The sequence below is a fragment of the Sprattus sprattus genome (genome assembly GCF_963457725.1).
Source record: "Sprattus sprattus genome assembly, chromosome: 4".
NCBI lineage: Eukaryota > Metazoa > Chordata > Actinopteri > Clupeiformes > Clupeidae > Sprattus > Sprattus sprattus.
Window position 1 is genome coordinate 43,847,291 of NC_137923.1, and position 72,089 is coordinate 43,919,379.

Here is a 72,089-nt window from a genome sequence, read left to right on the forward strand (position 1 = left end):
GTGATGCTACAGAACGTGGGGCTGTTAGGCTGTTATGTTGCAAGCTCTCATATGTGTGTGTGTGTGTGTGTGTGTGTGTGTGTGTGTGTGTGTGTGTGTGTGTGTGTGTGTGTGTGTGTGTGTGTGTGTGTGTGTGTGTGTGTGTGTGTGTGTGTGTGTGTGTGTGTGTGTGTGTGTGTGTGTATGTATAAGACTGGGTCTGGCTATGTGAGTCCACTATCATTAGTAGTCTGTCATCACCTGCTTTTGTCATTGCAAATGGGGGTATCAACCCTTCTCAGGGTATTTCCAATGGTGCATAAAACGGTTTAAAATGGTGTGTGTGTTTCTAAATAGGTGAGGAGGGAGAAAGAGGGTTCTGCTGTGAGAATATGCAGTCATGTGAATGTGTATTTGTGTGTGAGAGAGAGTACGGCATGGAGACTGAGAATGAGGCAGGATAGAGAGAATGCAGTTGTCTGCAATGGGGCATTTTCTTGTGTACTGTATATGTATGTGTGTGCGTGTGTATGTGTGTGTGTGCGTGTGTGCCTGTGTGTTTGTGTGTGTGTGTGTGTTTGTATGTCTGTGTGCGTTATAGGGCTCTGTGTTTGTGTCAAAAAATGTGTGTGTGTTTGTGTTTTGGGTGTGTGTGTGTGCATCTGCGCTTGTGTGTGTGTATCCATGTTCATGAGAGTCTGTGAGGCTATGTCAACGTGTGTCCAATCTGTGCTCCTTTCGTGCAAAAAACACCCTTCTGTTCGACTGTCTGTCAAACACCAAGTCTCGCTCTCCATTTTCCCCCTCACTGTTTCTTTTTTTTCTTCTTCTTGTTCAGCAGCATCACGCCATCTCAGAATTTCTCTCACTTCTTCTGCCGAAAAAGGGGTTCAATAATTTATCTGTCTCAGCCCATCTCTGCTCCCTCTGCACTCCCCACCCTTACCCCTCTCCCTCTCCCTCTCCCTCTCTCTCTTTCTCTCCCTCCTCCCCTCTCCCTCTCCCTCTCTCTCCACTTGTTTCTGCTGACGATGCGGTGCGGCTGCAGTCCCACATAGGTGGAGAGGAAGTGTATTCTTCACTCTATTACGTAACCTGCGGCCACATTCATAAACGCACCAAGCTATGGGGCAGAATGTAAACTAGCTTCTGCTCCTCAATCCCCCCACCATACACACACACCACACACACACACACACACACTCACACACACACACACACACACACAAATATATACAATGTCCACAGTGATGTCCACCCAACCTTTTGAAGGAAGCCGTGAAAGCACAGCTGACACTTTGCTGCTGTTGGTGTGTTTTTAAAAATGCAGCCATGGTTTTTGGGCTTGGATTTTTAGCCTCTTGCCATGGAGACAGTTTCATGGCTCCCTTTAAGCATCACGCACAGCTGGTGGTGGAATTGTGGGGTAGTGTTCACCACAGTCAGTTGACTGATGGCTGATGGGGTCCTAATGATGCCTCTCTCGGTGTTGTGGTCACACACAAATACACACACACACACACACATACACATACACACACACACACACACACACACACACACACACACACACAAATATTCACACATTGTACATATAACACTTGGGATGTGTTCTGACACTTTGTGGGTCTGGTTTTGCGCAGCTTTATTTGAGAGATCTCTTTTCTCATTTAGAGTTGAAGCTCTTTAAAAAGTCACACCATGTTGTACTTGCGAGGCAACCCTGGGGGTGCAGTGCAGTGCACCACCGGCATCACCACACCCTTTTGGTTTGACGGCTGGCCCCTTGGAGGGTGGTCTGGGGTGGTGCCAGGTCGATGTGAATTGCATTACGGAGTTGTTTGAATTGAAAATCTCTCCAAAAGCACCCCTGAATGCGACATCGCTTTGAAAAGCCGGTTATTCATGGGCCCACTCACCATAAATCCAGTCCTGGCATGAGTGGAGTGTTTTATGGGAACCTTTTACTTGATTGGCCTCAGCCCGATTCAATAGGTGCAATCTCAAAGAAATTAGCCTTTTCACATCATGAAGGACAGGCCTGATAACATCTCCTCTGAGAGAGAAGCACTACTGTGTCAAACGCCCCCGTTTCTCTGAGCCTGCTGAAAAAAGGGAAAAAAAGACACAAAAATGGTCTTGTCTAGACAGAGCCCAAGAGAGTCTGCAAAGACTGATACAGGATTTGTTCATTTTTCGCTGATGGATCAGAACTTATAATTGCAACCCTTTGTGTCAAAAGACCAAAGAGATGTATTGTACAGCTAAAAGGAAGCCAGAATCTGCACTCTCATTGGTTCACTGTATTGTCTTCTTTAATACAGGATGTCCATTGTGAGTATCGTTGCCAGGGAGATCCTGGACTCCCGGGGAAACCCCACTGTTGAGGTGGACCTGAGGACTGAGAAAGGTAACTAGAGAAGTGCCTGAAAAAGCCTCTCTGAATAGGCAGAATATCTGTGAGCCAGAATAAACCAAAGACAAACTGTCCCCAAAATCTAGCTTCGGATGCATTTCATGTATCACAGAGTTGCAGGTATGACATTATTTTGAGAAAAACACATAAATTCACGCATTAATTCATTCTTTGCTATTTAAATGCACAATCAACTGACTAGTTCATTTCATTACTGCAGTAGCTTGCTAGACAGCAGACTGAGAATGAACACTTAAAAGAATAAAATATTGCGTCAAGCACTCAGCTTTTTCATCCTCTTGTCCTTCTGTGCGCTTGTCCTTCTCAGTCTGTCTGTCTGTCTCTCTCTGTCAGGTGTTTTCAGGGCTGCCGTGCCCAGTGGAGCATCCACAGGGATCTACGAGGCTCTGGAGCTCCGGGATGGAGACAAAAGCCGCTACATGGGGAAAGGTGAGGTTCCGAGGGTCCATCTGACCATTCTTTGCAGGTCCTGAGGTTTTCACTTATGATGTTTAAGGTTTGAGGGTTGATGCAGAATTTAAGTGCACAGAGGAAGTGCCTATAGCATGTGCACAAAATAATCTTAGAAAGTGAAATGTGAAAAGTAGGATGCACTGGGGATGATTTTGGAAGTTACTGTTAGAGGGCATAATTATTTGTTACAAAAAGGGAACTTAAAGGGGAACACTGAAAGTTTTTAACCTGGGCCCTATTGTCCCATCCTTTTAGGTCCAATTTTATACCAGGGACAAAAATCCAAATTGGTCCAGTATTGATTTAGAACACTTTAACTGCCAACCACAAAATGGCTAAACAATATAATCATGTGGGACAAACATCCATAGCAAAGTAAACTGTTTGTTTTTGTCACCCTTAATGTCATTGTAAGTGTCTGACAACATGGAAAGGATTCATCCAGACCTGTGTCTATTCACCTCAATAACTGTGAAGAAATTGTAGAAAACTGTCATTAGTTTACCTTTCTCCTTCCTGGTTTGGTCCACTAGGCTTTCCCCATAGGTTTACACCTTTGCAGCTGTTCTGTGGTTGCCGTTTATAACATTCTAACTCGTTTTTGTACAAATCTGGACCCAAAAAGATGTAAAGATAGGGTCCCTTTAAGGCTATTTCTCTGCGCAGATGTGAAGCCATACTTACGCCATTTAATTTTCAGTGCAGTTTTTTTCCTCAAGGGTATGTGACACTCTGCTCCTCATGCATCAAGCATACAGAAATTATCTCACTCTTTCTCCCCCGTCTCTATCCCGCCATCCTTTTTTCTCCCAGGTGTACTTAAGGCTGTCGGTCACATCAATGACACCCTGGGGCCTGCACTCATCGCTTCAGTAGGTGTTGAGCTGGCTGCTTTTTCATTTCTGCCCTGCTGGCAGATCATGTGCTGGCAGTCCCTAGAAACCTCATACTCAAACACAAGGCTCAGTTTGCTCTCAAACCATCTGCTATTGATCTCTACAGCATATAAAAAGATCTCTTGTAAGGACACAGGAAGGAACAAGCAAGCAAATCCATATTGCACCCGATAAATAAACAAACAAATAAATAAATACATAAACATTGAGGGACATATTGTCAATGATGCCTAATAACTCTGTGTGTTAGTCTGCATGCCTTTGTGTATGACTGGTCAATGCCATGAGGGCAAATCACCATGCATTCATTTAAAACCCCCTTGTCAAAGCATCGAAGACAACGAGAAAATGGTTCTGTGTATTGATTAGCTAATAGGCATCATTAATCATAGTCATCATTGATTCAAATTGATTGATTTGTTGTTGGTGAGCATCACGACATGGTTTTTTCTTAGGGTATCAGTGTGGAGGAACAAGAGAAATTGGACAACCTGATGCTAGAGATGGATGGCACAGAAAACAAGTGTGAGTGCTCGATCAATAGAAACTATTCTGTAATATGTTCTTTCTAGCACTGTGAAAGTCATAGACATAAGCATTGGTACTTGTTCTTTAACAGAACATTCTGTTATCCTTCTACCCCCAAAACAGCTCAGTTTGGTGCTAATGCCATCTTGGGCATCTCACTAGCCCTTTGTAAGGCTGGTGCAGCAGAGAAAGGTGTCCCCCTGTATCGCCATATCGCTGACCTGGCAGGGAACACAGAACTAGTGCTGCCAGTTCCAGTAAGCACCTCGCTTCCACAAAACACTCATTCTCATCACCATATAAATCTATAATGATCTTTTCTAAAGTATGCATTGTCTACTGAGAAAACACATTAATTTCCCAACACATCAACTCTCTTTCTCTCAAGGCTTTTAATGTCATAAATGGAGGCTCTCATGCCGGGAATAAGCTGGCCATGCAGGAGTTCATGGTGCTTCCGGTTGGCGCAGAGTCGTTCCGTGATGCGCTGCGAATTGGTGCAGAGTTGTATCACACCCTGAAGGCCGTCATCAAAGACAAGTATGGCCAGGATGCCATCAATGTGGGCGATGAGGGTGGCTTCGCACCCAACATCCTGGAGAACAGTGAAGGTATAATGCTTTGTTATGCTGGTGTGTGTGTGTTTGTGTGGATTTAAAGTGTGTACAACCTCTTGTGGATCTTGTGTAAGTATGTACAACCTCATAAGTGGATCATTGTAGTTGGAGGGAGTGTTAAAAATAGGCGCTAGATTGAAAGGTAAATCTTGTTAATTTCATTGCAATGATGTAAGAGAAAATTAAGCATATACCCATAGCGTGACAAAATAGCAATTAAGTTTACAGGAATGTGCTAAACACCTGGGAGTTGCAGCAACAACAGAGCTGTAACTCAGCAGAAACAACAGAGCTGTAACTCAGCAGAACACGCAAAGCTGTAACTCACTGGTATCTACAGTGTGAGGAAAGGCCTAGCAGGTTATATTGACAGGCCATGTAAACAGGCCTGTTGAGCTAGGGAGGGAAAAGGCTGTATTGATTGAATAGGAGGAAAAAGATGGTATTAATATGACAGGAAGAAGGACCTTAAATCATGAGGTACATTGCAGATAAAACAGTTAGGGCAAATGTGCTAAAATGGGCACAAGCCCAAACCACATTTGCAGGGAGTTCCGCTGTGCTCAAACACAAAAGAACACCAGACAGACACTTGATATCCCATGATTAAGTATGAAACTGTATCCCATGATGAGAGGAGGGGGGCTTTTTAGTTGCTGACCAAGGAGGATGACATCACAGAAAGTGGGCCAGAACTAGAGGTTAAAAGCCAAAGCCTTTGGGGTAAGAGTCAGAAGATCTTCTCCGGCCTAGGTGTTGAATGTACCACTTGTGACTGCATTTGCATTGACGGCTGTACTGTATATTGAATACCAAGTAAACTCATTCATATGCTACAAAAGAAGCTTCGTCCGGTGTCTTCTCCTTAAACCAGCACGAGGCATAAAAAACCTTACAATGACCATGGTAAACACCTGGCCTAAGTCCACATAAGTCTTTTGTTGATGTTTTCTTGACAGACACAGAATGCAAATACATCATAGAGCTTTCATTAGAGATCAGTCACATCAATTGATGACACAAAACATGTCATCCTTCACAATAAAGAGGCTCTAAATGGTCTAAAATTCTGTATCTGTGTATCCATCTGAGTCTCAACCTTCACTCATTCTCTCTCAGCTCTTGAGCTTCTGAAAACGGCCATAGAGAATGCTGGCTTCACGGATAAGATTGTAATTGGAATGGATGTGGCCGCCTCAGAGTTCTACCGGGAGGGGAAGTATGACCTGGACTTTAAGTCTCCGCCCGACCCTGAGAGACATATCAGCGGAGAGGAGCTCTCTGAAATATACCAGGGCTTCGTCAATGACTACCCAGGTAAGGAGTTTGCCTGTGGCCACCCAGTTAAGCAGAGCATGGATGAATATTCTTTGAGCAATTGAAAAGTGGCTACAGTGACCTTGGTCAAGGACAAGCTCCCCCATTTCAATGATTCAAAGTTGAGTGAGAGAAACTACAATAACCAGAGACCAAAATTCAAGTTAAATGCAGCTGCACCATTGGAATCTAATCTGGATTTTAAGCATAGTGCAAACATGGCTACATGCTAGGATTGCTAGCTTCTCCTCATCTCCCCACTTGTCCCCCAAGTGGTGTCCATCGAAGACCCCTTCGACCAGGACGACTGGGCAGCGTGGTCACAACTCACAGCCTCCGTGGGGATCCAGGTTGTAGGGGACGACTTGACGGTAACCAACCCGAAGAGGATAGAGAAGGCTGCAGAGGAGCGTGCCTGCAACTGCCTGCTGCTCAAGGTCAACCAGATCGGCTCCGTGACCGAGGCCATTCAAGCGTAAGGACAGCTAGAGGTCATTCACCAGAAACCCAAACAGCCATACTCTCATTATTCATTCCTTATTATTTTATTATGTATTGTTGTAATGTGTTATTCATTTTGTGGGTTATTTATTACTTTTTTAAATCCATATTTATTTTCTTCATTTTGCTTTTATTTTCAATTCATCCAATGTGGCTTACCAGACAGGCTATATACAGTCGAACTGTGTGGACACAGGAATACACTTGAGAGAAGGTGCCTTATACAAGTATGAGATGTTTTTATCTCCAAATTGTATGTTTGTATGACAATGTCAACTGCTTTGACTGACTGGTGATGAACATTTCCCCAAAGATTATTTTTTATTTTTTTGTGTGTAGAAAGATTTTCATCCCATTAATTGTCTCTGTCTGTCTATCTGTCTATCTGTCTGTCTGTCTGTCTGTCTGTCTGTCTGTCTGTCTGTCTGTCTGTTTGTCCGTGCGTCCGTCTGTCACAGGTGTAAGCTTGCTCAAGCCAATGGATGGGGGGTTATGGTCAGCCATCGTTCTGGAGAGACAGAAGACACCTTCATCGCTGACCTGGTGGTGGGACTCTGCACTGGACAGGTACAGACACGCACCAGGCACGCACTCAAACACGCACGCACGCACACACACACACACACACACACACACACACACACACACACACACACACACACACACACACACACACACACAGCATAACATATACCTTTTGTAATTCTTTCATCCATTTTACACTCTTTTTTCCAATCTCAGATCAAAACTGGTGCTCCTTGTAGATCTGAACGACTGGCCAAGTACAACCAGTTGATGAGGTAAGAGCTTTTATCACACAGTTAAATGTTACATTCCCCATTCAGAGATTATTAGAGACTGGAAAAGATTGATGTTCCAGTATCCAGAGTAAAACACAGCCAGCTAACTAGGAATAATATTGAGTGAAAATGTGATTTCTCTTTCTATATCTAACACACAAGCAAGCACACATTAACATATTGTGGTTTACGCTGAGTCAATAAAATATAGTGCTTCACTTGTTCCTTGTTTACTTTTTCAATAGTGTATGCCTTCATGCCACATTTAAACCATATAGATTCATTTTAATATATTACTGTGTGTTTATTACTCTCAGATTCAGTGCACATGTTTGACCAGTAATGATAGAGGCTTTTGGTTTTTCCAGTGCAAACTGGCTTTTGTAAATCTGTGTTTAGGCACTCTATACAAGCCAGTCCATTCTATGAAAGGGTGATACACAGTATGCAGCGAACATTTAATCCAGGTTATTGACTGACAGAAGTCTCTAGAAACTTGCAGATTTGCAGGACAGTGGCCTTCTAAGCAAGGGCAGAATAAATGGCCTTCCTGACAGGCTGAGTAACTAGCATCAGAGGCCCATTACAGCCACAATGTCATTGTCACCCCACCCAAGCGTCAGCCAGTGAGATCGAGCCTCACACTGTGATCAGCTAAGGCTAATCCAATAGAGCTCTTAAACCAGCAGGCCAGGGAGGGGCTGTAAGCCAATCAGCGGCCTGAACCTGTGCCATGCGTGCGTGTGCATGTGTCAGGTATATAAACTGAGCGAGTGTTTGACATTGGCCTTCTCATTTAATGGTCATCGGTTGTTTGACGATGGTCATGAAAAAAAAAAACCTTATTTGGTGTTCTTTGTTTCAGGATTGAGGAGGAGCTGGGTGACCAGGCTCGTTTTGCTGGCCACAATTTCAGAAACCCCAGCGCCCTGTGAGACTGACACTTCTGCACAGACACACAGAAAGAGAGACAGACAAACAGATAGACTGACTGACTGACATACAGACGATATGCACAAGACAGCCATGACAAATTGACTGAGACCAACCAACAGGACAGAATGCACTAAACAAAATAAGGACACGGGCATAGGGTGCAAGATAGCATATATAGTATAAGACTAGACCGCAAGATCACTCATAAAAAAGGTAATAATTATAATAAAATAAATAATAATGATCACATTCATAAAATAACATGTATAACATATATATAATCATTTTGACAAATTAAACCACTGATGAAGAGTATACACAAAATAAGAAATGAACCAGGTAGGACAAGACAAGTAGACCCACTTAGAAAATACCCTGATAGCAGCTTAGACAAGGCAACTGACCGACATACACTGACTGCAATTTGAGACAGAATAAAGACGACGCACAAATGAACAGAGGAATACTGTGAATCGATAGAATGAAGGTGCACACTGACAAACTATTGTACTGTAGATATGAAGCCTGAAGCACAAAAAAATTATAAAAGCGAGGATTGAAGGTCTTGTGGTGCAACACATCAAATGACTGGACACACACACTTACATTCTGACATGCACACGCACCCACATTTACACAGACATAGCTACACAACATATAGCACAGTCTCACCCTCTGTCACCTGTGAAAGACACACACATACACACGTTCACAACTGCACTTTTTTCTCCTACTTTCCTCTCTGTCGATTGCAATTGCATCACTGTTTTTCCAGTTCTTTTTCATGCCCCCCTTCTCTTCTCCTCGTTGTTATTGCTATGATTGCAGACTTGGCCTGCCTGTCCCTCCATGCTTGTTCCACGCCCCCCTCCCCCCTCCCCTCCCCTCCCAACAACCTCCTTTCCATTGTTTATCTACCTGTAGAATCACTGTGGTTTGAAAAAAGATTAAGCAAATCTGTAAATGAAATCATTAAATTATGCCATCAATTAAAAGTTTTCATCATTTACTTCAACCACACAAAGACTATCCGTGGGTTTATTTGTCTGTGAAATGAGGAATTGCATGCGTGTGCATGAGTGTGTGGGTGGCTAGGATGAAACACTGATCTACCGTCTAATCAGTCTTTTTTAACAGAGAAAAGGCGCAGTTGTTAAGCATATACTGATGTTAGTGTAATATGTGTCATTCTATACAGGGTGGATATCTTTGTGGTATTTTAAACGATTATGAAAGTTAAATCAGTGGAAACTTTTAAACGTGCATTTAAGACCGCTCGCTGTAATATTGATCTGCTTATCTCAGGAAAATCTGTGCCTCTTTAGAAGTGTTTGTAAACCACCCCTGATTTGATTTGAAATCCTCTGTGTTAAAATGAATGCATTTCCTGAATGGTAAATTACATGCTTGTCATTTCTCAGTGAGAGGTAACAGCACTGCTCCAACAAGATCTCACTGTTCCAAGTGGCAGTGCAGTTCTCCAAATTAGTCACAAGAGGGGTCTACACTAGATCGACCGTGACCCTCCTTGTCTACAGATTTGCTTATTAGATATAGATTAGTTGTCATTTTTGAATAACAATACGTTTCGCTCTTGCTGTGTTAAGAATAACAACATGTGCATCAAAGCAAGAGTTGTGGACAATCCCAGCACACCCAGTAAAAGTATTTACAATATATTTATATTTACAATAGTATGTGGTTGGTGTAATACAACATAATCATTCCCCTTTGTAATACAAACTACCGTTGTTTCAGGCCCAAAGTGTATCTAAAGTGCTCACAAAATAAACAGGATTACGGCAGAGTGGACTAAACCATTTATTTCAAGTAGTTAGTCAGGTGATGTAGTCTTTGGCAGCCACTGGCTAGTTAGTAAGTCACAGACACGTGACTTGTCCAGTTAGAGGGTACATTTGCTTCAGTGTCAAGAGTGATTTCAGTGATTAAACATAATAAACTAGAGGACACATACCCATACTGCTGACACACATGTACATACAGATAACTCTGGGTGCACAGACCCTGTTTAAATACCTCCCATCATGTCAGCAAATAAATAGTTCACAGATTGTCCAGGTGTAAGGTAGCACTCTCACTACATCACATTGCATCTACAAAACTGTTCCACAATAAAAGTCCCTGACTGTGCTATACATTAAAATGTAATTATATATCAGTAAATTATATATTTGGGGTGGGACTTTTACTGCGGAAGAGTCTTAGATCTAGAATGCAGCACTACACACTGGCGTTAAAACTTCAGCTGTCGTATCTAGAAGAGGACAAACTGAAGCGCACACCATTAGACACACATAAACACGGATACACATGCACACAAATCCAAAAGACACAGGCATAGACAGAGTGGGCAGTGATGTGTGTGTGCCATGCCTGGACCCGGCCGGTATTGTGCAGCCTGAGGGAACCTTCGCTCATGGTCCTTGTTGTCTACGCACGCGCGTTGATAATATCAACAAATTCTGGCTTCAGGGAGGCGCCGCCCACAAGGAAGCCATCCACGTCTGGCTGGGAGGCCAGCTCCTTGCAGTTGCCCCCGGTAACAGAACCTGAGATAAAGGTAAAAAAAAGCAAGAGGGAAACAGGTTTAATTAACGCTTCAATAGCAGGTTGATATACGTTGCTAAATGTGTCAAAGTTCTTTACCATCATATGGTTTTAGTAAACTAGTTCAATTAAGTTGAATAAATAAAAAGGATAAATAAAAATCCTAACCGCTGTTGTTCTGTTTTTTTCTCTTCTTTTTTTATGATGCAGTTTTACTTGCTGTTTATGTAGCACATATATCTGCTACTGATGCAGGGATGGGTGCTAGGATATGTCTAAGACAATCTATTATATATTATAATCCAGAAATGTTTAATGTCTACATATAATCTTGATCAGGATTTAAACAAAGCTACAAGTTCTTGCAACAGCAGTCTATAAACTAGTCTACAAATCAATCAGATGGGGATTTGAAGTTTGCTCCTAGCTGACCTCCGTAAAGGATGCGGACGGAGTCGGCCACAGCATCGGATATATTGGCCCTAATCCACTCCCTCAGCTTCTCGTGCACCTCCTGAGCCTGAGACGGAACAAACATGGATAGCACTTAGCAAACAACAACAACAATAACAACAACTAAGAAGGGCATGATGGTTCCTGTCAAGCACAGTCCCACCTGGATCTTGTAAGGGTTTGTTGTGATAGTTGCGGTGACTGAGTTTGCTGAGGGACTTGTCAAACATTGCAGTGATTTTGAGTTAAACAAAATCAATCACAAATCATGCAGAAATTCCATGACTGCCTTTCTTTGGGGAAATATGGCAGTAATAAGACAAAATTGCAAATCATTGAATTTGCCCACTCGCAAGATCACAAAATCCTGGAGGTACAGCAAGCAGGGTACTGTTCGGCGACGCTCGCTAAGCGGTTTAGCGAGCTAAATTCCAGGCTAAAAAAAGACAACACCGCTTTAGCGAGTTCGGCGTACCAACTTTTGCTCAATAACCATGGTAATTAATCGCTTAGCACTAACCTGCTCCAGGGCAGGCTAACCAAAGTTTAGCTGGCTAAACTTGCCACACCCACGCCAAAAGGAGGGATCCCATTGACAATGAGTCATAGTTTGATTAGCGTAGGAAGAGTTCTTTGCGATCGCCAAGAAGAAGATCCATTTTTCCATCATGATGAGTTCTTGTATGAGCGCTACCGATCCACCCGACAAGGAATAATTAATTTAGAAGACCTTCTCGAGTCATTTATTGCATACACCACCGTCGAACATTGAATGTCTTCACTTTCTTGCGAGTGGTAGCCTTCATTTTTGTAATGTCGGCGATGCGGAGAACAAAGCACTCATAATTATATGACAGTGGTAGCCTATTAGTACAGTTGAGACATTGGTACAGTTGATAAACCCGAAATAACTTTCATGTGCAGCCTGAGACATGATTTTTAGTTTGCACATGGATACTAACGTTTTCTTTGATCCCAGGAAATTTGAGCACATAACCCATCTCCATTACGGAGATATTGGCTAAAGTTGTTTTACCTACTTTAAGGTTAACTTACATCATTGCAAACGTTTAGTTTTGCAAACGTGTCTAGTGTTTGTGCGGTAGTGAATGGTGGATGGTGGATGGTGGAGGTGGATGGTAAGGTGGGTGCATGATAAGAAGAGAGAAATAGACACAATTTCTTTTCATTGCTTAAATGTATTGAATTTCTTATTAATACATTCACATTTAGTCATTTAGCAGACGGTTTTATTCAAAGCGATTTAAAACTACAATTCCTACGAAGGTGAGGGGAGTCGAACTGGTGATCTGCAGCATGCAAGCCATATGCTCAACCCGCTGCACCAAAGTCTGACAAGGTAAAAGATGTCACGCCTTATACAGCCTATAGACAGTTTCTTATATTGCTGTGGCAGCCGCGGGAGTGTTGAATTTTGACATGATTATGGTCTTGAATTCCTCATAACGCGTTCATGATCATATCCTGCCTTATCGGAGAAAAAAAACGAGTCTTTTTCTTTGAGTTTAGACCATTGTACCTTTCAAAAAAATCATGGTTTTGGGGATCGACCTTTCTTGCCTTTTGAAGCAGGACGTGCACGCGCAATTTAGCTGACGAGACAAATTAACTTGAGGTTAAAATAGATTAGCGCCCGTCGCCAGACCGGCTTGGCCTGTTCTCATTTAGCGAGCTAGTTAATCTCCAGTTGCGAGCTAAATTAATAATCTTAGCTTCAGTTGTACGCCGAACAGGGCCCAGATCTACTCATAACAGAGTGTTATCTGTAACAATTAAACATAGTACACTTCCTGCAAGTAAAAAAAACCTTAACAAAATATAAATTTTCTCTAAGGCCTAAGAGCAGCATGATGATAAGGCGTTTGCAACTGGGTCCACACCAGGGTTTGGGCCTTTGCCAGCTGAGTCCTACCTGTTCAGGTGTGGCTGTCTTCCCCGTGCCGATAGCCCACACTGGCTCATAGGCCAGCACCACCTTGGCCCAGTCCTTCACATTATCTGTAGTACAGCACAGGTGAGACAACAATAACAGAATTATCGTAGCGGGGTATAATAGCGGCATGTGTGTGTTATCGGCTACCTTCGCGTTGTCATGTTATCTATTAATTAACTTGACATATCGATTGTTTAACAGACTGGCCGATAACCGATACAGCTACGCTACGTACCTTAATGGAATGTTCTCTTCATTTATTAATGGTTGTGAGTGTTAAATGACATCCTTGTAAATATCACACACTTTAGGTGATTACACAACCTAACATCACCGTATTATTGCACCATCTCCTGGTTCTCCACACAGTTAAATACACAGGTATCCCTGGATGTAGAGGTATGAACAAATTGTGTAAAAGTGTAGTGGTTACCTGCAATGACTTTGGTCTGTGCATAGACAACTTCCTCTGTCGTCCCAGCCTCTCTTTCCTCCAGCTTCTCACCAATGCAAGCGATCACTGACAGGTCATTCTCCAGAGCATGGGCCACCTTCTGACCAATCAGCTGGAAGAGACCATCATAGCACCAGGAAGCACACAGAGGTGAGACGTCACAGAAGCAGGGGGAATACATTTACATTAGGTTTTCACTCATCATCTCAGAATATGAGCCTATAGCTCCATACCTCGTCACACTCCCCAAAAACATGGCGCCTCTCGGAGTGGCCTAAAATGACCCAGTCGATACCACAGTCTTTAATCATGGCTGGGCTGAAGAGGGGAACAAAAGAGACAGAGTGTGAGGAGAATAATAGATGACAGAGAAAAGAGAGAGAGAGAGCACAAATGCAGGACAGTGAGAGAGCTTAAGAATGTAACAGAATGGGGCACAGAACGCTAGCAGACATTCAGACAAGGAGCAAAACAGACAGAAGAGAGAAAAGGATGGAAGGAAGAGCTAAAGAGACAGAGACTGTCATTGTCATTATGAAATGGGAGAGGAATGAGCCAATGGTACCTGATCTCTCCGGTGAAAGCCCCCTTGGCAACCTTGTAACAGTTCTGTGCAGCAACTCCAATTTTGGGGTCCAAGTTGGATCTGGCAAAGTCCAAGTAAATGGTTGGAGCTCCACATACCACCTCTATTTGGAAGAATAAAGACAGTGTATCAGATTGAGTGGTATATACAACAGAAAATTCATTGGTATTCACTCATTCATTCGTTCATTGTCACCCCCCCCTCATTCACATAGCAATTTAGTATGATGACCATTTCCTTTTCAAAATTAACCTGGAAATTCTTACATCAGTGTTCAATGGTATATCATTTACATAACCAGACTAGTCTCAGGTCAATGACATTTGTGCATTCAGACTAGTCTAAGGTTTAAGACATTTGTTTATTCATTTGAATAAGGCCAACTGCATGGTAAAAGGGTGTCTGGCTATTTTGTAAACTGGCAGACTACATTAAGGTATACAGTATGTAAAGCCTTCGATGTAGGCCCTACACTTGTAGTAATAGTTCGACAATGCTCGGTAAGAGATGTAATCCACCTAACCGGAAAGTAGCAACTTTTAACTAAGCTGCTGTTGACAGTTATATCTATGAAGTTATATTTGGTCGGCCGCACGCAGGTGTCCTCGGAAAGCCTACTGCCTATCCGTCTCTCAGTGCGGATGCCCAATGTCAAAGTGTCACAAGTGAGGGCGGACATGAGTAACCGGGGCCTCCTTCCATTTCCCTAACTTCTGCGTCCCCTGTGACTAAAGTACGGGTTATCATCAGGTGACTAGCCATTCCATCGTCAGTGCATATCTGCACGTAGGACTTTAATTCGTGGATGGGCCACCGCAGGGATGAGAGAAGCTATAATTGGACTGCAGCGCAACCAACAACATGCGAAAGTTACGTTACCTGTTTCATCATGAAGCGCAGCCGTATTGAGCGTGGTGATGAGGTCTCCGAGGCTCTTCTTATCGCCATTCATCTTCCAGTTTCCCCCAACGAAGAATTTTCTTGCTGCCATTTTTATGTAAAGGGTATAGAGTTTTGAAAGAGACAGGCCTTAAAGTGATACACCAGCGGCTGCGCACACAGAGCTTCTTCAAAGCAGAATCACGGGACACGTTGACGCCTTCTCGATTCCATCTCTCTCGCTCTATTGGCGGCAGGATGTAGCTATCTTCCCCATCATCCTTTCGCGCAAGGCGGGGTTTGAGGCCACTCAGCCAATTAGAGTTGAGGGCTTTGAGCTCCGCCTTTCACTTGTTCATAGTTCCATAACATGGAGGTGTTGTAGTTCCATACAGGTAAGGCTTCTATTGGGTGTGACTCAATGTAATCAACACATCAGTAGTTTAAAATATTGGATGTTCTTATTTGACATTGAATTGAAGTTCAGGTTGTGGCATAACCAGAGATTTAGGTATTCAAATTCAATATTTGAATGTGAGTATTTGGCAACCTATGAAAGTCCTGATTTGTTAATAATTAGAAGTATACAATCAAAAATTAAATATTCAGTTTTCCCTAGTTACGTTTATAAGCGAAACACATTTATCCAATGCAACATCTTTTGGGCTTCATATTTCGTCTGTAGTGTATGAATGCTCCCTGGAGTTGACCATATATTTCCAATGCTTGTGCTATCAGGAATACAGGAATGTTTGATTTAACATGTTAACGTGGATTTTTTCCCCCTACAAATAATGTTTAATGCAATGGGTACTGTCAAAATAAGAATACTGTGATGTCAGATTACTTAAAGGCAAGGTCAAAGGTCATTATATGCCAAAGGAAATCTTTCAACTTCTACAGTGTGCTATTGTCCATAACATAACTCTTTCAACCTAAAAGTAAAGTCTACCAGTATATATTAACAGTTGCATGTCTTACAGATAGATGGAAATATTGTTCAGGTAGTTGGCTTTTGACCATACGTGCTTATGAGGTAGAAAATCAATAAAATGCACTACCCTGTCCCTCTTTGACACATACTTGCTAACCTCAGAAGCTCCTCTACATTAGGATTTTCTGTAAACTAAAGTTACACATAAGTACAACATTCTGTAAAAAGGCTATAAATCCATGATGACCATAACATTGGTCTCTGATGTCAGAGCGATGCAAAACACATACCAACTCCAGTGTAGTGCAGAATTCTACATTTATTAGAAATTTTTTCAAACACCATTTTACAGACAGACTGCAGATGTAAAAGCACAACAAAAAAATTTGGAGGGAATAATTTATTGATAACTGATTGAAGGAAACATTTATTGAGTCATTGTTCAACATATAGGGAAAGATATATGAAACAAATTGATAGTGACTTTTGTTGATCTGTGTCCCGTTTACATGAACATGTTCCCTATATTGGATAAACTTATTATGATACTCTTGGTAGACTTGTTGAAGGGCAACAGCAGCCATTTTGGGGTCAAGTCAAGCTGGCTGTTAGAGTGCTTGAAGATGCAGTATCATTGCAGATCCAAAATGTCAGCTGCAGTGCTGAAGTTTCAAACATACACCGCAGATGTGTGGCATAACAGCAATGCACACAAGCTCTGCACCTACTGAATTCTCTAAAATGTACAAACAAGGTTTTGTGTCATCTCTCATCTAGTCTGTTTGAGCTTTAAATCTCAACCATGAATAAAAGAGACAGGAGAAAAACAAAAATAACCTCAGGTACTATTTTTTTTAAACATTTCCCCCATAAAATTGACTTCCACGTGACTTCTCTTGTTTTACTTTCAAAAATCTATTATGTATTTGTTATATTAACTTAAATACAATAAAACATTATTTTTACATATATATTCATTATTTTCAAATATGTCTGACCATAAAATGCTAAGTTTTTTGATTGTTTTCATTTCATGATATACTGAAACACTCAGCAGTAACTTCCATGGTGCATCATGACGTGGTAGTAATACCATTTTATACATTCAGTGGGGTCTTTGCCCTTGCTTTCAAAGTGAGGTCAAAGAAGGAAGAGAGAGGAGGGAAAGAACTGATGAGCGAGTCAAAAAAGAGAAGACTAGTCTGGCATGAAAAAAACCCAACTTCCATTCTCTCTCCCTGATAACAAAACGTGTGATGCCTCCTCCACTCCTCCTCCCATCCCCACACTCAAACCCTCCTACCTACCCAGCATTACCCAGCAGTCAAACTCATTCATCACGCTCGCCGTGCTTCTACGCTAGCTATGTTCCCCTTCGTCTTCCTCATCACTCCCTCTTTCTTCCTCCTCCTCAAGCTCCGCTGCGGAGGCTGGGCGGGCCAGCTCAGTTCCAGACCTTCAGGAAGCTGTCCCAGGATCCAGTGCTGACACACATGCCGTCACTAGGGATACCAGTGCAGCTCACTCTGTTGTCATGTCCGGCCAGCACACCTGAGAGGGGAGGATGAGGGGAGAGAGTTTAGAGTTGCTCAGTGACTGAGGAAGCCGACATACTCCAATGCAATCATTGCACAGTATGTCGGCATCCTATGAAAAAAGGAGATCAAATGTTCCTGCATTTTAAGCTCCAGCTTTGTTGAGGTGTCTTTGTCCTTCAGCTTTCAAAAATGTGTCCGTCCACTATTATGTAGACCTCTCTTAAACTCACTCTGTGGTCATCCACTGTTCTTGAAACCTGCAACCCACTGAGTCTTAGTTCATTCTCAAGTTGGGCAATGGGACTCCAAGGATAAAATGGCTGAGCCATAATATTATAGTACATTCTCTCTCCCTTTCCATATTTGCCTTTGCCTAAATATATTTCTTGACCCTTCCATCCCAGATTGTCACTGCTGATACCTCTCTCACACACTCTTGTCCCTTCAAATATTGAATTTGTCCGTCGTACCTATAGAAGTGTCTAATTTGTTTTTCTTTTCCACTCACCAATTTTCTCGCCCTTGAGAGAATCCCATATGTTGCAGTTGAAATCATCATAGCCGGCAAAGAGAAGGCGTCCAGACAGGGACAGAGAAAGTGATGTCACACCAGCGGTTGGTTGGGCGTTCTGGTAAACCATGATTTCCTGGTCTGCACGGATGTCAAACATCCTCAGGGTGCAGTCGTCCGAGCCAGTGATAAAAGCTTTTTCATTTGGCATCCACTACAGAGATAAGAGAGCAGGTATGAATGCCCAGAGGTCAGAGTGCTGTTACACTGTGCACAATAAATGTTTGTGCTTGATAGCAAAATCAATGAAAGAATGGCTGCCATGTTAGGTCAGTTGGGTTAAGGTAAAAGGAGATTTCCTTTCCTGTATCTCAAGTGGAAGAACAATGCAAACGTAACCAGGGAACATGCAAACAAATAAACATCAAGCTCAAGCTGCTTTTGACACATGTTATGTGAAATTCAATAACACTGCAACTTCATAGCTAAATTCTCAAGCTCTGTTTTGAAAAATGCAACAATGTGAAACTCAATAACAATGTAAATCTAGAGTTTGATTGTCAAGATAGTCAACCAGTTCACAGCTTGCCTATGACCAAACACCAGTGGTCCGTGTTGTGAATGCTCCTTACCGAAATGGCATTGATGTCACCTGTGTGACCGATGAAGGTCTGCTTGCACTGGCCATCCCTGATGTCCCAGAGCTTGGCCGAGGAGTCACATGCCCCAGAGAGGAATGTAGTCTGGTCTTGTGTCATTGCCAGGCACATGCAGTCCCCCACATGGTTCAGGAATGATTGCTTCTGTTTACCAGTCTCAATGTCCCAAAGACCACTGGAGAAGAGAGAGCAATTTAGAGATTGATAGAAGGCTTTTTGTTTTACTCAAGTTCAAGTATTTATTTGTCAGATGCACAGAAAAACACAGAGTCAGACTGGGCATTGAAATTCTTAGGACAAGACAACGCCAACCTACCATAGCATAACATAAAATAACATAATAAATAATACTCTGAACATAAATTGCACATATAATAAACATATTATACTGGATGAAGGATGAGAAGATTGTGCAAGTGCGAATATGTCATTCATAAATTAAACGGTAATAGGTCTAGGTAATAAAGATTTTACGTAGTGTGCCATACCAGGTCTGGTCACCAGAGGCAGTGAGAATTTCAGTCTCACTCAGGAAACGGGAACTGGCCACATAACCTAAGATGGTTGATAGGCAAAAGGGAAAATCAGTCACATTGGAGAGGTGAGCGTTACTATGGCAACAGCAATGGGGACAGTGTGAGAGAGATGGGCACATTAAGAAATGTTACTTCACACTGCAGATTTCAGAATGACTGAGCTATCCACAAACAACTCTATGCCCATCAGTGTGATCATATTTTGCACTACCTGTGGCTAACTGTAGTCTGTCTTTTTTTACAGATAAAACAACTCTGTTGAGGATAATTTGAATCAACTGACCTTAAATTACATTCAATTCACCATTACTGAAGAGAAGAAGGGAACTTGGGACATACGTTTATTTAGCCATTAAAAAGTATTTATTGAATGATCTGTATCTCTCTAAGCTGTAAGACTACTGTCAAATCCTTTGTATCAATCTGTTTGGGTTATCAACAAGAGCGCAAAGCTAGTTACTCTGCCCCTTACCATCATGGCCATCAATTTCTCTCAAGGTCTTTGGCTTTTCTGCTGCAATGTTGACGATAGTGCACATATTGTCAAGACCACCACTGGCCACCAGACCCGCAGAGGGAGAGAATGAGACAGTCATCACCCATGCAGACTTGAGGGGCACGCAATTAGCCTGGGGATGGAAAGGAGAAATTCTAGTTATATTTCCATAAATCTTACTAACCCATATGGATCACCCACTGCTCACAAGTTTGAACACGTCATTAACAGTCCATGTGAAAACTTTCAATGTATTCCATTATAGTAGTGCTATACGGTCCTCTCACCAGATTCCCAGCATGGGTATCCCAGACGAGCAGCTTGCCATCCTGGGAACCACTGACCATTAACCTACAATAGACAGGTAAAGAAATCAGCGTTATCTCATTCATAGTATATTGAATAATATGAGCATGTTTTATAAATATGTAAAATGCCACTTGCTGTTGCAGGATATTTTTACAGGATATTGCAGCCATTGTACATTGTATTGTTGATATTGTAAATGATATGCATGGATGTGTTGTAGTTTATGTTTAATTAACTTAAATTCAAAAGAATGAAAAAAGAATGGTAAATAATACATTCAAGGACCTTGAGAGAACTACACGTACAAGATGTTGTCCATATGAAATTTTTCATCTTATTTAGTGATGATTTGTGTCATAAAATCACTTCCTGTGAGTTATTATAGTGACAGTACCTTAATGTGCCACTTGGTGGCGCCTATGTTCCTCTAGCACTGTGCTAAAAAAGCCAGTATCTATCAATACATTTGAAACCTTACTGGTGCCTTTGACCTTTTTTAGCATGTTTTCATTGAATTGAGGTTTACAGATCTTGTATACATCATAATGCGTGACTAAATGACCGAACATTTCTCCTTTTCTCCTTCAAATCACAGGCTAGTGAAGCTATTCTGGGCCCCTGAGCCTGTTAATTGATCCAACTAAGCATTAAGGGGGATTCGTGATGTTCATAAGATAGTGTAAATGCCTGTAAGACAATTCCAACAAGGCCATAGCAGATTAGGCCTCTGACTTAAGCGTAGAAGACACTTAACCTTTGTGTCCTATGTAAATGCTTAGACTTTTCACCCTACCTTTGCTAGGCTTACAATAATATATGGCCTACATGACAACATGTGATGTATCAAAAATACAGTGTACATTTATGTAAAGTAGTGCTTGGGTATCTGTACATAGTTAAATATCCAGGCTGACATAACTTGAGTGAAAGCCCTGACACCCTGATTCCAAACATTTTGTGAGTTTTTATGTGTAACATGTAACCAGTTGGGTTGGTGAAGGCATTAATTCCTCCTCAAGAACGTGTGCATTGCTCCAGCAGGTAAATGGAAAAAACACCATGTGACGTTTATGCTGAGCTGTTCTAGCTACCCCTACTGTCCTGCTCCTTCACTGGCTGACTCACTTGTTGTCAAGGGCCCAGTAGAGAGCATAGATTTTGGCTGTGTGGCCCTTCAGGGTCCTTCTGGCTTTAGGTTGGATACGGGGAGCAGCGGCCACCCCAGAGGCAGCCGATTCCATGGTTGCATCGTTCACTGCCTTGCGGGCAGTCTGCAGGTGGAAGATGAATCAAAATGTTATAAATCTGTGATTTACACTAGATGGTTTAGAGTCACAAAGTAAATCAATACTGTAAACACATCCCATTAACTCCTTGACTCTGCTTGTTTTGTGAGTAATGTATAGATGCATTATATATATTATAAAGATATGGATTTTCTCAGAATGTTGAACCTGTGTGGGTGAGTGTCTCGAAAATGACTGCTGCTTACCTCAATCTGAGCTTTAAGGGTCTCAGCCTCCTTTTTCAAAACGTCCAACTCACCCATGGCGACGGTTTGCAGGGGATGTTACAGGCCAGAGGGAAACTAGACCACGCAAAAAAACAATAACAGAGGAGGAAATCAGAGATGAGTAGCCTCTAATTTTTTCTGCACTTCCATGCATCTTTCAATTCATGGTGACAAAGCGCATTATGTCCTACGCTCCTGCGCTGAGAAGATCCACCGAGTGGATTTAGCCTAATCTGAGCCACATCCTGCACGTCTAGTGAAAAGGAAGTATGCGATTGTCTGGTAAACCTGGTCGTAACTCCATAATCTGAAACTAGGCCTCCGTGCCGACCAATGATGTCATATCCTGGACGGTGAGAACATCTTGACCCCTTTTGCATACTGTGGTGTCATTTAACAGCCTTGGATATCCATCAAGATACATTGAGGATCCAGGAGCATGTTAACTACTGTCTTGACTTTGGCAACTAGTCTGGATTTAACTAAATCTGGATTTAGCAATATTTTCAGCTGCAGGTGGCATCTGAGAATGGTACACATATTTGATGGCGTCCCACAGAAACAAGTAAAGTCAACCAACATAACCTTTAGGGCATGCATGTATCAAGTTTTGTATCTCTACCAATAGGTTTTCAATAGAATTCACATTTTGTATCCCCACAATATTATTGGTGTTCTGGTCTGTAATTAAGGAGTAATTAAGGAGCAACTGTTTTCAAACAAATGACCTCTACGAGTGAGGATCAGAAGGCTTTGTGGAGCTTTACTTCAACATGAACACCAAATCTGACCTGGTCTCCGAGCCACTCATGACCACCTAAGAGTCAGGTAATCAGGTATAGCATCACACTAGTACATCAGAGATCCACTATGAGTCAAAGTTAAAGAAACAGGCCTGAGGAAAAGGCAATGAAGAAGAAGAAAAGTGACAAGAAATAGTCCAGAGGACAGGGGGGGAAAGAGCGGAAGTTGGAGAGTTAAGCCCACGGCAGGAGCTTGTAGGGTGGCTTTTCAAGTCAAATCTCCTATCATCCGATTACTATCCCATTGGATCAGACAAGGAGCGAAGGGCAGATAGAGAGAGGAAGAGAAATGTATTGAAGGACAAAAAGAAATGGCATTATAAGGCAATGAGAAGTTATGACAAAAAAAACTATATATGGTCAGGATTGATGTCAGAAACTGGCTGTGGGTTTGACAAATGGCCATAGTTTGAAAAATATACAAACCTCTTCCTCACGGTCAGTGTCTTGTCAATAGCCCTATTTAGATGTTTTGGTGCAGGTTGATCAAGTAAGATGTTTGATGCACTAATTGTGCATGTGGCTAAAATACAATGACTTTGGCCTGGCTGACAAATTAAAGTTAACTGATGTACACTGTAAATTGCAGTGGCCCAGACGAAAACCCCAAAACCTGCAGAACAAGGGGTTTGGTGTCTGTTGTTGGTTGTTTAAGCATTGCTTTAACTGCTTTAACTATTTGCTGTTGTTGGTTGTTTAGCATTACTAGTGAGTTGTAGTCTAAATGCTTTAGTAATGTTATCTCCAGAACGGTCAAAGAAAAAGTAGAAACATCTTGTCCTGCAAGCCTACTAAAAGCCAAAGTAAAAGCTCTCAACAATGTGGCATCCTTGCTTGCCTTTTTAAATCTTGCAATCTGTGCAAAATAGATTGCACAGATACTTCCATGTCTTCCATACATTGTGGTGACATCCCTGTTCTTGCAACTGCAAGTATTCTCAGCTTGGTTGATGTCACCTGCTATGTTTTGCCGTAAGTGCTCTAACAGGGTACACCTTCGTTGAAGCATTTCTGATGAAGACGAGTTAAACAGTCTCAAAGGCCTGCAGTCCAAATGAACGGTAGGATCCTCTATAGCATGCAACATGAGATCAGTCTTGAAGGATAAGAAGAAAATACTCACGTTGCTTTTTGCTGTGCAGCTCTTCTTTCTCTTCCTTTTTTCCTTTATTCCAATCCCTTTTTTCTTCTCGCTGGGTGTGTGTGTCCCCTTTTTTCTCTCGGCTGCTTGTGCACTCCTCAATCCACAGGACAGTCCTGCTACCCCTCTCTCTCTCTCACTCTCTTCCTCTCACGCTTTCTTCCCACCGACTGGCAGGAACTTACCTGTGAAAAACTCTCTCTTTCTCTCCCCCTTCCTCCCAGGGAACAGATGAGGATTGGAGGGGATGAAGGAGATCAGGGATGAAGGGATAAGCCCCAAAGATGGAAATAGAGGGCGAGAGAGAGAGAGAGACAGAGAGAGAGAGACGAAGAGCGAGAGGAGGAGCAGAGAGAGAGAGAGAAAGAGAGGAGGGGGAGGCAGAGAGCATGGCGAGGAGAGTCAGGTAAACCGATTGCAGAAGGAAAGCAGGTTATGGGGTCAAAAGACAGGAGCTACTGAAGAAACTAAAGGACGGCGCATACCTGAAGAATCCAGGTTTGAAAGAGAGACCAGGGCCCTTGGGGAGCAGGGAAAGGTGGTGGATAGATATACTGAAAGAAATAAGCAAGTCAGGAGGCTACTCACCACTAGATCAGTACAAGCACTCTAGAATGATTCCAATTCTCTGATTTTACAAATTATTATTTATTTACAATAAATAATTTGTTGCACTAGATCATCAGAATGACTTGTTTGGGTCAGAATGATTTTGATTAATTTTATTGCCACTTTGTATTTATTTCATGTTACAGTCAAGGTCAGTGTGCTACCGCTTCACAGAGGTACCCAGAGGAATCATTTACACGTGTATTTACCTCACATCCACGCATCTGGGTGCAACATGGCAGCGATGACGCCACACTTTGGAGAGATTAGTGTTTGTGTGGCCTTGAGAATGTAGAATTTTATTCGGGGTGGTTTCACGGGGTTCGGGGGTGAGCATTTGAATTAGTTTGTCAGACCTAATGGGTTGAGCCCAGTTAATCACGATCTAATTGGATGTCCGTGGAATCTGCAATCTCGTTAAGGACTTAGTGCAGCCCAATCCGAACATGCGTCACGGGTGACACAGAGAAAAAGAGGGACGGGATGGAGAGTGGGAACGGTGGAGGTTGAGAGAGAAAGAGAGGGGTGTTGAGAGGGGTGTCGAGTTGGTTCTTTTTCCACTTGCCACTTGGGTGCCACTGCCCTGATTCCACCAGGGAAAGACGCGCTCTCGCCTCTGTTGGCACAGGCCTGGAGCATCGGACACCCTGTGATCATAATCTTACTAATGGCTCAAGGCATCAGATCCCACTGATCTGCACACCGGGGTGGAGTTTGTTTGGTTGGAGAGGGACTCGGGTGGCAAGAGGAGGGTGTTGATGATTGAGGAGGGAAAACGGCTGAGGAGGAGATTCTGGTTCGGACTGGGTTCTAAAGGGAGTGGTTCCCAGTGGGGCCCAGTCTCTGCAGTAACACTCAAGATTTTTCCCCCATGTCTGCACACACACATAATCACAAATTTGACAGCTATATAACATCTCATGTCATTGGGTGTAATGATCCATAAACACCCATAAACACTCCTGTCATACAATAACAGTCATTACCAAAAATATTGGCAAATATTGGTGTTTAAATAATGAACCCCAGTGCAGAAATTGTGAAAAAAGTGTAGTACCCACATATAAATGCTGTGTTTTGCAATGGCAGAAAAGCCTGAATAAAGCCTTGTCATTGATTTAATTGGTTGGGATGTTGAACTAGTTCCCAGTTGGAACTGGGAATCTGTAGCTGAAATCTTGAAGCTTGAAGCAGTATACACAATACAGATGGGCCAAAGATACTGCCAATGTTATCAGTGTCTAATGCAGTGTCTTTACAAGCGTTCACATTTCCTGATGATATAATGTCTGTGAAACACGCTGTGTAATATTGACAGGAAAAGGAAGTGTGAGCCAAAATATTTTGCCATGTTTTATTAGTGACTGGATTCAAAATGGTCACTTTTATTTTTGCTGGATGAGTAGTCATGGTAGCTGTGATATATGAGTTAGTCCTACCTCCCACATGTCTGCCATAACATGTTCATTACAAGGTTACGCCAGCCTTGTGACAGAGGGTTCCAAGTTAAGTAGGATCTAATGTACCTCTTATCAAGGTTAGCTGACCACCATGTGTCATTGGGTTGTCTCCTTCAGTGATTGACAATATAGTAAACAAATACTGTGATTTTTGTTTTCACACCCCCATCTGGCGGGGAATAAAGCCCACAGTTAAACCCACACTCACACACACACACACACGCCCGACACCAACTGGGCTCACAGTCGGATCTTTGGTGTAAACAGCCCAATCCTTTTATCTGGTTTAAGAGACCTGCCTGGGTTCCCATAAAGAACACTGGCAATACCATGCAGTCACACACACACACACACACACACCGACATGACACTGTACATACATGTCACCATGGGTTACTTTGCCCTCTCCTAATACTAATCTGCAGAGAATTAGGTGTTTAAAAGCTAGAATGGGACACTTTTTTCATTTACATGGTCGCATGGTCCCAACCTTCCTTGTACACTGGTTCAAGATACTTTCACATCTTCCTTGAAAGGGGGCATTTCTATGACTGACTTCTGTGTGAATCCTTCCGATGATTTTGCATCCATCACTGCATTGAAAGTTGCACATTTTGTGTAAAAGCAACTTTCTGCAAGCAAGCCTGACAAAAGTTTCCAGTAGGCAGAAAGAGAATGTAGAATGTGAAAAAAATGTTGGTTTCCACTTTTGGAAGACAATACAATAAAATAAAGGACTGAAACTGATTTTTTTTTTTTGTATTTGTTAAGGAACCTTTTGGAATATTATATAGATGTAGTCCACAGAGTTTCAGAGATTCAGTCTAGGAGTCTGGTTGTTCACATGGTTAAACTGTGAGTCAAAAATTGCGCTTTCCAAATTTGGTAACTTCTCTACACATATTGAAAAGGAACTACTAAAAGTGGATGGCAGTGATGACCCGCACGTGAGCCAGTCATGTGTGGAAATGATACATTGGAGAAGTATGTCATGTGAAGACATCCAGGGAAGCTTGCAATCATATCTTATTCTCCTTCCTGGAATTACCTTAAGACACAGTTCAGACATATCAGTACCTCAAGGGGCTGTTAGCCGTTTAGCACTCTCTCTCTCTCTCTTCCTCTCTCTCTTCCTCTCTTTCTCTCTCTCTCTCTGTCTCTCTTCTCTAAATCCTGCTTAATACGAACTGACAGAAGAAGGCCTCAGGACTTCCTGATGTGTTCCGTGGTAACAAGCTCAAGAGGCGAGAGGGTGAGAACGAGAAGACACACCTTGCTCTCCAAACTCAAACTCATTCACCCTCTGTTTGATCTCCTCAACAGGACCTCCCCCTTTCCACGACTAGTCTAACAGGACTCAGCTTGAAAGTGCCACATTCAAACCATGTCTTGAAAAAGATGAACATGCAACACAAACCCTTCCCTCGGGATGAAATGAAGAAATATTTTTAATAGTTGGTGAACATGAAGTTTACATGGCATTATTTAGGGAGTCTGTGATAAAGTGGGTGTGGTGCCAAACAGGTAACATGCTCCGGTTGAGGGAAAGTCAGTTAGTGGGGGTTAGATCTAATTGGCCGTGGGGTAAACCAAACAAAAGATAGATGGGTGTGACTAAATTACTTTTAAAAGAAAAACGCGCCATTCATACAATGGAAATAGTTGCACTTTTTTCTGCAACATAATCCTAACTATTAATAATCCTAACTATTAATGGCTGACTAAGGTTGTCATGCTTGTTTATTAAAAACGTATCAAGGTGTGCATGTTGAAGAGTACAGCTGTCTAAAGCTGTTGGTCCTGTTGAATCAACAAAAAGTACTTCTCATACTGAGGGAGAATTCACTTTAGTATTTTGATATAAGATTTATCCACTATCCATCACCGCTTGCGGATATTTGTGGAAGACCGGACAGGTTTTCTTTTGCCTATTAACAGAATTCCCTCATCAGGAATTCTACGCTTTAAATTAGGCCACTGGTACTCATCAAAAGTGCCCTACTGCAGATGGATCTACAGGGAACCATACGTCGTTATATAACAGTTGCTCTAGTTCATTTGTTTACACTGGTGGCAGGAACCATGGCAGGAATTAATGCACAAGTGGATCAGTGAGTGTCAAGGTCACCAATTGGGTGCGAGAAAGCTTAAAGAGCCAATCAAGCACAAAGGACGTCCTGCGAGCCGAGGTTCTGGGAGGTCCAACGATTCTGTAGGTGACCAGCGTGACGTGTGTCCATCTTCTAACAGGCCTCGGAGTCATCACACACACAAAGCAGAACAAACAAGGGCTGAGGTGTCCACCGGTGCCAGTGTAGGGTTAAGATCAGTGCATTAGAAAATCCACCAAGCTAATGACATTCTCAATGACGAGAGTTCCTTCTGGCACCACTGGGTTCATTTTGATTCTAGGAATATACGTTAGCGTGGAGAGCCACCCTGACTGGCTGGTGTCTGTTGAGCAATTTGGAGGTTATTTGACATTCTGGCGCGGATAGGACTAACAAGTCAAATAAATGACTGTACCCTTTAATAACATGACCTATTTTTCTTCACATACTGAAGTGGCCTACTTACGCTTTCGCAGAAAAACCAGACACCAGAAATTACTTGAACTTTAGGGAAGTTCAGTCTTGCTGGAAGAAATGAGGCCAAGGAATATCTCTCACCGGTTGTTGTTTTCTTCAGATCTAAAATGACTGGCAAACACATAACACAACACATAACAGCATATGCACAATCTTATGAATCAAAATGGTCTCACCATTTGTTGGCTTTAACATGACCATTCCATACTTCTCTTGCATAAGATTAAACTGCCACAATTAGCAGTTCTATGTGAGTGAGTCATTTAACACAGCCAAGGTGAGGCAGTCACATCCTCATCAAGTAAATAGCTACTTGCCTAGACAAGTGCTGCCCCCTGCAGGATAAAGGTTTTAATATGATCCTAAATCTAACATATAATGAAGGTCATTTAAATGTTTAGTAACAACACGTGGGTTTTTGTTATCATATTTCATGCTTTATTTTTCAGTTGCATTTCATTTAGAAGATGTTTTTATCCTAAGAGCAGGTACACATCATTTTATATCTGGTAATCAAACCTTCTACCTTGTTATAGTTCTGCTAATATCTCTAAAGCTGTTAAAGATAGGAATTTCATGTCAATTCAACATCAATCAACTCTTCACATCTCAATTCTTTTTTTTTTTGCTATTGAAATAAATCAATAATAGCAACATTTGTTTTTTAATCATTACATTGTCAAACATGGTTACTTCAAAACAACAACGAAAAAATATTTACAGGTTATATACAATTTCTCTCTCTCCCGGGAAAAATACAAACTAGCGTCTTCAGGGAAGGGAAGCATTCCTCGGATCTGAGAGAACAGCCATTTCCCATTTTATCTTCTCATTTTTGTAACATTGGCTCTCACAAACAGTGGTTATTTAGTCTGTCCACCACAGCAGCTGGCCCTCCCCCTATGCACCAGCGGGTGGCATCTCCAATTCACACACAAAACGCCAGTGCATTTCGCAGGGCGCGTCGTACCAGCTCTTCGTTGGAATGCGACTGAGCACCTGCGTCTTCACGATGTAGCCACAGTCCTCGTCAATGTGGTTGTTGGGCTCCCCTTCCTCCCAGAAACTGTGCAAACGTACCAAAGTACCAAAAGGTTCACAGAAGTCAGAAGAAAAAAGGAAAAAGTTGTGCGGCTGATTTTACTTGCTGACTTTGCATGCTGCTTGTACACACTGCAAGTACACCACACTAGTAGAAACTAGCTAGAAACCATAATGCTGAAGTGTGCAAGAAAGATACATTGATGAGAATTTGTTTTTAAAGGGAACAAAAAAAGGGAAGTGATTGTGTGGAGCGACAAGAGACAAAAAAGGAGAAATATTTGGAAAGACATACAGTCCCGCTCAGCAGTATTGGCACCCCTAGTGAATATGAACAAACAGGGTATGAAAAAATATGTCTGTGCTGTTTATCCTCTTGGTGTTTCACTCAAAATATTCACAAAAATCTTACCTTTACATTGAAGTTAAATTATTGTAAGAGAAAACAACGGTTAAGATTAAATAAATATTTTTTACAAAAACATGTGTACCACTATTATTGGCACCCCTAGAAAAATGTTATAATTGAAATCTAACTGAAGTATATTTCCAGTCATGTTTTACATTTTTAAGTTCACCTGTTTAATTATGAACTCTTAAGAGGTTAACCATGACTTCCTGTTCCACTGATGTACAAATATGAGATGACACAGGCCAAATTCCATTAGTCATTCATCACAATGGAAAAGACCCAAGAACACAGTGACGATGTGCAATAAAAAGTTGTTGAGATGCACAAATCAAGAAATGGACACAAGAAAATCTCGTACCAGTTGAAAATACCCATTTCCACGATCATGGAAATAATAAAGAAGTTTAAAGCGTCAGGTGATGTTATGAATCAGCCTGAAAGACGACGTGTGTGTACATTGACCCCACGCACTGTGAGGAGGATGGTTCAACTGGCAAAATAATCTCCAAGGATGACAGCTGGAGAATTGCAGACATTAGTTGAGTCTTGGGGTTAGAAAGTCTCCAAAACTACCATCAGACGCCACCTACATCACCACAGGTTGTTTTGAAGGGTTGCCAGAAAAAAGCCTCTGCTGCCCATTAACAACAAACTAGAGTGCCTACAGTTTGCCAAATGGAAGTCAGACTTTCAATAGGACTGAGTTAAATGGTCAGATGAGACCAAAATAAAGCTTTTTGGCAAAAACAACAAAGGTGGGTTTGGCGTAGACAGAAAGATAGCCATACAGAAAAGCAACCCATACCTACTGTGAAGTATGGGGCCGATCTTTGATGTTGTGGGGCTGTTTTTCTTCTAAAGGCCCTGGACATCTTGTTAAGATACATGGTATCATGGACTCGATCAAATACCAGCAGATATTAAATGAAAACCTAACAGCCACCTCTAGTAAGCTTAAAATGGGCCATGGTTGGACCTTCCAGCAGGACAATGATCCGAAGCATACCTCAAAAGCAACACAAAAATGGTTCACCGGCCACAGAATAAAGGTTTTGCCATGGCCATCACAGTCCCCCGACCTAAACCCCAAAGAAAATCTGTGGGATGAGCTGAAGCCGAGTCTACAAGCGTTGACCTCAGAATCTGAAGGAACTGGAAAGATACTGTATGTAAGAATGGTGTCAGATCCCGTGCCATGTGTTCGCCAACCTTATCAGGCATTATAGGAGAAGACTCAGAGCTGTTATCTTGGCAAAGGGAGGCTGCACAAAACATTTAATTAAGGGGTGCCAATACATGTGCACACATGTTTTGAAGAATAATATTTATTTAATGTAAAAAAAAAAAAACTTTTTCTCTCAATTATTTTACCTCAATGAAAAGGTAAGATTTTTATGAATATTTTGAGTGGAAGACCAAGAGGATAAACAGCAAAGACATATTTTTTCATAGCCTGTTTGCTCATATTCACTAGGGGTGCCAATACTGCTGAGCGGGACAGTAAGTAAACTGATCAGGTTAACAGGAGAAAATTAGTTAGGTAGTAAGTAAGGAATCTGCAGTAAATGCGATAGAGTTATCAGTGGCGCTTCTAAGACGCTTTACTACATAGCACTGTTCATGATGTCTTCAAAACAACATTACTGTTGAGTCTAGCAGTGTTTTGTTTTTCGGATAGGGAAACTTCACACAGCCCCCCTGGAGTGAGGCTGTCAAGCTAAGAAGGCACCGGATGCCTAAAAGAGCCCGGGTGACGTAATGTTGATTCTTAAGTGACAGTTTCTATGCCAACGTTAGCATTACGTAAGCCGGTCACCGCGTACCCCGCATCTATATTGCTAATAGCAATTCCTCCTTTTGTGCGACAATATTAAGCGACTAAAAAGTAGCTGATGGCTTTCGAACAACTCTTGAGACTCTCTGACTGATAGCCAAAAAGTGTCGGGGTACAAAGTGTCCGTTTAGGCACAATATTAAGCGACTAAAAAGTTTTAGCTACACCTGCCTGATGGTATTCTGTAAGTTAGCAATGTCCGCTAGCATATCAAAGCTAGCAATCCCCCGTTATTCTTTAGTAAAATGTTGTGCAAACAATGCCCTGTTTTGTTCAAATGTAACTGTGGGTGCCGTCAGATATGTCTAAAAATCACAACACATTAAGGAGTGTCTTAATTTAAGCACAACAACAGATGAATAGCTTCAAGCTAACAAGACACTAGCACGAGCTAGCTAGCTGATGGAATGTGCTTACTTTGATACATACATTTGATTTATATAAACTAGCGAATCAACAACTTTCCTACCAAAGTCAAACATCAAGTACATGGTTGTTTTGGTTGGTTTATTGTAGGTCAAATACAAGCAAGCCGGTCTCAGGTAGCGAAGTTCAATGCAATATCCTCTGAAGTAAATCGCGTTATGAGCGATAAAGACCCGGGTGACGTATTGACGTTGGCATAGCAACTGTCACTCAAGAGTTACATTACATCACCCGGGCTCTTTTAGGCATCCGGTGCCTTTTTAGCTTGACAAGGCCATGAATGAATGAATGAATGAATGAATGACTGTCTGTCTGTCTGTCTGTCTGTCTGTCTGTCTGTCTGTCTGTCTGTCTGTCTGTCTGTCTGTCTGTCTGTCTGTCTGTCTGTCTGTCTGTCCCTCTCTCTCTCTCTCACACACACACACACACACACACACACACACACACACCTTTCAATCATTTTAAGTACTGTGACACAAATTATTCATGATAACAAGATGAACACCTACACAGAAGAAAGGCATGTATGTGTGTGTTTGTGTGTGTGTGTGTGTGTGTGAACCTGTGCACCCACTTACTTGTCAACCAGTTCTGTTCCATCTACCCAGTGCCATGTCCCTTCTGCCTTCTCGTCAGTGATTCCGAACCAGTAGGCATTCCAGTGCCCCCGAGCCAGCTGATTCCAAATAAACGTCTACAGCAAGGCACAGAAAATAAATGGGGGTTGTAATTTAATATTTTACTTATCAAATTCTCTGACCTAATGCCAAAGCTTAATGGAATGGGGCAGAATGTGAGAGCGTTAATCAATGAAATGGCTCTGGGATCTGTAAGCATGGCAACACCCGGCTGTGAAAAACAACCTGTTTGAAGATCACATCCCCAGATATCTCTCAAGTTCATCTCTTTAAGGTTAAGATCTGACACTTATATCTTCATATAAAACTAATATTGAACTAAAACACATAGTAACAATTGCCATCATGTTCTGTATCTCCCTTACTCACTCTGCCCAACACCTTTGAGACACAAAGAAAAACTGACTAGGCCTCACAAGACCAGGAACTGTAAGTGGGAATGTGAGTGGAAACCCAGTTCATGCCATTTGGTGTAGTTGCCCACTTGCCAGTAAAGAGACAAGTGAACATGAGTATCGTTGTCCATTTGTGCCAGTTTAACATATTCATATTTTCTCTCTCTCTCTCTTTATGCCTCTTTCTGTCTCCCCCCCTGTCTCTCCCTCACCTGTTCTTCTGCGGTTTGGATAATAGCCAAGTGTCCCCCTCTCCTCGCGCAGAACTTCTGGCTGCCCTTCCAGTCCAGTGTGGTGGTGGAGATGTAGTAACAGCTGTCGGCAAACCTGAGCCAATCTGCTGGGCACCCACTGGGTGAACTTGGTAATGGGCTAGTTGGGGCCGGTGGCACAGTGGTCTCTAGGGCTGGGGAACAGGTGGCCTCTGGTGGGGGAAAGCACAGCTATCAATGTGAGAACCCCCTCATACAACCAAGACAGGAGCCAAACACCACAGACAAGCCAGAGAGAGAGAGAGCGAGAGAGAGAGAGAGAGAGAGCAAAGAGAGAGAGAGAGAGCAAAGAGAGAGAGCAAAATAATGACAGAAGACATGGTAACAAAATGGATAACTGACTGACTGACACTGGCACTGCGCTACAAATTAAATGCATTATTATTATTACAGCACCAGACTCAAAAACCACACACATCTCTCCAAAGTTATGTACCTATTGCAAACAAATGATAAACAAATGTTAGTGTCACAGGGATGTAATGGGGATAGATTCCAGAAACATGATGAGAGTATACAAGTGTCACAAATGTGGGAGAGAAAAAAAAGGCCTTGCTGACTTGCTGGTGACCATTTGTGATCCCAAACACATTCTGTTTAAATAGTTTAGCTACTGGCTTTGGTGGACATTCTATGGATGGAAGTGTTTTGACATGTAGATTAGAGTTAGATAGCTTTTGTATACCCACATATTTTGTCTCCGTAAAGAACTTAGCTGAAAGTACTTGGCCTGGAAGAAATTAATTAATTAATTAATTAATATCCTCTTGCCCAATTGTAAACATAAGGAAGGCTTTACTCGCATGCACACAGGAACTCTTCATTTCCTTAATTTAAATTTCCTCAGGAGGAATCCATCATTCCATCATTTTTTCTCTCCTTCACACACACCCAAACACATCCAGCCAGTCCCACGTGAGAGTGTGTATTTGTGCGATTCTGTGTGTGTGTGTGTGAGAAGAAAAGAAAGAGCGAGAAAGAGAGAGCGAGAGAGATGGCTCCTACTACCCTGAAGACAGTGTGTTCTAGAGGACAAGCTAGCCTAACCTATGCCCTACTTTGAGGGGATCTTGGAGGACTAAGGCCTAACTAACACCAGGTGACGGAGTTATTCCTTATACTGAGAGGAAGTCCGTTTTACACACTACAGGAAAGGGCCATACATCACAGGGCCCACAAAAATAACTGGGCTTACTTATGAAAGGCAACACCACAGATTTCTTTCACACTTTACCTACAATGAAACCCCAAACAGTTTCAAATCAAAGACATGATGATGTCAAATGATCATGTCAAAATGAAAGAGGGCTTCCACAGCACTCCTACCCTGAACCTTCACCCTTTCTTGCAGGGCATTTCTCTCCGTCTCCAGTTGCCGCTTCTCTTTCTCCAGTCTCTTGATTTGCTCGGCCAGATCCGTGACGTTCACAGGTAGAGTCTGCCTCTGGGTCTGAGCAGAGGCAGATGAATTCGGGGAAAGTGAGGATGTAACGTCAGAGACACTCCTTCCTACAGTGTCGGGCACAGACAGACGCAGATATTCCGATAACAATGTTAGTTTGACTTTGACTTCGATGCTCAGGGACAAAAAAAAAAGGTGAGTCATGTTATGCAGCTGTAGCTATAATCCTGAACTTTGAAACAAGATGTCCTCATCTGCTCCCAGAGGGCCTGTTTCCCAATCAGCAGGAGGAAAAACAAACAGCTGCTCTGTTTTCCAACAGCCTAACATCATTGCTTCAACAAAACCACACATTTATAAACAAAGGAGTAAAAACATGCACTTTAAGGAAGTGTTTTAGAGGGAGAGGGGTGTCTGTGTGTGTGTGGGGGGGGGGGGGGAATAACAGACTGGACAGACTGGTCAGAATGGAAAAATTGTATGAATACTGACTCTGTAATGGCCCCGAGAGCACAGACAACCACCCTGATGTCCAGTGCTATTGGACTATGAACCATGGGCAGCCTATCCAGTGTTTGCTCAGGGGCCAGGGGCTGAAATTCTGATCTAGACCAAGTCACTAGTGCTTAAACGTGTTTTACAAGAAGCACTTTTCTTAAATTTGCCTCTAAAGCTGTAAAGATACTATAAGATGTAACGAAACTGTAGAAAATTACCAATGTCATTTCTACTGAAACTCTTACTTAAACTACAGAAACTGAAGAAACTTAATGACTTATAATATCATTATGAACCTGGCAGTGGCAAATACAAGCGGTTTACTTTGACGCAGATGCTTGCTCATGACATTTTATAGCAGTTTTGCCGATCCCCAAGTTCCCCAAAAATACCCACATTTCCCTTTAAGTCTGTGATTTACATGCCATGAAGACAGTGATACCAGGCCACAGTGGAGCAACCTCCACTGAAGATCACCTGATCTTCTGGACAATTTTAGACTTGTAAGCCTCAATGAGGCTGCCTCCATGATCTGAGAAATGGGTCCTCCACCTCATGTCTGGCTGTCCTTTCAGATGTGAAAGGGGTGTTTTTTTATGCAAAGACAGAAAGCAACGCCTTCTTCCAGCGGAGTAATAACGATTTGACGGGCCCGAGTGCAAACCACCCATCGGAGGCCCCGTTACCGTCGTATCGTCAGGTGAAACTAATGATTTTGCGACATTGAGAGGCACAGGCAAATGTACTTATAATGTACGAAACTGTGTATAATGGGCAGATGGGACAACACTTGGGAAAACATTTATACAACTTCTTCAGGGGGTTATCAAACATTATTGTGAATTACGAACATTTACATGGATTTATGGGAACAGCCGCTCGACCGTGCCTCGTCTGCTGCAATCAATTACAAAACAAACTTCCTCAAACAATATCATGTAGACCTATGCGCAAAGTAACTTATTCTTTTAACGACATTGAAGCGAAAAAATACATTTCAAGTACCATTAGGCATATAAAAAAAACATAACATGCATGACGTTTAGAATGGCATCCTACGAGCCTTGCGTTGAGCAAAATGATCAACAATTTCAGAAATGTTCAACTCCCTGGCCCGGATGCTTTCGATGGACATGGTAGCTAATCCACTCAGTATCTACTGCCCAATACTGCTCTTAAGTAGAGCGAGCAACCTGCCATGTCTTCTATGCTTTACACCCCAGTACCCTTCAACTCGCAGGAGATGATGAGCTGTTTGGAAAGGCAAAAGTTTTGTCTGACCACTATGACAGTGACATTGCGCCCACGTTTCCAGCGCAACTCCTATAGTATAGCTTTTAAAGCAGCAATTTCTCAGCAGTCATGAGTGCACACCTCACCGAATGCTGATCATGTAACCTAGTGGTTATCAACAATCTGAGTTTTTGCTATCTGTTGCACTCATGACTGCTGAGAAATCACTGCTTTAAAAGCAGGGCGTGAACTATAGGAGTTGCGCTGGAAACGTGGGCGCAATGTCCCTGTCATAGTGGTCAGACAAAAGCGGACCCCCTTTCGCCACGGGGCTCTTTTGCAGCTGCAGACCCTGCACTCCCTACAGTTACTCCACTGCCTTCTTCCCAATAGTGTTGACCATTAGCTCTGGTGCCCCACCCCTCAGTAAAAATAAGCACCCAGTGTAATCATCAAGAGAGGGAGAGAGCGAGAGAGACTTACGTTGTGAACTCATTACCACAAGGACCAAGAGCAGGACCAGACAGAGGCCAGTCAGGCATGCTGTGGCCAGTTTGTAAGGTTGCCTGGAGTTACCTTTTGCTGGAGAGACATGAACTGTAATGAACATCCATCCATACATACATCCATCCATACATACATAGAAAAAGAGAGAATTGTATTACTACATATTTTCAATTGAGTTTGCTGCAACAAGGTTCATGATAAAGGATAAAGAGTAAAAGTTTGCTTCATAAGAGGCTTCTGTTTTTCTCCTTTTTTATGGACTAACTACCTTTTTTTTATATAGTCATAAATACCACTGAAATGTGTAGTTCAGAAATGCATTTGAAAAACCAGAATGGTTGGCTAAGGACAGCATTTTCCTTGTACAAATAAACATCATGACATTTATGAAGGAAATAGCTTCTATTACTACTGTGTCAAAAGCGGTTGTCCATTACTACACAAATGTCAGCAGTGAGCACAAGTCTTATGTTGGACACAGTTTGCTTATAAACACACATTTGTTTTCCTGAAAATGTCAAGGCAGGCTCGAACAAGCAACAGGGCAAAACTCAAATAACTGGATCAAGGAGTTAAGGGAGAGGCGTGGAATCTAGCTTTCCATTCCAGATGTTTAAGTGGAAAAATACAACCGTGTGAAAACGTGTAAACATTTAGCTGCCAATCATACACTATGGTGCGTACAATAGCCTATGGTGAAATGTATGTGCGCTACCATATGCGAAATATGAACTATTTCTACACGAACAACATAACTTACCAACATGTCGTTCCCGTACATCTGGACTGTTCAGATCATCACAGGGGCTATCAGAGTCGATAAGTTTCGAGTACATCCCCTCGCAAAACGTTGTGCCATGTTCTGCCGTCATTGCTCCGTCTAGTTCGCCTCGGAGTCAAACAGATATCTTTGGGCATGTCATTTCAAACATTTTAAATAATTTCTCCCATGCGTGGGAGGCAAGGGAGGGCTCAACTTCAGACAGAATCAGGATTGGTTGAGATCGAAGCCCACGAAAAACGTGACGATTTCACGAGACATGCAAACATATTGCCCAATGCCTTGGCCATCTTACTGACATTTCAATTTCATTTTCAAAAAAGGCGTAACATGACCGTAAAAACAAAGACATGTATTTTCCATTCAATTAGTCGACTGTGTTATCGGAATTGCCAGAGGCGTAAGAGTATAAAGAGTTCTTGCTTGTGACGGTAAACGACACAATGACGTTAGAAATAATAGGCCTACAGGGATGCCATGTTAAACTGTACATTGTCCTTGGCAATGTCCAATTGAAGAACACGTACAAGGAATTAAACATACTTCGTAGTGTATGGTACTTTTGTATAAAGGGTGCATCCTACTTGGGAAAAAAAGTTTTATGCAGTGCAGAGATTTTTTTGGAGGCTTTCAGTGGATTCTTTGATGGATACGTGTAGTTTTTGCATGGATATTTGGAAAGTATTTGATTCTAAACGGTTCTCTTTACCCAAACATGTAATTCCATAGAATCTCCAATATAGGCAGAAACTGATGCTGATGACTGTGCAAAAGTTTACAAGTCCAGTGAAATACGCACCTGAAGGACCTGTTTAACTCTGACCTAACCTGCTGTCAAGCTTGAGCTTCTGGAATGTGTGTTTTCATGAATGTTCGGAGTTACAGAATTACAAACAGCCGCGGAAAAATATAAGAGACCACTTCAAAATTATCAGTTTATCTGATTTTTACAATGTATTGATATGTGTTGAAGTAAAATGAACATTTTAGTTTTAGTTTATAAACTACTGACAACATTCCTACTAAATTTCAAATACAAATATTGGGCCTCAGTCTCGACAGCAGTTGAGAAGACGGGGCCATCTTGTGGTTATTTGAGGAATCGCATTTTTAAAAACTGGGTTAATGGCTTAATTTGTGAGAAACCGTTGGTGATTGCGTTCACTTCAACTCTACAGACATCCTCGCATTAAAATAATTATAATAACAATAAATACGAGAATATTTGTATCATTAACAATAACGTTTCACATTTAAAGTCATGATTCTACGAGGCATCGTTATGTCATTAAAGAAATAAAAGGACTAGGCTACACCAGGATGCTAATCCAGACTATTCACATTTGTAGATCCACGTTGGTGGAATGAACTGCCTAGCTAGCACTACCAGAGCAGGCGCGTCCTTCTCTACCTTTAAGAAGCTTTTGAAGACCCAACTCTTCAGAGAACACCTCCCTTCCTAACTGATACTTCGATTAGTGCTTCACTTGCACTTACAGCAATTGCATTGTTTGATGGCTTGTGACCTGCCATCTTCCTCTTGATCACATTTCACAGGTTTTAATGAAATTCAGGTCTGGAGATTGGGCTAGCCATGACAGGGTCCTAATGTGGTGGTCCTTCATCCACACCTTCACTGGAAAAAGCCCTCCTCAGAGTTGTAATAGGCTAAACCTAGATTGTCGTCAGGTTGTTTTGGTTTGGAGAATGCATACAGACCGAGGCGGCACCACAGAAATAACAAAAGTGAACTGTCTTTATTATCATAAATACAATTAAATTCATACGGCTACCAGTTATGCCGGATTAGTCAGGTTAAAACAGTCGGTCAGCTTCAGTGTTACGTAACTGGACGACTACCCCTAAAACGAGAGCGTCAATTAAACCGGTTTTCAGACACAATGACCGGCCTCTCCAACGCACATTGTAGGTAATGCCATGAGGGAGACGCTTCCTAAATACGGCTCCCACCCGACACCTTGAGTGTAGCTCAACGTCAACAAACTCGCGCCGCTTCCCAGACTAACTCACCTTTTGCTGAGGTCCTATTATCTATTGTCCACATTCACACACTCATTGACGGCCAGGTGTAGCCCCTTAGTTAACCCTGCCCGCTTTCTCCTCAGATCCCTCCCCCATAGAATCATGTCCAAACATCGTAAACGCTCCACACGACATCATTTCATTACAGAGTTAAGGGACATTGTCAGAGCAAAAGGAAAGAAGTTTTCTTCCAGGACAACTTTGTCGCTTGATTCATGCGTCCTTCACAAATACAAATCTGCCCGATTCCAGCACCCCCAGATCATCACCGATCCTTCACCAAATTTCACAAAAGGTGCAAGACACTGTGGCTTGCATAGGACTCTCCTGGTCTCCGTGTAACCATCAAACGACCATGTGTTGGGCAAAGCTGAAAATTGGACTCATCAGAGAAGATGACCTCCAGTCCTCTTTGATCCTTATGGTCTTTTGCTAACCTCAGCCAGGCAAAGTACAACGTTGTCCTGCAAGAAAAACTTGCTTCCTTTTGCTCTGACAATATTCTCCAACTCTGTGGAGTGTTTTTTCCAGCAGAACAATGCTCCATGCCATGCAGCCAGGTCAGTGGTGTGGATGAAGGACCACTACATCAGGACCCTGTCATGGCCAGCCCAATTCCCAGACCTGAATCCCATTAAAAACCTCTGGAATATGATCAAGAGGAAGATGGATGGTCAAAAGCCATCAAACAAAGCCGAGCTCCTTGAATTTTTGCGCCAGGAGTAGTATAAAGTCACCCAACGGCAATGTGAAAGACTGGTGGAGAGCATGCCAAGACACATAAAAGCTGTGATTGTAAATCAAGGTTATTCCACCAAATATTGATTTCTGAACCCTTCCTAAGATAAAACATTAGTATTGTGTTGTTAAAAAATGAATAAGAACTTGTTTTCTTTGCATTATTCAAGATCTGAAAACTATTTTGACCAATTGTCATTTTTCTGCAAATAAATGCTCTAAATGACAATATTTGTATTTGAAATGTTGTCAGTAGGTTATAGAATGAAACAAAAATGTTAATTTTACTTTAACACATACCAATAAATATTAAAACGCAGCTGCATCGACTAAAGAAGCTGTAGGACATTGAAATTACCTCTGTTGGTCTCTTTTGGTATCATGCTATTTCATACCTAAAGGCTAAAATGTACATTTGCAGTGCCATGTCTAGAAACTTATACAAACCATAATATCGTAATCAAATGAGTCCCCAGACACACTTGCTTATGGTATAGGCTATTTGTAGTGGAAACCATTAGGCTATAATTTCACATTTTGTTCAGCTGGGCTGTCAGATTTAGCCTGGCCATTACCAGCCTGTGACTCCATTTCATTCCGTCTTTCAGTCTGGGCCAACCCAATGCATTTTGGTTTCCGAGATCGGCGGGTGCTTATCTTGAGGTTTAAAATCATTGGAGTTCCCTTAACCAATCAGCAACGTTTAGTAAGCATTCGGTAGATTAAACTCTTCCCAAAGCCAGTTGGGAGAAGAGCTACGACGTCCTTTCCAATCATAAAACTTACAAGAAAATACTCTTGTTCTCCTTTTAAATTTCTGATGTTCTCGAGAGTTGAGACAACTTTTCCGATAGCTTTTCGTGTCTTTTCCTCCAAGGCGAGTTTTGCGTCACAGCTCTGAACTGTTCGCTGATTGGTCCTGCAAAATTTTGAGTTCTGGAGACGATTGTCAATGAGGTTGGGCCAAACTGAGTATGAGCTTGAAATCAATTCAGGCGGAAATACGTAGGCTGGTGTCACCAGGCTATGTCAGATTAGTAGCTGGGTAAAACATAAATGTGAAGCCAGAGTTAATGAGGAGGGAATTCATTTGTACAGGCACATGCTTGTTGAATAAAATAACCTGCTTAAAAATGGGATGTGGTTTCAACTTGTTTCATAGCAAAATATGGGGAATACATGGAAAAATATGTAACATTTAAGGAGGTTGGGTAAGGCATCAAAAGGGATTATGTGTTTGGAAACAAAATATAATTGCAATTGAAAGTTTTCACCTAAATGTTTGTCTGTTTATGTCATTTCTTCAGGGGGCATGCCCGGACAGGTGCCTTGTCTAATGGTTTTGTTTACTGTAAATCAGCATCTTATATATTCATGCAATGACCACAAGAGGGAGTATGTTCCTACATATTCAGTAGCCTACGCCTTGATTGTTTCAGTTTTCATTTTTGTAGGGCCTGAAAAATATAAACTAATGCTATGAAACAAAATGTATGCAATTCATTGAAATATTGGTAAATAATTTTAATTATATCTCTAGCATCAAGACTGTGGGTATAGACACAAGCTTAATCAAAATCCTCTGGAAAAACTCGCAGACTGCCATTTTTGAAATTACTAAATTACTTTTCCTATGTCCTATATTGTCCATAATGTCACCTTAGTGCTTTACATTACCTGTCATTTAACACTGAGAGCCCTTTTTTGGACAACAAAAAAAAAGGCTGTTTAAAAAGTATCCTTATATCAACTGGTGCCTACTATAACAAAAGGTGTGCCTTGTTTTTTTCCACTGACAGCAATACATTTGATTAAAGTATATTGGCCTATGGGAGTTTTATCCTTATTAATTTACGACATAAGTGAATGGCATCTTCATGGGAGGGCTTAATTGACATTGTATTCATATTTTAATTTAATGTAAATGTGTAGGCCTATACATTTAGCCTACTACATGATTTTTTTCCCCCTCAACCTGTGATACATTGATACTTTTCAAAATTGACAAAATTGACTCCATATCTTGAAATACTAATCAATGTAAAAACATACCACTTGGGGTCAGTGTAGGAGAGAAAATATTTGAAAATATACCCAAACACTATTGAAGTTGCCTTGTCAATAGCGCATTTATTTTCACGACTCGGAGATGGTTCCCTCGTGTCGGAACAACTCGGAAAGTTGGCGAAAAATGTGGTAGCCTGTATGGTTGTAAGACCTCTGAGGACGTGTCGTCACTTTGAAGTCCACTATGGACTTCCTTGTCTAAGCGATTTTAATGTGAACTTGACACATTTTACTTTTGCCACTTGCAGGCTGCATGCCCATCTCTCACAAACAGTGGCGGTGAGTCAATAGTGGGCCGCCCCACTTAACATTTTGTGATGAAAATACGTCAAAAGAAATGTCAAAAAAACATTATACTAAATAATTAAAATAAGAAATGTACCGTGTTTACGCGTTAAATGTGTGTGGGAGACCGTAAGCCCAAAGTCAACAACCAGTAAAATTTGTCCAAACATAATATTTCCATTTTTCAGTACTGAGAAAAGGCCCTCCTCCCTGGGTGGGCGCCGGCCATATAAAAGTCTATGGCAGGCCGCTAACTTTTTCTGCCATTTCGGCCGGGACAGCTTCTTATTGGCGATTGAAAGTTCGATCCTGGGGCGCGATGTCATTAATGACATTGTTTCCTGTCGTTTCTTATACCAACGCGATTAGAATGTAAAAGCATGAATCTGGCCTTAGCCATCTAAATAACACCCTGAAGCTAAACCTCTTTGGAAGACTGAGTATTGCAGAGCAATTGGACGAAGGGTACCGAATAAGCATTCGAAAACATGTAGTATCATCCATTGTTTCTGAATCTATTCCAATCTAAGGCCCAATTTACACACAGGTTTTCGCGATGTCGGCATAGCCGACATCTGTACACCGACAGCTTTTTTCAGCGTCTAAACGCAAATTTAACTGTCGGTGTGCCGATGTCGGCCGAATTTCAGCCGACAGCCCCGTACTATTCGCCCGACAGCCCATCGGGAGTCCCCGACATCTTCAAAGTGCGTGTAAACGCGACCCGACATCTGTAAGGCATATTACAGACAGTGTTGCTAGGCAACATCGCTATCAACAGAGGCAAACTGAGAAACTTCCTGCGGTGTGTGTAAATGCGCCCCGACATCTACGTGCAGATGTCGCGAAGATGTCGCCGACATCGCGAAAACCTGTGTGTAAATTGGGCCTAAACCTCCAGTATCATCCAGTGTTTCTGAATCTATTATGCTCTAATATCTAGTATCATCTTTCTCACTCTATTCTGCTCTAAACCTCTACACTCTGTGTTTTTTTAATCTAGTTAATTTTAAACTTCTTGTACACAATGTTTCTGAATTTATTCTGCCCAAACCTCTAGTATCCAATGTTTCTGAATCTAGTCTACTCCAAACCTCTAGTACCCAATGTTTAAACTGTTTCTTAAACCATTCTGCTCTAAACCTCTCATGCCCAATTTTACAGTTTGTTGAGGGTTGTTAATGGACAGTGTTGAGCACTGTTTTTTCATGAAATAAATCTTTGTTTTTTAATATATTCTACTCAAAATCTCTCTTGTGTGTTTTTTTCTCATTGTGGAGTGCTATTACCCCCCCCCCCCCCCCCCAAAAAAAACCCACCCAAAGTGTTTATGGTTGACGTGCATATATTTTCAATTATTAATTTGCCGTGGCGCACATTATTCCTCAGGATCCGTTTCTGTTCTCAGGCAAATACCCACCACCAGGTTGCCTCATAGCGTATCCTTTAGAAACACTGTCTATCAAACCTCAGAATATGTGTCAAAACCTGTGTGAGTGTAAGGAAAAGCTTACAGTAACCATATTTACCAATCAGGAAGGTTTGGATGCTGGGTTTGATGAGCACTTGATTGATGATTGGAGACAATAAATGGCGCAACACAACATATTCCCTACTTCATATGGCTTTGAAATATTGTGGTCAGGGTTATGGTAAGTTTTAATGTAGGTTGAATATTTGTAGTGCATGCATTTGCAAGCTATATTTATTAACATCATTGTGGGCTCCACTGCCATCATTGCCTCCATTATCTGTGACCTTAAATTAATAATCTGCTTCTAAATTGTTTGTGTGTGTGTGCAGGCGCGTGCTCGTGACTTATACATACCTTTTTGTTGGAAGAGAAGGTTTGTTGTCATCTGTTGATAAACTGATGAGGCAATTTCTATCTCTCACTATCAATCCACTCTCTCTTTCTCTCTCTTTCTTTATCTCTCTTTTCTGCCTATGTGTGGTACGTGTGTGTTTGTATTAAACCCATTGTCCAGATGAACAACTGTAGGCGTCTATTCGTGGTGTGTAGTTGACCAATACATTTTTGTGTGAATATAGAGAGCTGTAAAGTACCAGTGTGTTCTTCCCCATTGATAAGCTGATGAGGCAAATACTATCTCACACTATCAAAACTTATGTGAGCTAACACTTGGCCTTGGAGATACGCCATTGTATGTTTTGCTGAATAGCTGTGTGTACAATACAAGTACATACTTGTACACACATATGATTGCACACAAGCACACAGACACACAGACACAGACACACACAGACACACACACACACACACAAACATGTACAGATGTACACATAAACCAAGAAATCCTGTCTATTTTCCTGAGAAAATTGGCAAAAAAAAGAATGACTTTCAGTTTGATAACCCAAAAAAGCAGTCTATTGTATCTCTCTTAACTCACATTCACATCCATTTAATTGTGTGTGTAGGGTTGTCTCATCCCTCAAAACTCTGTAGTGGTGCAGCCGAAGCATTTGCCTTCCTACACTAATGGTACATCAAGGTTTGATTCACATCAAAACAGTGGCTAGACGTCTTAAATGGCTGTTATCTTGCTTTTGTCAAAGCTTTTAAGCCTCACCCATTCAGATAAATTATTAACTGGACTGGAATGGTGGCACTCAGAGTCATATGAAGATTACTCATCTATCACTTCAAGTCATGTAGCTACCACAGTATAATGCTGTAGGTGAGGCTTGACCGTAAACAGGAACTAAAGAATAGTATTACGGGAATAGCAAAGCCTCTGTCAGAAGCTGACTAAACTGAATGGATGGACGTAAGTGGGGGAAGTGCTGTTGTGAATGAAATGATTAACTCTCCTGCCATGCCACTCCCTGCACATGTAGGGCAAGCATTTCACCACTAGGAGGCACTCTGATCCTTTGACATGCCATACCTGTGGCACACCCATCACCCATCACCCACACCCAGGTTCACCAACTCTTTCCCTCCATTTCTTGTTGTGCGTGCATCAGTCTTTGTCCTCCTCTTTGATCACCTTCAGATGGATTTGACTGGGTGTCGTAAGTTGATAGATTCTTGTGTATGAAGGCTAGTGTGGTAAACAGTCGCTATGCTATGTACATCCATGCATTTTTACTGCATTTTTAGGGGATTGACTGGGTGCAGGTGGTTGTGCTGACTTGTTTGCATAGTATTGGGAAGGTGGTGTGTACTTATCTGTTCTGGTTACTTACTGCTTTTACCCCATGGCAAGGTAGGAGTATGGGAGAGCGATGTGATGAATACCCAGCATGCATTTTCTCAGGACTGTTCTTGTGAATCGCTGGGTGTGGCTATGACAAGCTGTACACTTACTGGGCTGACAAAACCCAAATTCCAATCACACACACAATTGTGCCAGTCATGACCTGAAATAGAGTTGTCTGCCGAGAATCAATGAAATTCATTGTTTTTAGGTTGTAAAACATTCATCCATTTCACTATCAATAAATTACTTCAATGCAGAACACAATAACTGTGCTGTATTCTGGTGAATAAGAAAAAGTCAAAGGCATGCTTTTTCTCTCTCTCACTCTATCTCTCCACCTCTCTCTCCCTCTCTCTCTCTCTGTCACTTCATCCTTCATGTCAAAGTGCCGAGCTCTCTCATCCACATCCACTTCAAGCTGAAGTATGCCATAAGGCCGTGCTCTCTCTCTCACACACACACACACACACACACACACCCTATGCTGGAAACAATGGACACAGGAAGGCTAACAGATTACTCTTCAATAGTAAGTTAGTAAGTGTCCCAACACAGCAACGCATTAAAAGTCACTGAAAGACATTTTCTTTCATTGCCTTTGAATCATCTATATCCCCTACTGACATAAACAAAAGAACAGAGCTCAACCACTCATCTCCTTACTTAACTTGACTAACAGTCAGAGTAAGAGAGATATAAACAATCGACTTCATGAAAGACAACACCACAAATAACTAAATAACTAAAAAGTCAACTGCTGTGCGTTCATGTTGTATGTATATACATGCTTCCGTAGTTTCGAGCTGACTGTTACTTCAGAAACATTACAGATACCAGAGCTATGTGCCCAAGGAAGTGATGTCATCAGGTGTTGTGGTAGGAATCCATTTTCTTCCACTTCCACCTCCAATTTGGAGGCCAGGCCTGAACTGGTGGAATATACAAGAAACATGAACTAATAACTAGGATTTCTTTCTTAAAGTATAAAATCAAGCAATGAATTTCAGTGCTTGAGTTTCTGTATGTCAGTAGTACATTTATATGTTTTCATTTGTGAAACTTTTTTTCTAATTTGTGAACTTTTCATAAACCTTTCCAAAGGCCACATTCAGCCACAGAAGATGAAAGAGTGAAAAAATGAATTGAAAGAGATCTGTGCCTTGAAGGAGCTTTGACAAAATTTGAAACGAAGCCCAGAGCCCATGAGTTACACCCAAACTCGTTTAGATGACAAACTCGTTTAGACTTGGAACTGCCCATATGCCCACCATTTAAAGATAAGACTTTTTAATAACAACATGGCTGCTGTGTAGAACGCTGTGTTCGCAACACTCGAGTTTCGTTCCAGAGTCTTAAAACAAATAGAGATGATGCTTTTTCTTTTCATTTTTATCATTTCTCATTCTGGAGAATGAATGGCTCATGGGGCTTGCCGGCATGCCAACAGATTAAAGTCTTTACAGTTAAGCCTGGCTTTTGTCAGATGCATTGTATTATATACATTATAATTAATAGTAAAAGCAGAGGCTTCAGAGATGTGTGTGGTATGAAGTAGTGCACTATAGTTTAAATAAATGTGTAAAGGACAAATTAGGAGATTTGTAGTAAAACTCAGATACAAAATGTGTTTAGGTAGGACAGCATTTTAGATAAACAGACTTCTTTGTGATATATTGGTTGTGGTATACGAAAGTAATCGCTAGAGCATAAATTAAGTGTGTCAACCAACAGGTGTATCTGTAAAGCTAATTTCTTTCCTTTAAAATTTCTATTTCACAATTAAGCCCTATAAAAAAACTGGTTTCTCCAAAATGTAGTCTTACCCAAATCAGTTTGCTCATTACTTCATAGGTGACATCACAAGGTCAATGCAACACTTTTTTACATCCCGTCCCCCCTGTAACACAATGATATCAATGATGTCTGACAGTGAACAAAGATAATCAGCCTGCATGCTTGTCACGCCCAGCACCCGGAAATGTTATTTGAGTGTCTGGAAAACCAATGGTTCAGTTTCAGCACATTTGCAAGTAAAATCCATAGATTAATGAGAGCAGGTTAGACCAGTTACCTAAAGTTTGCAGGGAACTACTGGCAACCAACTGTCACAACTTGTTTTGCAAAAGTCATGGCCAACAACGTAGATAGCAAACAAAAATTTGCATTTGTTTTCAGTGGTGTCAATGGAGGTGGTTGTAGGGGAATTGTTTTCAATCCTGCAAAACAATGTAGTTGTTAAAAAACAAACAATGTAACAAAGTTATTATCTGGTGTTATCTTTTCAATGCAGTAGCAGATTGAGAAGAACACGACCATTATCTTTGGGGGACTCTGGCTCATCATACTGGTAACCATTTACCTAAGGGTCAAAGTAGAACAAAGGTTAAAGTAACAAAATCACAAACTTCTCAAACTTAACCAATTGACACTATGAAAAAGGGAATTCTGGACAACCAAGATCTACAAATTGCAAATGGATGAAAGACAATGACGTGAGACCCTGTTCAGTAAATATTGCAGATGGCCAACAGGGATTAAAGGTCAAGGCAGAGATGGAATGCATAGATTCGAGGTATGGCAAAATGCAGCTTACATTTCAGTACAGGGGGCATCTCCTGAAGTGAGTGGATGCCATGGTGCAGCCCTTCGTTTGGAAAGATGTGCAAGTGCAAGTATAGGTGCTGCCTCTAGAATGAACCGAGAGAGAGAGAGAGAGAGAGAGAGAGAGAGAGAGAGTAAATAGAGGTAATGCCTCTAGATAGACATGGAGGCATGGAGCGGTGCCCTTCGAATGAAGAGAGAGGTAGAGTCAGAGAAAGAGAGTACGTTGAGGGTGATGCCTCTAGATAGACCAGCAGATGGGCACAGAACCCTCAAATGGAGACGGAGGTCGTACACTGCAATACAGTGCGTAGTGCACACTAAGCACTTACTGTACATCTGTAGTGTGTTCTGTCGCTGATCAATGTTGTCTCAAATGGATTACTGACGGATGCTTAGCTTTTTCAAAAGTTACCGAGAAACACTGTATTATCAGATAACACAGTTATTGTAACCAGCAATAATGGTTGAAGTGATTTGCAAGGCGTCAGTCAGCCAACTTTCCAAACTGAAAAGTTGCCGAAAGGGCTCCTCCTCTTCCGCTACGTAGGCAAGATGGCGCCCGTTTAGGGCGAGAAGTGTCCATTGTTTCACACTGCATTTTTTTACCCAGTGCGCAATCCAGGTACTTTCAGTGCCCTGAATTCTGCTGGTTCTGTCAGTGTGAACGCCCTACACCCTGAAAGTCAGTGTTTGAAATGCGCAAGTATGCAATTTGAAACGCAGCCAGAGTGTGAATAGAAGCCCTGCCTCTAGAAAGACCAGCGGAGAGGCGCGGCCCCTCGCATGGAGACAGTGACAGAGAGGTACCTGTAGCTTGGCAAAGCAGCTTGCTGTTCAGGAAATATCTTATCTGCCAAGCATAGAGGCAGCATATCCTCTCGGATGCTGGTGGACGGACCACACTGTAGCCCCTCTAGATGCAGCATGACTCCCAGATAAAGCAGGGAGACAAGTGTTTAGTTCGAGAAGGGGAAACACAAGCTTACCAGTCTGTAGATGTAGGGATTTAGCATCTTCCAAGTGGACTGAGCTACGTACTGAGCAAAGTTACATTTACATGAGCAAAAGGAGAGGTGACCAAGGTGAAGGTCTTACCAATGAACAATAACATGAACAATTACTGTAAGCCAATTTACATGTTAACATGTAACAACATCCCCCAAAATAGCACTTAAAGACATACATCATATCCAAATAATAGCATGGCAACAACTCTTTACACTAGAGAGCGCATAGCCTTGTGCAGATCGAGACTTTAATTTCTGCAGGGAGATAGCATTGCTAAGCTCCAGAAGACTGATGTCCCATATAGTTTAATGTGGATGCTGGGATACGCTGCAGCGGTTGCTGCTCCTAGTGGTGTGGAGGTTTGGGAAGCATGGGTCACGGCGGATGAATGCAAATGGACAGCAAACCATGAATTGGTCGTTAGGGCTCCGTCTCCAGAGGTGTACAGAGATTCACTTCAACTTGCATGAAGGTGCTCGTGTAGTGAAGGGCCATAGAAGAAAGAAGTCAGAGGCTAGTGTTAGTTTGACATTAAATTAAACATCCATTCCTTTCTCTGACCGCTAAAGAATGTTTAAGACATATGACGCAATTATTAAGCTTCTTAGGAAGAATAACTACGGCGTAGATCCAGTGAATAAATAACTTCCCCATACCAGACAACCCAAAAGAATGCCGTGCAGTGGAAGTTGTGTACAGGCTAAACCTCATCTTACCACAGACACAAATATCATTATTCCAAGTATTTCAGATGAAGCTGAATTCTTGAGACCAGGGCTTTCATGAATGCATGCTGTCATTTCTATGCTTGAAGTATGTGTAAAGAAGGTACATAATAGAACATGAAAAAGGCTACTGACGACCTTATTTGAAGAGGAAGAGAAGTGAAACTGCATTTAAGGGCAGTATGGAAATTGTCTACAGCTAGCAAGCAGTACAGAGGGCACTGATATGGTGAAAACTTGCCAGCTGATTTCAACAGTATGTTTGGTAAGATGTTGCAGTAAAGCAGTGATTACATTTAAGGTTTCCTGACCCAGGGTGCAGCTACAGATAAGACCTGGGCAGCTGACAGGAACAACAGGCATGTTTCTCCATCATAAACCATTAAAATGACAGTGGAATCATTGACGACTACAAGTCTTACCACTAAAACGCCATGACACTTGGTAGACTATACATAATCAGGACGTTTAATTGTAAGCATGCAAATTAGGTGACTATGTCAATAGTGTAGGCTACTGCTCACTTAGCGCAATACTGTTTGGGCCTCTGTGCTTTGCTGCTTGCATTGCAACAGCTCATCTCCGGGTCTTCAGTGGCAAACCCAAAGTAAGCTGATGTTACATTGTATCATGGAGGATGTCAGCCTGGAAGTACATCCCACATCGTTATTTGCATGCTTCCTCTGTCCTCGTTCCTCGGTCCTCCAGCTCGTGCCACGGAAAAATCTTTAGAAGTGTGATGAATGATGTCATGAATGATGTAATTTCTGTAACTGCTGTCAGACAAGATAAGGAACTAGGAGAGAGGACACACAAGAGCATTGTATGTGAAAGTCTTTTTAGAGATGGGTCTTCTACCTGTGGTTACAAGTCATGGTGGGTCCTTTTGAAGGTAAAGATCTCGTAATGTGTGAGGTATGGCCCAAGGTGAAATATTCCCCTCCCCTTTCTTCCTATGCTTTCTTCATATCTTTCAACCTTCAATTTCAAGATGTAGCAGTTTATGAAAGAAAACGAATTATTAGTCTAACCAAAAAATGATCTTCATATGCTTTAATCATCATTAAAAAAATGTACTTAAAACATTACTGTGTAAAACACAAACAATAAAACATTAATGATTTTGTTGCAAACAAACTGAACATTTAAACCATGTCATGAGAACAGCAAATTATCACACAGGATTTGTTGATGGACAATTTTAGTGTATTATTTGTCAATTGTAGTATTCAGCGGCTGTGGTCGTTGCCGGTTAGTGTCAGCTGATGACCTATAGGGTAGGCAGGCTAAAGTGGTTGCCTGAACTAACGCTAGCCTTGGAAAAGGCTTTTCAACTTTTACTTTCCTAAATTGACATGTATTATGTGTCATCCTTCAGGAATTGGTTCCTGCCACCATATATGATATACAAGGTGAAGTGAATACTGCAAAGGTATCACAATAGAAATGCACTGTTTTACTCTTTAACACATATTGGAAAAGGACAAGAATGAAAAGCAAGTCCATCACACATTTAATGATCTGCTGGAATTCTGTAACAGCAGCATAATCTATTAGATGTGTTCAACTAAACAGATGAACTGAGCCAAATTGTCTCTACTTTCTGTTCCTTCATGGAGGCAGACCTCCCTTGATGGCTGTTTTGTCTACAGACATCTGTATATCTCTTTGCCGATTGGCAATGGAGCGCGCCGTGGAAATGTGCCTGCCAACCAGCCCTCATTTCATTCCCTATGGAGGCAGGTGGGCTCAGGAAGGGGAGAGGATGGGAAGACGAAGCTTCTTCTGGAAGGAAGCGAAAAATTCAATGATACCAAGGAATTGTCTTGTAACAGTGTCACCGACCTTTTTTGGCATGGTGTTGGAATGTTAGGGAGGAAACATTGTGATTAGGCTACACTTTTTAACAAAACTGTTTGGAAACACTTTGACAACAATAGGCCAGAATATTGTGATTGCATAATTTTATGTCTAATTATAAACCTATTGGGTTCTATCGCGTTATTAAGCTGTTTCTGATTGGACGAGAGACGTTCCATGAGTTGGATTATCCGTCAACATACCAACTCTTGGACTCTTGGACTTTTCACAGCTAATAATAAATCACTCCACGATGAAACATTCTTTAGCGCATTGATGATAACCGTTAATTCAAAATTCTTATAATTCCAAACCAAGATGTGGACAATGGAACTATTTTTTGTTGCGGAGAAACAATGGCGAAACAAACCATTTTGAATCAATAACTTCGTGTGTGTTTGTGTATGTGTATGTGTATGTGTATGTGTATGTGTATGTGTTTGTGTATGTTTATGTGTTTGTGTTTGTGTTTGTGTTTGTGTTTGTGTTTGTGTTTGTGTATGTGTATGTGTGTTAAATGGGTCGTGCAAGGGCACCAGAGACAAAGACAGTTATGTAGTCATGACGATTATCCCATGTATCAAGGGCAAGTAGGCCACCACAGCAAATTTCCCCAGCAGCCCACATGCACCCACTTCCTGTTCCTGACCAAAGAAGTGTTGGGGGTGGGGTGAGGGTAATTCACTTTGAGAACATTAGATAAAGTATTCAATGAACCAACTGTAGTTTAAGTGTGATTTGGTTGGAGATTTTAGACACATACCTACACCGTCCCCCACACACAGCACACAAGTGCAGAAATAAACATGCAGATGGATTATCGTCTTTTTACCACTCCACATCAACTCACACACAAACACACACGCACGCCTTAACACAGCCAGAATTACACAATTTCAGAACAGGTAAAGGAAACAGAGAAAGGAGTCATTTCTTCTCTAGTTCTCTCTAGCATTTCTTGAATTCTCCAGTCATGTGGTTTGTATGTGAGAGAGAGAGAGCGAGAGAGAGAGAGTGTGTGGTTTGTATGTGAGAGAGAGAGAGAGAGTGTGTGTGTGTGTGTGTGTGTTTGTGTTTGTGTGTGTGTGTTTGTGTGTGTGTCTGTGTGTGTGTGTGTGTCTGTGTGTGTGTGTGTGTGTGTGTGTGTGTGTGTGTATGTGTGTGTGTGTCTGTGTGTCTGTGTGTGTGTGTGTCTGTGTGTGTGTGTGTGTTTGCATGCTTCTGGCAGGTGCATTCCAGAGTAACTGCTGGCAGCATGTCCTGTCCTGTTCACTGTGCTCAAAACGTCCACTACCCACACACTGCCGTATAAACCTCTACTCTAAGATCACAGCACCAAGTCAGCTCATTTGCTGCAACAGACCCCAGATACTAGCTCTCACTGGCGAGAGTGAAGCCAGCATGTTAGCATTTAGCACAACAGGCTTGTAAGCACTGTGAGGACTCATAGTAGGTCAGCATGGAAGGATACATAGAAGGCCTTACGCTAGTTAGTCTCTGAATAATACGTGAATAATTCCTAAATTACAGCATGTTTTTCAGCATGTTTTCAGAAATACTCAGCGTGTCTAAAACAATGATGTAGTGTGGACTGGGGGAGATCCGGTACATTTTTCCATTTCTCAAGACCTAGGGCCTGATTTACTAATATGCGAGCGCTTCTTAATCTGCGTTCGCAAATTAACGCACGGTGTTTTTGCGCATTTTACTTGGTATTTATCAAGCCAGATCTGCGCTGGGCAAACTGTGCTTACTCCGCCCTTTAAAGAGCCTGATTTACTAAGATTGATTTGCGAACGCATCTTTGCCAGGCGCACATTAACGCACGGTGATTCCCCGCATTTTCCGTGATATTTATCAAGCCAGATACGCGCTGGGCAATCATTATTTAGCGCGCCGTTAAAAGACTGGAGAACTTGCCAGCAAGTTACTGCCACCATGGAGATTCGAGGAAGAAAAAACTAAGGTTCAGCGAATAGATAGCGAATAGATAGCGAGATAGATGTATTGGTTCACGTTCGCTCAATCACTGAACCTGATTCAATGGGTTATATTGTTGTTTTGCCCGCCATCATCTACAGCGAGATGTTTAAAAGAACACGATTATAAATAATATGCTATTGGTGGCATTAATGCATACACTGTCTATTATAACAATATATATGTGTACATGGCGAGATTAATACGTTCTACAAGGGACATGGGTTCACTACAATATATCCCCACTGAAACAAATACATTTACCAAGTAGACAGGCCTCTCCAAAATCACCGTTGCTCAATCATGGATAAATGACACTATTCCGAAAGATAAAACTGTCATGGACAGACCACTACCACGTAAGTAATGGTCATGTTGGCATCACATATGACCTGGACATTCATTGAATATGTGTGCTTTCTGTTTCGGTAAACGTGTTCGCGGATTGAAGGTGGGACTGTTTGCATGTGGGTGCGATCAATTTCTCCAATTACGTTCGGAAAGTTTAATTTCATATATATGAATATATGAATTATACGAGTTGAAACAAATATTTCTGTTCGCTGTCTCTGTCTATGTCTTTGCCTTGCTGCTGCCATATCAACGTTTTCAGACTCAGTGGAAATGCGCATGGTTAAGACGTGCTTTTATGAGGCGGAGAATTAGCGTGCAAATCAGAGATGTGCGCTCGCCGGGCAGTTTAGTAAATACCACGCAGTTCATCATTAGGCGCACTCCTCCCATTAAATAGCGCTACACGCCTACGTTACCACCCACGTTTCCGAACCATCCCACCTGTTTGCAGGTACACACCCTCAAAGCGTTAATATGCGCTGCGCCAGCTTAGTAAATACCGTTTTTCGTTACGACCGCTATTTTACGCCAGAAAATGGGCGCAATCCTGTTAGTAAATCAGGCCCCTAGTTTCTTAGGAAGAGTAGGAGTAGGAAGTGTGACACATACATTGACAAATACACTTCCTGTTGAGGTGCTCACCAGGGCCGTATTACTGTAAGACTTCATTGTGCCCCTGGGCAACAGTGACTCTGGTGCCCACCAGTGGTGGGTAGAGTACTGAAAATTGGTAGTCAAGTAAAAGTACAATTACCTCCTTCAAAATCGACTTGAGTAAAAGTAAATATTCCAATTGGAAAAGTTACTCGAGTAAGAGTAAAAAAGTACTCTGTTTAAAAGTTACTCAAATTACAAGTTACTTTTTTGTGTTGGAGTGTTTGGATCAATGCAAAACATAACATGAGTATTCAGGAAGAAATGCACTCTTGAAACATTTCTTCACAAGTTGCTTCATTGTATCATGTATTTTTTTTTTTTCATTACACGTCTCATAGATCACACATACATTACTTTTATTTTCATTAAACCTTATTACACGCACACTTAAAGCTGAGCCAACCAGACAAGACTAGACTACATACTGTAGATCTGATATCAGATCAACTCCAGAGATGTATACACACACACGCAGACCGTTTTTTATTAACCATACCAGCGCTATTGATGTGATAAATAATTTTAACATACTGTAGCCTAAGTATAGCCTACTTGTTTGTGCCCTTGCGTATTATAGCAAACGTGCATTCGGACGTTAGCTGGCAACTATGTCAGTCAGTCAAACAAACTGCTAACTTTAACGGTGGCCATCTAGTCGTTACGCTAGCTGCTAACATTCTAACGTGACTACTGCAGCCAATGTAGCCTAACGTTAAATGGAAACGTCTTAGCAGTATAGAGTTTTATCAAAGAGTATAGAAGTACCTCTATACTCTTTGGTTTTATGTGCAAGAGTTTGCACTGCGCCTTGTGCATAGGATGTGAGTTTGTAAAATGGTAAAGGATGTAACATTTATCTCCAGGACTAGCTGCAGTACAGATAAAACAAATGCAACTTACCTGAACATGTTTGCGAAGGTTCGATGTGGAGTTTTTGAACGCTATGAAATGACAACAATGCTGCGACCTGTGGAGGGCGCGTCGATAACGCATTGCTAACTGACCTCTCCGTTTTTACCCTCTGGTTGCCGTGCGCTTGTATTCCAGTAAACAAAGATATGTGTACTTTTTTCACAATACTCATTTTAATGAAAGTACAATGGAAATGTAACGGAGTAAAGAGTAGAATTCTAGTTCAAATATTTACTCGAGTAAGAGTAAAAGTGCAGACTTTAAAAAGGAACGCAAAAAGTACTCGTTACCCGAAAAATTTACTTTTTTACTCATTTGCGTTCCTTGTAACGCATTACTACCCACCACTGGTGCCCACCTACCCCCACCCCGCAGAACACAAACCATACCTATCCACAGGGGTGTTTTAGTCCTTGAGTAGAAGAATACTTTCTTACTTTACTCAAGTATTATTTCTGAGTACTTTGACTCATCAGAGAAAACGAACTAGGAGACCCTCCAGTCCGCTTTGGTTCAATCCTTATGGTCTTTTACAAACCTCAGCCAGGCAAAGTACAACGTTGTCCCGGAAGAAAAACTTGCTTCCTTTTGCTCTGACAATGTTCCCCAACTCTGAGAAGTGTTTTTTTCCAGCAGGGCAATGCTCCATGCCACACAGCCAGGCCAGTAAAGGTGTGGATGGAGTATCACCAGATCAGGACCCTGTCATGGCCAGCCCAATTTCGAGACCTGAATCCCATAAAAAAAACTCTGAAATGTGATCAAGAGGAAGATGGATGGTCACAAGCCATGAAAAGAAGCCGAGCTGCTTGAATTCTTGCGCCAGGAGTAGCATAAAGTCACCCAACGGCAATGTGAAAGACTGGTGGAGAGCATGCCAAGACACATGAAAGTTGTGATTTTAAATCAAGGTTATTCCACCAAATATTGATTTCTGAACTCTTCCTAAGTTAAAGCATTAGTATTGTGTAGTTTAAAAATGAATATGAGCTTGTTTTCTTTGCATTATTCGAGATCTGAAGACACTGCATCTTTTTTGCTATTTTGACCAATTGTCATTTTTCTGCAAATAAATGATCTAAATGACAATATTTTTATTTGAAATTTGGTAGGAATGTTGCCAGTAGGTTATAGAATAAAACAAAAATGTACATTTTACTTTAACACATACCAATAAATAGTAAAACCAGAGAAACTGATAATTTTGAAGTGGTCTCTTAATTTTTTCCGCGGCTGTATATATATATATATTTTTTTACATCGTTTGCTTGGGGCCCCTGGCGTCTTGGGGCCCCTGGGCAGTTGCCCAGTTGCCCATATGGTTAATCCGGCCGTGGTGCTCACCCCATCCAAGACAAAGAGCAGGCAGCTGGTAATCTGACCAAACACAAGCACTTGATTTGATGGGTGGTATGCTGGTTATCTCTGTATTTCAAAAATAAATGTATTTTGGGTACATCTTGGGTACATTGTTTGGTTATCACTGTAGACAGTGTTAGTTGTTTTGGAGTTTCATGGATTAACAATCTTTTCATGTGGATTAATGTTCATGTTCGTCACCATTTGCTGTCCTGTTGTCTGCTAGTATGACGCCAGCAGTGACAACGCTAAGTGACATCAGCCTCCTTTACTGGAAGAACAAAAAGAGGAAGAACTCTTCATCAGGAAAGAGGAATGGCAGCATCAAGAGTGTATGTCTGCGGTGGACCTCATATCCTCGGGTAATTTACAGTGCAACATAAATGTCCCAGGATAATCAATGGCATTAATGAATCAGCTGTAAAAAAAAAAACATAATTTTAATGTGACCTTCTACAGAAAGCATATTTCAATGATAATTACAATTTTTGAGTAACAGTAATTTGATTACGTTATTCTAAGAATTCCCAGAAGCCAAAAAAGTATAGTTGCGTTGGCTGAATACAACTTTTTTGTGTCTCTGAATCTCTTCAGGGAAATAATTAATGTTAACATTATCAACTGGCCAGTTGAGATACTTTCCTCTGTCTGATATATTAAGCAGTTAATCACGAACCTGAGATTACTTATACAAAGCCACAATTCTAAATACATTTGCATGAAATGGATGGATGCAGATTTGCACACAAATGGATGTGAACTTACCAAAACAAAACTAAATTACACATTTTCCACAAAGTCGTGACTCCTCCTTGGTTCTTTTGAAAGATGATTGGGTAATTTGGTATTCGTAATCGGAGATTGGGTAATCGAGGGTATCATGTGGCCAGAGGTGTTATGAGTCAAAAGTCAGTGCACCACAGTACTGTTACAACTTCCTGGCATACGTAGAAGTGGGATAACCTGTTGTGTATTACTGTAACATACTTTTTATGTAGAAAAGCTCATACATCAACTCTTCATAACCGCAAAAACCTGATCTCTTGATGACATGACAGTGTAGCCTAATTAACAGTAAAATGGCCGTAAGGTATTACATAAATATATATATATCGTAAATATCTCTTATACAGAGGACTAAAAACATGTGTATAGATGAGTACGTACATACGTACATACATTTATACACATTTGGGATGATCTCGAGTATATCGAGATAATCCCAACATATTGAGGCACAGTTCATATCTAGCCTCTGGTTTCCATGATGCATTCCTGAAGTGTAGTCAGTCAAGCACAGCCAGCCTTGCCTAGCTGTTTTCTAACCTGGTGTTGGGCAGATGCCAAGCAAAGTGAAGTATTTACTTCAGCATTTATTAGTTGGTGCCTGATGCCTGGTGCTCTGTTTCTTCAATGTCACAGGTCTGCCATGCTCAAGAAAAAGCTGATGTTACACATAATACCATGATACAGAAAGCAAATCACTCAAAATGTAGTTTAACCAGCCCAGTCCACCTCTTAGCTTAGTGAAGTGGAGTAACGCTCCCTTCAACAAATTTGAGACACGGCATTAATTATGTATTAAGTGCAGTTATAGTTCTACCCCTATCCGATAGACTGACTTTGAGCCATTGTTCTTAACTCCATGTCAACACCTAAGCGCCCTCCTCTATGCCCCGGTCTCCCAGTTTGCTATGGCAACAAAGACGTGATGGAATACGTTTGAAGTCACTTGGTCTGTGTTTCCCCCTCTTGTTTACACGGAATGACCACAGACACAAACATGGCATGGGGCCCAACCATAGATTCGTACTGATACGCTGTCACCCAAATCATTCCACGCGCGTACAAAACCACAGAAAAAGCTGTCATTAAGGTCGCAGGAGCAGCGTGTGTTAATGACATAAACAGGTCTTGCTGCTACCACTGTGTACACACTAACAACGGAAAGCTGACGCTGTTGAATTGATTGATTCACCGTGTATCCTCCATCTACCCAAGCAGACTAGAATTAAGTCAAAGTTAAATAGAACAGAAATTACGATAAATATGATGGAGCCAAATTCCTCACTCTTGCTGGCATGCTCCAACAAATTTGTGATTGCGAAAGTAATTTGTTTGCGAGTGTAATTTAGTGCAACTGAAACTGCTGATGTAGCGTTTAACCACCTCTCTTGACAACGCCCACTTGTTTTGTACAATTGACCATGCTTGAAGTGTTTATATTAGATTATGGAAGTCAAAGTCTTGACGGTTCATATTTTCTGGCGTCAGGCCACTTGCATTCGTCTAGTTCAAAGATAGTTCACAAGAAGGTGAAGATACGGAAGCCTCACGATTTGTGAGGTAGGCCTATTGCGGCGAATGCACTTGCCACTGTCAGGTAACACGACTTCCCCATCAAGGCCTGTTTACATTTACCTTGCAACACTGGGGAAACACAAATTATTTGTGTTGACAGATTTTGTGAACCTTTTTAAACCTTTGCAAGCCTTTGCTTGATCCTCCTAAAAAAACACATGTGGCTTATTTGCCTTATTTGTATGCATTACAGGTCAGAACAGCATGCATTTGATTTCACACCGTTTCAGTCACCATAAAGATGTCTTTCAAATATATTGTTGCAATCCTTTCCTCTAAACCAGGGCATCGCATGAAATGCTACATTGGATGTTTGTTTTCTACCTGCTCTAAATCCACCAACCTGACTGAGCTGAAGATCAGCAGTGTTCTTGATTCAATTATTTGATTAAATCAAAACACTCCTGGTTTAGTAAGAATTACATTAGGGAATTAGAATAACAAGATGATTTGCTGGAGAGGTGGAAAAACATGAACTGCAAAGCCCTCCCTGCCATAGGAAATAAGACACCCTGTCTTTAAGGTAATGGACCACCATGTTGTTTTCATATTTGTGCCTTCAGTTAAGTCCTTGGGATCCTGTTCTGTGTGCTTCTAACATGGCACAGGATGGCTTCAATATCTCTCTTACTTCATCCTCTGTCCCCCAAAAACCTTCATAACTACAAAATAACTACAGTATTACTACACTTTCTTCTCTCATAGTGATAGGGCTCAGCCATTTTCTTGAACTGCCTCCATAGGTGTGAGTGCTCAGGTTGCAGATGTGTGGTGGGTAAGGTAGCAAAATACTGTGTTACTGTGTAAATACGCATAAGAACACTTCACACAAGGATGGACTTAACAGAGTAAACCTTGCAGGACTTCCCACCAGCAAAGAGCAGCAGTGTCACATGAGGTTAAGGAAAATAAGAATGGGTGGAACGGGGGATTACAATTTGTAACTGAGGTAAAAAGTTTCTCTGATTCAACACGCCTTTAACATTTTCATTCAGGGACAATTCATTGAACCGGACTTGTAGCTGCAAGTCTTGCCATTTTAATCTCTGCAGCACAAAAGCGCCACACACAGAACCCAGAAACACACACACACACACACACACACACACACACACACACACACACACACACACACACACACACACACACACACATACACGCACACACACACACAGCCTCTCACGAAGGCATGCTGAGAGTAATTGCAGGTTTGTAGAGCTAAATGACAGTGGTGGAAAGGCAGGTTTGTGACTCCGTGCCAGAACACCTCGACTACTCATTTTTCGAATTTCTTAGTTTCCAGTGAGACTGAACTCGAGATAATCCCAAGTGCATGAGTCACCACTCACAAGAACACACACACACACACACACACACACACACACACACACACACACACACACACACACACACACACACACACACTGCACAACAGCTGCTACTCCTCCTCCTTCAAGTACTACTATTTTAATATAAACAAGTCACAAGCATTTCTGAAATATTCATTTATTAAAATGATGCTTACATTCAAGTTCAGCATTAAACAATTGTGCTGTTGACAGAACACTCACTAGAACAACTTTCTCAACTGTTGTTGAAAAAAGCCTCACCATTCAAAGTGTTTACATGCATGTCGAGCGTTCGGCTTTCTTTGGGTCCCTTAGAGATGACAGCCTAGCATGAGCATGTTGTTATGAGCGTGTTACTGTGAGTTTTAAACCGTTCAACTGAAAATAAGGTTCAGACTATGGTCACCCTTTGTAACTAAAATCCTTCTCTAGGGGAGTGACAAGGTGAGCTGGGAGAGGATGTGAGTCACCCCAGGGCATGAAAGTGAGCGGGAAAGCCCCAACGATACTAGAGAAGCTCCCGCAGGACACAGGAGACACTCAAAGACACTGGATTTTTCCAAACAACTTTGGTAGAGGGGACTCATACAGGGATTTTGAGACAGTTGGGACATACAGTCAAAAAATAAAAATAAAAATGGGGGTGGGTGCCACTTTTTAACTAGTCCCTGTATCTGTACTCAAAGGCACACAAACACTGACACTCTCTCTCTCTCTTTCTCTCACACACGCACACACGCGCACACACACACGGCGCACACACACACACTAATGCACGGATCCACCCCCATTGCCCCAAGCCCTTTCTGTGTTTATGGTTTCATGACAGCACTTTTTAGCAAAGGCAACCACTTCAGTGACTAGCAAAAGAGGTGTGGCAACTGAGATAATTCAATACAAGGAAAATTCAAAAAATAACTACCACCAGGTTAGCCAATGAAAATGTTAAGGAGGGGCACATTTCGGATTGGCCCAGTGGCTTGAGTTGCGTGGAAAAGAATTTATGCCAATAAATAGTTAAGCAAGGATGACTCCAAAACCAAAATAAAACAAAGCAAACAACAAAAAGACTAATTCAAATAAAATAAACAGCACTTAGTGAGGCAGAGTCATTCAGCTAGTGAGAGAACAACAACAACAGGAGACCCATACTGTAAACAACCTGAGAATAATCCGAACTAAACGAATGCACAAGATTTCAAATTTAAAAAATCCAAAACAATTTACAAAAGAAAAGGAAAAAATACCAAAAAACAAAACCAATATATTTGTCATATTTACAGATGGTATATAACGTACTGTATTTGCAATTAATGGTACTTTTATGAAGACATGGCTGACACTAATTCAAGAAAATGATGTCTATGTGAAAAAATACTGACTCCATGCCTAAGTACACAAATACACATAATATTTTGCTGATGCATCAGACTTTGTGTTACTTTACATGGGGTTGGAAAATCTTTAGCTAAACAACGTCTGTATCAAAATTACTTCTTTTAATGAACTCTTCTTCGCTTCTTTGCACTCAAAAAGAAAAAAAAATGTCAATTACAGGTTGTAGAACTACTTTATCATACACAAATACTTCTTTTTGGATTGCTCGATGTGCATGTAACAGACAGCACTGCAAACAGGCATTGATATTAGTCGTCTGTTCCTACACTACTGAAACTACCTGGTTCTCAAACCAGACGTTTCTGATGTGCGTTCCCTGCCACAACAAACACATTGACCTCCAAAGGACACAGATGCTATGATTTATATCCCTCTTGCACAGCCCTTTTGCTCCCACGTATATGCTCATTCTAAGGGTAGGTGTTTATGTTAGGGCACGTACCCTGGAATGCCCTATGTGTGTGCAGCCTGACTTGGATTCATCGCTCCCTAATAAATCTTGGGGCCTCTATAGTCTGGGGTGACTGAAGATGGGCCATTAAAATTTGTTTCAATAATCATCACGACAGTATATTTATGGACACCCCCCCTGCAGAAAATGAAAAGTATGTATTTGATTATAATCTGTTGGTGCAGTGGTCTGTAATTTGTTGTGTTAAAGCTTTCAAACTTTAAACACACTTCACTGGATTGAAAAGTGTGAAATGTATGGTCTCCTGCCATACAACGTCAGAAGTGATTTAAAGAGAGGGTACGAGTGCAACAAATCTGTAAAAGGAACGCCTAGGCAAAACATTTAACGTTTCCCTCCAAAAGGAATGCCATTCTACCACAAAAAATCTCTCACCTTCATCCTCTTTCAAAAGCCTGAGGCCTCCCCCTCCCCCTATCTCTAGTACCTACACACACCCACACACACACACACACACACACAGCCTGCTGAGACATGTTGGTCTTAAGATTCTACACCCTGCCACAATGGTCAGGACATCCCCAGAAAAAAAAACTAAATTTTAAAAACGAAGCACTGTTCTTGGGGATCAAACAGACACGAGGCGATACTGCAAGTGATTTTGAGGCTTTTCTGTTTAATTTAACTACAATGTTCTTCAGCACCAGAAACAATGACTGCGCATTACAGAGACACATGCTCAGGCCCCACCAAGAGCAAGCTAAGCTCATACCTGGGGGGTCAGGTGCATCTGCCTCAGGACAGCTTAATGCTAGCATTTAGCGCATGAACTTTTTTCAAAGCCAGCTTTCTCACACTGTTTTTATCATTTCATTCTCTGGGCTATCTGGTCCCTTCTTTATTAGCCTCAGTTGTCCCTGAAGGCCATGGTTGTGTCAGGAATGTGCTCATCTCAGAGAGCGTTAACCTTTAGGCTAGAGCCTACAGGTTCATTCCAGAACAAGTTTCGTTTACTTCAGGAGTTGTCCTCCCTTCCAAAAAAAAAGAAAAGAACAGAAAAGAAAAAACAAACATGAATGACAATCCACTTTTTTAAAGGGGGTTGGGGGTAACAGGAGGGTTTAAGGTTTCAGAAGGTGGACAAAAGGGAGTGGTCCACTGCAGTTTAGAAGAACGGGGAACACAATGGAGAGAGGAGTCAGTTGGGCTGGGGCAGGAGGGGTAATGAGCTGGAGCAGAAACCCACAGATAAGGAGAAGTGCCCGACCCCTCCCCTTTCACCACCTCATCTCATTCAGTCTTCAAATTCCAGAATATCTTCCCCCTCGGGTGGGGGTGGAGAGGTGGTCGGTTCGTTTTCATCCAGAAGAGAGTGTGAGTGTGGGGTCAGGCAGAGAGTGGGGGTGGGGTTGGGGGGGACTCCAGCAAGACGGGCCAGGGGTTGGAACCAGGTGTGTGAGAGAGGGACAGCAGTTTTGTCCTTTGGGAAAGAGAAAGAACCCGCCATCCCCTGGGGCTGGGGATGGCTGGGATGGAAGTCAGGGCACCTGTGATATACGACCCCAACGAGCAAGTTCTTGAAGCTGCCCCGTAGGATTCCCAGAAAGAAAGAAGTTAAGACAGCTGATTTTTGGGGTGTTTTGCTGACCCTGAGAAAGAAGGAGAGGAGTCGCTTTAGTCACACATTAAAAAAGACTCCCTAACTTACATACCTCCTGTTGACACATAGCACCACATGATGTAATGATAAGAATCTCTGTTTACTATAAATGTCGACACTCTCCAGACAGTTGATTAACATTATAGTGATGTTGCAAAATGTCTCCACCCCACTGAGAAACATCTCCAGTAATAGATGACATGTGGGAAAGAGACAGCAACATTTCTAGGGCCCGTCAGCTCGCTACTCTGTGACTCATATGAGCACGGTGGCGGATGACGGCCCTTCGAGAATCTGAAATGAAACCAAAATCTAAATAAACTACACTCTGTGAACCTTCCACACACACACACACACACACACACATGCTCACACGCGCACACACACATACATATACATACACACACCAACTCCTTGTATGCACAGCAACGGGGGAAAGGTCACGGTGAACAGTAGCTTCAGTTTAATCTCTGCTTAGTGCCTCCCCTCCCTCTCCCTGAGTCAACAGTCTTATCACACTGCAAGGTTTTGAGGGCGGGAGCGCACTTCTGTAAGCAACCCACATACACTACACATCAATGCTGACTGGGACAAAAGGAAAGCAGCTAAATCTCTGGAATATTCCTCCAGCCACCTACTGTGAATCTGCCGACCCAACCCTATCCCTGAACATCAGCGAGAACGTTCTCCGCACAAAAAAAGGAGCCAGTCCTGACATATACTTTAGGAATTTTTGAGTGGTGGATAAGACGAAGTCAGGGCTTTTTTTTTTCTTGCACGCAGAAAAAAATAACGTAGAGAAACTTACCAACCTCCCCTTCTCCTCCTCCTCCCCTCCACCATTCGGTGCTTAGTATGGCGATGGGATCCTGGAAGAGAGAGAAAAAGAGAGAGATAATGCTTAGGCAGTTCTGTTTCACTGGTATCTGGTTATATCCCTATTCAGTCCATGCAGTCATTAGCTGCACCGGTATCATGTAAGGACTTGTGAAACAGAGCAACTGTATATAGCACCCTTTGTATGAAGCACGAAAACAACAAAACAATTTGAGGATAATAAGCATTTCACAGAAATGGTGGGACAAGTGAGACTCGCAACAACAATTACAGCCACTCGCAGCACACACACATGCATGCCAGAGGCATTACAACTGGAATAAGTGCATGAAGGCTTCTACAGAAATATGATAATTTCCAACGCTTAAAGTTTCAAAATCAGGTAATCAACCCTGACAGTCTGTGTCCACAAATGTCTCTAAAGAGGCCGCCAGATACATCCATTACTGGAGTCTGTGTTGAGATAATGATCTCGTAAGTCAGACATGACCGAGATAAGAAAATAACAATCACGATAACAACTGAGGCAACAATAATCACCAGCATGGACAAACACCGCCATGAAAACCTGTGTAACTTAGAGTATCTCTGCACTTGTTTGTGGAAGCCCCTGAGCTTCAATATGAAGTGAGATGGAAGATTAAGCAAGAACCAGTGAGGACAGTTAAGAGGTAGACAGAGACAAACCGATGCGCTGAGACAGACTCACAAGGGGACAGACAGGGCGAAGGAAGGGTGTACAGTATTTCATAGACAGATAGTAAGACAGACACAATCCCCTCTCTACCATCATGTACTATCAGAAGAGATGACTTGAAGCCAGATATTTAATTATCACAGAGAAATAATCACAGTGTCACATAATCACAGTGTCACAGAATTCTCAGCAGTGACACCAGAAACAGAGAGAGAGAGAAGTAAAAAAGAACATTAAAGATAAAGACAAAGAGTGAACATAAGCGATAAGGCTACGGAGAAAGAGGAGGAACAAAAGAGAAGGACAGAGATTTAGAAAGAGAGTGTGTGGGAAGGAGTGAAGGGGCGAGGGGGGAAGTGAGCAAAACGAGAGAAAGAGACTGAGCAAAATGAGAGAGACGGAGGGCAAGCAAGTGTGGACATGACTGACATTCCTCCCATTCATTCTCCCCAATCCCCCCCAGCCCGTCTTCACTCAACTCCCCAGACAGAAAGAGATACCTCGACTAAGAACATGGGGCAAGGCAGGACAGAAACTTCTCTTTTGTCCCGCTGCAACTGCTCTTTTGATTTTTTTCTCGCCATAAGAGGTTGAGACAGAATCACTGACATAACCTCTGTCAACACCACTCGCCGCAAGAGTGAACCACATCTGCTTGTTCCAGTGTCAAAATGTCAAAGAGAGGAGAGTAACAATGAGAACTTTTACAAGAGAGAATGGAGGGATTGTATTTCTCTTTGGACAAAAACAGAACTAGACTTCTGTGGTATAGTAGAGGTTAGTGACAGTTTTCTTGGGCCATGCGTGTATGAGAACGTAGGAATGTTGACGAACAGCTTTTTTTTTTTTTTTTTTTTACAACAATGTGTGTGACAATCATTAATCTCAGCAGGCACAGCCATGTCAGTGCCGACGAAGGAGAGGAGCATCCCAGGAATCTCCTGTGCGCCTGCTTCCCTAAATCCCACAAAGCCCTAGAGCCAGACCCCAGAGTACACAAAGAGAAGACCACGGAGTCCGGCACACTCTGCTAACATCAAACTGTGTTGTTTCTACCCATCTGCAGCTTTACACACACTGGTGGTGCATTCTGTAACAAGAGTACCACTGTACCCCCTGGCACGGTTTCTCCTGCCAAATGCACTTACCAGAATTCTTCTGACATGATTTATTAGAATTCTACCTAATACAAATAGAAGCTTGTGGTACATTTCTACAGACAAATGAGGTCAAACAGATGGTTTTAGGAGCCAGTGGAATACTGTAACTTGAGCTAGATGTTTGAGACCTACTCAACAGGTTGAGCATTATTCCGTTTAAATATTTTAGCAGTGATGCCTGTTTATCGCTCGCAACTGAAAACATTACATTGTGTTTAGTGTTATGAAAAGTCACCCAAAACTGTGGAACTCTCACGCCCTGAGGAACAGCAGGTCCTTACTGTTTGAGGTTCCCAGTCTGACTCACACTACAACACAATGGTAGCAAAGCAGCACAACAGTTGATCGGCAGGGAGGGGTGAAAAGTTTGCCGACTATCCCTGTGAGTTTCCTGTGAGCTAACTTGGAGTGGCATTGCCAGTCATGCAAGTTTTGCTATCAGGGAAGTTGATCTCTCTCTCTCTCTCTCTCTCTCTCTCTCTCTCTGTCTCCCGGCACTAACTTTAGCAATGCAGACAATAAACCATGTTTGTTTGCATGTTTTTCCTGACACGCTGAACCAGTCTTGGCTTCAGTTTCTTTATTCACTCTCTCCCTGAAGCCAAGCACACATTCAGAAGTCGAAACCTTCATTAGCAGCAGTGCCTTGTTATGCACACACACATACTTATCACCTGAGTGTCTGATCATGAGGCGGTACACCACCTCGCCTCCTCCATTCGCACCTCTCCGAGTGGCTTCAAATCCTTTCTCTAAATGCCCACTCCCGCTACCTTATTGTTTAGCAAGTCATCAAGAGGGCTTCCCCCTCCTGAGTCAACAGTCAATCCACCGACACATCTCCTCAACCAGAAACTTCTTCCTGAACGCAAACAGTCGCCGACACCACCTCGGTTCCCCCCACCGGAGCTGTTGACAGGCCTGTCTGCAAAGTGACGTCTGTCGTGGAACAAAAAAAAAAAAAGCCTACAGCCAAAACTGCCACTCAGCACCTGTTGCCTCTCAGATGGACGTTCCTCCGGGGCTTTCCTCAGCTCCTCGGCGGCACAAAGACAAGCCTAGGTGCATCTAACCTTGATTGACCTCTGTCACCTATCCAGCTCTGGCTAATCCCTTACTCACTACATGTTTCTGTCAACCCAGTGTTTGCTCAAAGAGGAAAGGAGCGGTGAGGAGAGTAAAGGGGAGGACAGAAGTGGACAGTTGTAGAGAAACAAGAGAAGAGGGACAGGTTAAGAAATAACTGCAAATATGCATCACATGCAATACTGCAGTATTGTAGCACACCATAGAAATCATTGGTATGCATTGCTGCACATACGGTAAAAATCTACCAGATCATCAGCTCTCTGTTGAGTTAGTAAGAGAAGAAATCAGCTTATGGAGTATCAAGCTATATCAATCGCATCCCTGGTCACAGTTCACTTGTTTCCATCAACAGTAAGCCCTTGAGTGTGTCAGCTAATCTTCTAAAAGGTGACTTGTTTTGTCATAACTGATTGGCATCCATTCAAAAGATGTGGTTGACGTTGCATCACATCCTCTAAGGCAAGCCAAACCGAGCCTTCAGGTTTTGGGGGTGTGCATACATATAAGAAGCCCTTTCAGTAGAGCGCAGGCATGTCTCAGTCCACAACAGAGGGATTCAACAGTCATTCAAAAAACATTTTGGGCAGGGACGGTGACACAAAATGGCTGACATGCTTACTCTGTCTCTCTCACTTGCTTAAACTGGGCTTGAACTCACAGCAGCAGATGTTAACTATCAGGTGTACACAGGGTCTAAGACACACAAGCAGGAGTGAGAGAAAAGGTAAGAAGAAGAGACACTCACTCTTTTTTCTTTCTCATGTGCATCACCACACCAATCACAATGGCCAGAGCGATCAGCACGCCGATGATGATGCCAGCTATGGCTCCACCTGACAAGCCTTCATCCAGTGCTCCCTCCTCTGCACACACAAACACACACGTAAACATTTGTTTTTAGAACATACATCTTCTGAATGGTTTAACACACATCTCTAAGACACACAAATACATTTCAGCGCCCCGCTGTCTCAGGCACACACACACACCTGCATATTTAAAGCAAAGTCAGTAAAGAAAAGAAAAAATATTATTTGACTGTTCATACACACACACACACACACACACAGACACACACACACACACACACACACACACACACACAATTTCTCCATTTACTATGCACAGTCATGTCGCTTGTGAATGTCTCACCTCTGACGTAGAGTACATGTGTGGAGGTGGTCGTGCCGTTGGTGATTGGGTTCAGGGCAGTGCAGGAGTAGGTGCCACCGTCACGGAATCTCGGGTTCTCAATAACGATCATCGCCTTGGTGACCTCCAGCTTGGTGGTGTTGAGCATCCAAGTGTATGTTGACTCGGGAAAAGACTGTACTCCACACTTGATCTCCACACGGTCATGGATCTCAACCTCTTTGGGCCCGTCTACCACCATGTTTTCTGGACCATCTGAGAAGACATTCACCAGAGGAGACAGAGATGTTTGTTTCAAAAGATGCTGAGCTCTCAAGTCCTCACAAACATCACAGGAAAGAATCCTAATCAGTTTGTCATCAGTGTGTGAATCCCCCACCCCTTTCTATTTAAAGGAAAACATTTGCCAAAACATGGAACTCAGAAACACTGATCATTGAAAATGTGATGAAACATGTGAGCTGAAGTGTGTGTTTGTTCTATGTTGGAGTGAATGTTATTTTATCAGCCTGTGTGTAGTGAAAGAGGGTGTGTCACACTCACAGTTCACCACCATCTTGTAGATGTCCGCAACGGAGTTGACCGCATTCTTCAGCTCACACTTGTATGCGCCAGCGTCCTCCCTCTGCACCACCGGGATGGTCAGCATGTCCTTCTGCTTGGAGATGACCACCCGGTCGGTGGAGGTTAGAGCCACGCCGTCCTTCGTCCACGTCTTGGATGCGACCGTGCCGGCCTCTGCTTTGCAGGTGAGAGTGATGTTGCTCTTCTTGGCGATGATGGGGGTGTCAGGCCCCATCTTGGTGATCTTGGTTCCCTTAATGGCCTCTTTGGAACAGAAAGGGAAGAGGAAGAGAGAGAGAGAGAGAATGCTCTTTTAGGGGTTGATGAAGGGTTTCTTGCGGAACCTTTATATCAGTTGAATTGCTCCCACATTTGAGGTTCCCTCGTAAAAAATGTCCAAAAGCAAGTGATTAATTCTATGAATGTCTAAAAAGGTGCATTTACTGTTTATAACACAAAACCTATCTTCTTCCTCGATGCTTAATTTCAATTCCAAGTATGAGTAACATTTAATAAGGTGTACTTAAAAAAGACTATGATGAGCATTCTGCTCTTAACCGTAAAGTATCAGGAAGATGAGAGGATTGTTTTATCTTCATCTGTAAAGTACAGCATTCAGTGGTGTCAGGGAGAATCTTTAAGGTTTATTGGGAAGGACTCCAAAGAGGTAACCTTTCAATTCAGCGTTAGGCTGAAGTTCTTCATTGACTACATTACTTGTCTTACTACAAAACCCCTCCACACATTCTCCTCAAGGGTGTGAAAGACTTCACAACATCCTCGATGTCATCATCAGTCTGTAGAGAGGCACATAGTATTCCCCTCCGACATTCCTCTCTGTCATACCTCGCATTTCTTGACATCTTAGAACTTGTGTGCCTTATAGTTAGCATGTGTAATTCATTCAAGGGTTGACTTTCAGAGTAAACAACCCAAAATACCAGGAGCTACATGCTATTGAAAAATGCCACACATTCACGAGATAGCAGCAACAAAACAGGAGATACTAAGTAACAACTTTCTCTCTCTCTCTCTCTCTCTCTCTCTCTCTCTATCTCTCTATGTCTATCTAGCTATTTATTCATTTATTTCTCTCTCTATCTCTTGCTTTCTCTCCCACTGAAAGTATGACATGTGAATTTGTGTACTGCCAAAACTTGTCAGTAGCATACAGTTCAGCTACTTCACTGCATTTCACTTCACAATTTAAACCACATACTCTCGTACACACAGCATTAATTGTGGTGTGACTTATCGTGATATGGTTGCGGTGTGACTAATAGTGAGAGAGGCTTTTCTTCAAGCCACAGTGTGCACTCACAGAAAGTCAAACAATATGACGTGGGCCGTTCCTAGTCCCTCCGGGGCACATAGTGGTGAAACCAGTTTCTACATGCTTGCTAGGCAAGAGGCCATCTTAAGTCAGGCAGACAGATGTGGCCATGTTAAAGGCTTATGGCAAGACAGCTGGTCAACTACAGGCAACCATGTTGGGGGAAATCCTTAGATTTTGCAATAGATACAGCTGGGAGGTGTTTGCGATCAAATGAATGCAGTTCAAATTGAAATCTTGACTGTAAAAGGAAGAGATGAGTCATGCCATATTATCAGTACCCGTTCTCTTCATTGATTGCTTTCATAGAATATGTGTAACCAATACAGTAGTTGTTTAAAGGAGATAATCGATTTCACTATGCATT

General features: G+C 42.0%; 5 protein-coding genes across 5 annotated transcripts in view; 1 reads left to right on the plus strand and 4 right to left on the minus strand.

The window, feature by feature from the left end:
* Positions 1-2,304: 2,304 nt before the first annotated feature.
* On the plus strand, positions 2,305-8,463 carry eno2 (enolase 2; the record flags this gene model as incomplete). The annotated part of the gene is made up of 11 exons (XM_080837191.1): positions 2,305-2,389; positions 2,750-2,845; positions 3,683-3,741; positions 4,221-4,290; positions 4,417-4,550; positions 4,682-4,904; positions 6,030-6,227; positions 6,501-6,702; positions 7,187-7,295; positions 7,470-7,528; positions 8,394-8,463. 11 exons carry the CDS (start codon positions 2,305-2,307, stop codon positions 8,461-8,463), a joined length of 1,305 nt encoding a protein of 434 aa, XP_080693317.1.
* Positions 8,464-10,915: 2,452 nt separating this feature from the next.
* On the minus strand, positions 10,916-15,470 carry tpi1a (triosephosphate isomerase 1a; the record flags this gene model as incomplete). The annotated part of the gene is made up of 7 exons (XM_080837194.1): positions 10,916-11,034; positions 11,465-11,552; positions 13,419-13,504; positions 13,873-14,005; positions 14,127-14,211; positions 14,459-14,582; positions 15,359-15,470. The coding sequence occupies 7 exons, from the start codon at positions 15,468-15,470 to the stop codon at positions 10,916-10,918; spliced, it is 747 nt and encodes a 248-aa protein (XP_080693320.1).
* A 2,266-nt stretch (positions 15,471-17,736) lies between these two features.
* Positions 17,737-23,801, minus strand: gnb3b (guanine nucleotide binding protein (G protein), beta polypeptide 3b; the record flags this gene model as incomplete). The annotated part of the gene is made up of 9 exons (XM_080837193.1): positions 23,781-23,801; positions 21,834-21,929; positions 21,467-21,612; positions 20,320-20,383; positions 20,009-20,165; positions 19,489-19,555; positions 18,974-19,175; positions 18,339-18,555; positions 17,737-17,843 (listed from the first exon to the last, which is right to left on the minus strand). Exons 2-9 carry the CDS (start codon positions 21,888-21,890, stop codon positions 17,737-17,739), a joined length of 1,017 nt encoding a protein of 338 aa, XP_080693319.1. The 5' UTR covers positions 21,891-21,929; positions 23,781-23,801.
* A 5,166-nt stretch (positions 23,802-28,967) lies between these two features.
* LOC308364172 (uncharacterized protein) lies at positions 28,968-37,993 on the minus strand. The gene is made up of 6 exons (XM_080837192.1): positions 37,874-37,993; positions 37,090-37,203; positions 34,800-34,982; positions 33,414-33,625; positions 32,747-32,862; positions 28,968-29,521 (listed from the first exon to the last, which is right to left on the minus strand). Exons 1-6 carry the CDS (start codon positions 37,983-37,985, stop codon positions 29,356-29,358), a joined length of 903 nt encoding a protein of 300 aa, XP_080693318.1. The 5' UTR covers positions 37,986-37,993; the 3' UTR covers positions 28,968-29,355.
* Positions 37,994-69,414: 31,421 nt separating this feature from the next.
* The window catches only part of LOC308363522 (cell adhesion molecule CEACAM5), a gene marked incomplete at both ends in the record, with an annotated part of 7,154 nt that continues 4,479 nt past the window's right edge, over positions 69,415-72,089 (minus strand). The window contains 3 exons of the mRNA XM_080836327.1: positions 69,415-69,536; positions 69,826-70,080; positions 70,369-70,653. Of these exons, the coding sequence (XP_080692453.1) occupies positions 69,415-69,536; positions 69,826-70,080; positions 70,369-70,653 (662 nt within the window). The remainder of the gene's footprint in view (positions 69,537-69,825; positions 70,081-70,368; positions 70,654-72,089) is intronic.

What these genes read in the sequence shown, in the direction of transcription:
- LOC308364172 (XM_080837192.1), bottom strand. Translation starts at nt 37,985, where the DNA reads ATGACGGCAGAACATGGCACAACGTTTTGCGAGGGGATGTACTCGAAA. An exon ending in TGTGGTAATGAGTTCACAAC is followed by an intron (nt 34,983 to 37,089) that starts GTAAGTCTCTCT and finishes CCGACACTGTAG; the next exon opens with GAAGGAGTGTCTCTGACGTT. An exon ending in TCCAAACCGCAGAAGAACAG is followed by an intron (nt 32,863 to 33,413) that starts GTGAGGGAGAGA and finishes GCCTTGCTGTAG; the next exon opens with ACGTTTATTTGGAATCAGCT.